This window comes from Podarcis muralis, chromosome 6 (assembly GCF_964188315.1).
Source record: "Podarcis muralis chromosome 6, rPodMur119.hap1.1, whole genome shotgun sequence".
NCBI lineage: Eukaryota > Metazoa > Chordata > Lepidosauria > Squamata > Lacertidae > Podarcis > Podarcis muralis.
In genome coordinates this window covers 624,976-693,673 of record NC_135660.1, presented here as the reverse complement: position 1 = coordinate 693,673, position 68,698 = coordinate 624,976, and the positions used below count along the sequence as shown (strand labels likewise).

Genomic DNA, 68,698 nt, shown 5'->3' with positions numbered 1-68,698 from the left:
GATGTCTGTCCAGCAAGCAGGTAAACTTCCTGGGGACGGACTTCCTCCGCATGTGACCAGAGGTGGGTGTGGCTCACCTGTGCAGGTAATGACAAAAGCACAGGGCAGGCAGACCCTCTCTCTCTCTGCCATTTTCCTTCGATGAGGAAACATCTAAGGATGCTCTCTTGGCTCCTAGCCAAGAGAGGAGATAAGGACTATCTTGCTATGAGATAGATTCTAAATGTATGTAACCTTTTTAAGCTGTGCCTTCTTGGATCACATTGTGAACAGAACGTGAGTAAACTCTTTTATACTTTTATAAAGACTGTGTCGTGTCTTGTATTTTAAGAGGGAACAAAAAGGGGAAATTACCAGGGTAATTATTATAGCGAACCTGTGCAAGCGTTTTATTATATCTAGCGAACCTGTGCAAGCGTTACTGTTGCGCACTTAAAGGGGAATGTTTATAAACTCTGCTGATATTTTGGGAACTTGTTAGCACAAGTTGGATAAGGATATAATTAGTCAATATATCCTCTCCTGCACCCCAAAACATTCCCACAAAGACCACCCCCAAAAACATCATACATACATCACAGAAGGAGGCGGTCTACAGCAGAATCCTGTCTGGCAGGAAACCTGTTGATGGGTTTACCTGGAGAGCCTGGCCATTCTTTTGTGATGATCAATACTTGATTCCTGAGTCCAGGCTCACCCTAAAAGCTAAAGGGACCCAGGACCATTAGGTCCAGTCGTGACCGACTCTGGGGTTGTGGCGCTCATCTCGCTTTATTGGCTGAGGGAGCCGGTGTACAGTTTCTGGCTCATGTGGCCAGCATGACTAAGCCGCTTCTGGCGAACCAGAGCAGCGCACAGAAATGCCGTTTACCTTCCCACTGGAGTGGTACCTAGAATCATAGAATCATAGAATCCTAGAGTTGGAAGAGACCACAAGGGCCATCGAGTCCAACCCCCTGCCAAGCAGGAAACACCATCAGAGCACTCCTGACATATGGTTGTCAAGCCTCTGCTTAAAGACCTCCAAAGAAGGAGACTCCACCACACTCCTTGGCAGCAAATTCCACTGTCGAACAGCTCTTACTGTCAGGAAGTTCTTCCGAATGTTTAGGTGGAATCTTCTTTCTTGTAGTTTGGATCCATTGTTCCGTGTCCGCTTCTCTGGAGCAGCAGAAAACAACCTTTCTCCCTCCTCTATGTGACATCCTTTTATATATTTGAACATGGCTATCATATCACCCCTTAACCTCCTCTTCTCCAGGCTAAACATGCCCAGCTCCCTTAGCCGTTCCTCATAAGGCATCGTTTCCAGGCCTTTGACCATTTTGGTTGCCCTCCTCTGGACACGTTCCAGTTTGTCAGTGTCCTTCTTGAACTGTGGTGCCCAGAACTGGACACAGTACTCCAGGTGAGGTCTGACCAGAGCAGAATACAGTGGCACTATTACTTCCCTTGATCTAGATGCTATACTCCTATTGATGAGGCCCAGAATTGCATTGGCTTTTTTAGCTGCCGCGTCACACTGTTGGCTCATGTCAAGTTTGTGGTCAACCAAGACTCCTAGATCCTTTTCACATGTACTGCTCTCAAGCCAGGTGTCACCCATCTTGTATTTGTGCCTCTCATTTTTTTTGCCCAAGTGCAATACTTTACATTTCTCCCTGTTAAAATTCATCTTGTTTGTTTTGGCCCAGTTCTCTAATCTGTCAAGGTCGTTTTGAAGTGTGATCCTGTCCTCTGGGGTGTTAGCCACCCCTCCCAGTTTGGTGTCATCTACCTATTTATCTACTTGCACTTTGACGTGCTTTCAAACTGCTAAGATGGCAGGAGCTGGGACCGAGCAACGGGAGCTCACCCCGTCACGGGGATTCAAACCGCCGACCTTCTGATCGGCAAGTCCTAGGCTCTGTGGTTTAACCCACAGCGCCACCCGCGTCCCCTATTCATACCCAAATGTGCCCTTAAAGGCAGGATTTGTGAGCACAGAGACAATGGGGAGGCTTTTCCCATTTCCATCCAAACTGCAGAGAAATATTTGAGGTCACTGAAAGAGTCAAATGGCTTTAGGACTGTTTTCCTGTACTGTTGCAGACATGTGGTTTAAATATGTATGTGTTTGCCTGGTACATTTATGAACATTTATTTTATATCTTAGACCTTATAATTCTCATGACAATGGCAGGCAAGGCTACCATCGTCTAGCAGTCATGAGGGAGACCTATGATCCGAAGCAGTGACTTGCAGGGGGTTGCAGGAGAGGAGAGAGCTGCTCTTGTGCTGAAGCCCTGCTTGCTGTCCTCCCCCCCTGAAGAGGCACCTGAATGGCCACTGGAAGAACAGGATGCTGAGCTTTGGCCGAATCCAGCCATCTCTTCTTATGTCCTTCTAAAGTGAGGGGTGCCTTGTTCACCCGGTGATAGGAAAATCTGATTGCCTCATCCTGAATGCGAAAGGGGATTCTTCTCGCTGAGTCTGACCCGGCAAATGAGCCAGATTACTCATCCTCTTTCTGGGCATGTGCAGAGTTGCAAATGAACTGAGCTACTCGATGACAGACTCCATCAGCTCCTCCTGTTGTCAAGCCCACCTTGGATTTCCCCAGGCTTCTTCCTGGCTAAGCATGTTGACGTCGGCAACCTTTCCATGCAACCCAAATCTCAGGATATGGGCTGTGTTGCAACAGGCTTTCCTGCAGCCCAGTCATTCCATTGAAGAGCTTCCTCCGCAAATTCCCCTCCAATGAGGGGAGGAAGTAGCAAAGGTTGTTCCTGTGGCTGTTATCTGTCTTTGACAAGATGGAGAGGAGTGAGGGTCAGACAGAGGGGAGTGGGTGGCCCTTCTCTCTTGGCCCAGGTCTGCTCTCACACCCAGTGGACACGGGGCCTCCAGGGAATTCACCCTCCTCCCCAGTCTGGCCACCCCAAAGTCATTGTCTTCCAGAATGGAGATTCTGAATAACAGAAGTGGGGGGGGGGGGAGAGATCTCCCCACCTCACCCCAAACCCCACGTGAGCCAAGTGATGGGACTTGTTAGCTCAAAGGTTCAGATGTTACTGCAGAGGAGAACCAGGCAGGCAAAGGAGAATTGTTCTCCCAAGACAGCTCAAGGCCAGCCCAACTTCCAGCAGGATGAACTGGAGGACCAGCCCCACCATCATGCAGGGGGGGCAGCTTGGCCCCACAACCGTGGGTACCCGAGGCCGTGGGTGTCATGCAAAGTGCATGGCCCTGGCACTGAAATGTGTGGGTGCTCGACCCCTTTGTGGGGAATGATGTGGGTGCTTGGGCACCTGGGGTCCCAGGGAGCGGCCCCCCATGTCATCATGTAAGAGGTCCATTAGAAGATCCATGGGGGCAGCTGGTTTTACACAAAGCCTTGAGGCAACAAGGAAGGGGCCAAGCACCTTCCCTTCCCATCACCCTCCGATTCTGTCATTTTTATATTATAATTGTTTTCAAATTCCCTGTTTTGTACGTTGTGTTTAATCAAACCCTGCTAGTGAGTCCACTCCTTTACAATATTTCTGTAAAGACAACATAATGGTTCACAGTCTTTTTTAAAGTCTCTATTGTCTTTGTCTCTAATTTTTCCTGTTAGTTTCGCCATTTCCGCACAGTCCATCAGTTTTTCTTGTCATTCTTCTTTCGTTGGTATCTTGTCATCTTTCCATTTGGGGGCTAGTAATATCCTAGCCGCTGCTGTAGCGTACATGAATAGTTTCTTCTGTTCCCTTGGCAAGTCTTGTCCTCTAACGTCTAACAAAAAGGCTTCTGGTCTTTTAACAAAGGTCATTTTAAGCATTCATTTCATTTCATTTTAAATCATTTCCCAATAGTTTTTAATTAGTTTGCAATTCCACCACATATGAAAGAACGTACCTTCTTTTTCTTTACACTTCCAACATTTGTTACAGCCTGTTCTATGCATTTTTGCCATTTTTTACAGGCATAATATACCATCGATACATCATTTTCATATAATTCTCTTTCAGCACTATGCAATCAGTGAACTCTATGTTCATTTTCCATAATTTTTCCCGGTCTTCCATTTGTATGTTATGTCCTAAATCTTGCACCCACCTAATCATTGCACATTTAACCTCTTCATCTTTGGGAAACCATCAACCTCCGATTCTGGACTTCCTGGGACTTCTCTGCTTGGGGAGTCAATGTCCAGCAGGGCTGAATTCCATTCCAGGCCATGGCTTAACCGAGACCCAACTAAGGATGGCGCACATGTTGCTTACCCTGCGACTGGCAGAGCAAAGGCAAAGGCTGAAAAGAGGACTCTGCAGACTTTCTCAGTTTCTGCAAGAGGCAAATGGCTGTGGAGAGCTCATCTTTCCAAATTTAATTATGCTCCAGAACTTCTGCCGGAGCCTCCGCGACAGCATCGCTGCCCAACTGTCCGGCAGCCACGGTGGGTCAGGGGGAATAAACCAGGTGTCTCTGTAGCATAGAATAGTTGACTCAGGGAATTGTAGAGTTAGAAGGGACGCCAGAGGGTCATTTATCCCAACCCCTGCAATTCAGGAATCATAGCTAAAGAATTCTCAACAGGTGGCCAGCCAACTTCTCTTCAAAAACCTCCCACGAAGGAGAGTTCACCCCTTTCTCCATCTTCCATGTTCTTACAACTATTGTGATGTCCAAGGAAGGAGGACCCTCCCTGGGTGATGGTCTGCCTCTTTCAGGCCTTTCAGGAGCTCTCAAGAGCCCCCAGAGAGACCTTAGAAGCTCAGAGAGCCTAAAGAGCCGCATTTTGCTCACTCCCTTTTGGGGGGAAGGGAACAGCAGCCAGCCCTGCCCTGCCCTGCCCCCCCCCAGGCGCAGATCACCTGAGATCACCTGAGCACAGGGCCTGGACCTGCACAGGGATGCTTTGTTTTCGGCAGGCGAGCCCATGGCTGCTGCTTGGCGCTTTGACACATTGTCACATCTTTTCAGAAGCAATGTTCATCTAATTAGTGCTAAATTCTTCTTGTTCTTTTGCTGAAAATATTTGCACAACTTTAAGCCATCTGTTTGCTGCTTCCTGCCAGCCAACTTCCTTGAGGCTGTTCCTTCTGCCAAACCGTCTTCATCAATGGCTACAATTGGATAAGTGTGTGTGTGTGTGTGTGTGTGTGTGTGTGTGTGTGTGTGTGAAGTGACCAAGTGGTAACGCAAATCTGCAATTGGTTGCTAAATCATGGGGGAGGCAGGAGTTAAGCCTGCCTGGAGGGAGCCTCAGACACCTATGCCTGTCCCTACCTCTACTTTCATAGAACCTTAAGAGTTGGAAGGGACCCCCAAGGCTCATCTAGTCCAACCCCCAGCACTGCAGGAATCACGGCTAGAGAATCCCAGACAGGTGGCCATCTTCCTGGTGGAGTGCTTTCAATTTAAGATGCACCCACAGCCAGGGTGCTACATCTCTTCCAGGCTGGGCTCACCCTACCGGGCAGAGGGACGCTTTTAAAGGCCTGATTTTGTGACTGTGGGGCTTCCAGTGGCAAAGAAGAAATTTGGACCCTGAACCTGCATTGCAGGGGGTTGGACTAGATGACCCCTGGGTCCCTCCCAACTCTACAATTCTCTGATTCTCTAACCTCCATGCCAGATCTCCTTCGCGTGAGTATTGGAGGCAGCTAATCCCCCCCCCCTAAGACTGGCCCATCTCAGCCCTTTTTGGAAACCGTGACCCTGGGGTCGCTGGGGTTGTGGGACAGAAGAAAGGTCCTCCTGGAGGGTTTGCTGTGTCACCCACAGACCACCCCACCCTTGCAGTTAATATCTGCTGAAGCAGGAGCAGAAGGCAGCAATTCCTCATTTGACTACGCACTTCTCAGTGGGCGTTGGTGATTGACACAGGTCAAACGGGGGTGCCGGCATGTGACAAACCGTGCAAGGAGACGCCGTCACCACAATGGTGGTGCAATCCAGCCACAGAGGGAAAGTGCTGAGACGCAATAATGCTCAATGGGCCTGTCAATGCAGCAACAGATATTATTATTATTACCCCACCCAGCCACTCTGGGCAGCTCCCAACAGATTAAAAACAGAATAAAACATAAAATATCAAAAACTTCCCTAAACAGGGCTGCCTTCAGATGTCTTCTAGAAGTCAGGTAGTTGTTTATTTCGTTGACATCTGGTGGGAGGGCATTCCACAGGGCGGGTGCCACCACCGAGAAGGCCCTCTGCCTGGTTCCCTGTAGCCTCACTTCTCGCAATGAGGGAACCGCCAGAAGGCCCTTGGAGCTGGACCTCAGTGTCCCGGTCGAATGATAGGGGTGGAGACGCTCCTTCATTCATGGCTATATTTATCTCCCACCTTTCCTCTAAGGAGATGTTCTCCCTTCTCCCCCTCCTCATTTAATCCCTCATTTAAACCGCCCTGTAAGGGAGGTTAGGCTGAGAGGCAGGGACTGGCCTGGGTCACACCCAGGGAGCTTGATGGCCAAGTGGGGATTCGAACCCCAGTCTCCCAGGTCCCAGCCTGCCCCTCTGACCACACCACCAGAATCTGCTCTCTTCCCGCCTCCCAGTGTCCCACCCCTCTCTCCACCCTCAGGGACTGGGAAGTGGAAGCAGGGCTTGGCCAGGCGCCCTATGCTCTGCCGGCCTGAGCTGGTGAAGAGGGCAGAGGGAGCTGGCTTGTCCTGAGTCAGACCAATGGTCCTCCTGGAGGAGAGGTGACATGGGAGCCACCTTCAGGTATCCGGAGGGCTGCCCCACAGAATAAGGGGCAAGCTTGTCTTCAGGACCTGAACCCATGGAGTCAGATGGCAAGGAAGGGGATTCTGAGTCAAAATTAGGAGGGCAAGAGCTGTTTGGCAGTGGAACAAGCTCCCTTCATTGGAGGTTTCTGAACCGAGGTTGGAAGGCTGTCCATCAGAGACCCTTTAGCTTGATTCCTGCCTTGCGGGGGGTTGGACTAGATGACCCTTGGGGTGCCTTCAAATTGCACAGTTCTGTGATTCTCGCTCAGTGGCATATACACTGGCTGGCAGTAGGTCTCCCGTATTTCAGGAAGGAGCCTCTCTCCCGGCCAAGGACGGAGCCTGTGGCCTTCTGCATCCCAAGCATATGCTCTGAGAGTGAGCTGCACTCCTTCGCAGGCTGCACCCCAACTGCTGCGCCTTGGGCCCCGAAACACAGCCTTGAGAAGGGCCAGGCCGGCTCAGGGTGAGACATCCCCTGCCCTCTCCGTAAGAGCCTCTGTTCACCTGCCTCCCCTTGGGAGCTGAAAGCGGGGGCAGTGACTGGGGGAGGCAGGAGGGCAGCCCCCCAACACCCTTCCCTCCACGCAGAAGGACCCTGTTCCCCTTCAGCAGAGACGGAGGTGGTCCGGGCACGTCAGGAACAGGAACATCTGGAGATACTTAGGGGGGGGGGAGGAAATAAACATTCTCCAGAGCAGCTCTGTTCTGTGTCATGTTGCCAAGCCGTTGTTTGACCAAGGATGAAACTACGTGCTCTTCCAGCAAGAGGCTTTGGAAGAACTTCCTACCCAGGAGTGTCCTGGAGTTGTGCAAAGCGCAGACTGCCAGGAGGAGGAGGAGAGAGAAGGAATATTGCACGAGACACGGGGTCTGCCTACAGGGGATCCCCTCCAGCAGCGCTTGGGATCAGAGTGCTCTGGAGACGTCTTCAGCTGCCAGATTACTCGTGGGATTAGTAGAATCAAAGAACCACAGAATGGTAGAGTGGGACCCCCCACGGTTGAGGGAGTGGGGGATGTTTGGCCTGGGGGAAACCAAGAGGCGACAGGAGACCTGAAAGGCTGCTTGCTTTCTGCTGCTCTGCTAGAGGATGGGACCTGGGCCAACCCGTTCCAGTGGGAAGGAAGGGATTCTGCAGGAACACCAGGAAGAACTTTCTGAGGGCAGGAGCCGGCCAGCCGGGGAACGGACTCCCTGAGGTGCTGGTGGGCTCTCCTTCCTTGGAGGTTTTGAAGCAGAGGTTGGGCGGCCGTCTGCCAGGGATTCTTCGGCTGCATTTCTCTAAGTGGCTAAAATTACCCCACCAGGTGCCCCTTCAGCCACAAGACCCCTGCCAGGTGTTGCCCAGGGCTGCCAAGCAAAGCTATGGCGTCCACCTCTTTGGGGTTCATTCGAGGTGGAGGGGTCACACCGGCAAGATGTCTTCTCTCTCCTTCCAATCAGATGCCTCAAAGGGAAGCCCACAAGCCGGATCCCAGCCCACAAGCAGCTCTCCCCTCCTGCGGTTTCTTTTTTTTTATTAAGATATTTATTAAAGTTTTCAAAATGTTACAAAAAGAAAAAAGAAAAAGAGAAAATACAAAGTAAAAACAGTTAAAAACAATTCAATCTTTCCATATCTTATCTTTCCTTTGCTTGTTTCCCAGACCTCCTCACACCTCCCTTTTTTGTATTCCAGTTCAATTAGTTGGTTCAGCAAATCCTTTCCCTCTTTGTTTTTATCCTAATCTTTAATCTTAATATATTATAATTTTAGATTATCACCTGTTAACAATCCATTTTTACACATTCCTTTATGACATTACTGCTAAAAACCACTTAACTTGAATCCAACATCATTCTAACATTCATTAATTTTGCAGTATTTCTGTAGATAGTCTTTAAATTTCTTCCAATCTTCTTCCACCGACTCTTCTCCCTGGTCTCGGATTCTGCCAGTCATTTCTGCCAGTTCCATATAGTCTCCCCTCCTGCAGTTTCAGGGAACTGGTGCCCAGAAGCATCACTTCCTTCATTGCTGGGGAGGCAGAGCAGAGCCATCCTGGCCCTCTTCTCCCCCCTGAATTTGCCTAATCCTCTTTTAAAGCCATCCAGGTTGGTGGCCATCGCTGCCTCCAGTGGGAGGGAGTTCCACAGTTGAACTGCATGAGGAAGGACTTTCCCTTATGTGCTCTCTCTTTTTGCTCAGGAGAATCCCACATGCCCAGCAGCCCAGTGATGAGCAATCCTCTCGTGCTTCCTCTCTCTGTCTGAAAAGAGAGGTCTGGGGCAGCCTGACCATCGGCCAACTGACCTGCCTGCTTCCCATCAGGACTCTCCCACGCCACGGAGCGCCTGGCTCCCTCCCAGCAGCCCCCACACCAGCACGGCTTTACGGCGCCCTTTGGAGAGCCAGCTGCCTTCTGCATGAGAACAGCTGCTAAAATCAGCTGTCGGGGGGGGCGGGGAGAGAGCTGGCTGCACACTGCCTTGACCACACAGGCATGGCCAGCAGGGCTCCTCTGGACGCACAATGGGAGCCTGTAGAGCAGGATCAGGCCAGGCCAGGAGGCAAACATCCATGCCTGATGGTGGGGTCTCTCCTCTCCTGCGCCATCCCACCATATGCCAGCTGGGCAGGCAGGTGAATCCTACTTCAGTGCAGGCAACAGGGGCTTGTTAGGAGAGTGCCGGATGGGCCACTTGATGCCACCCGCAGCTCTCTTGGAATTGTAGATTGTAGCACTGGAAGGGACCCCAAGGGTCATCCAGTCCAGCCCGCTGCAGTGCAGGAGGTCAGATGACACCCATCGCTGAGAATTCATTCTGATTTGTGTCCAGGGAGGTTAAAGAAATCATGTCAAACAAAGGCTCATGCCATCCCTTTCCAAAGTTGTTTGCCATCAGTTCCCTTACCACAAAAGGGTTGATGGAGGGGGAAACAGAGGACTTCTGCTGTACAAGAGCACCAGTGTCACTCCAGATATGCGCCCTGAATCTGCCAGTGTGTTACTTGCGTTCCAATGTTCTCGCAACTGGATGGGGCTTTCTTTGGCATGGGATGATGGCATTGGCTGCTCTCCAGTCTTCAGTTACGGAGGCTGATCCAAGGGACTAGTGACTTAGATCTTTTGCTTAGATCAGCAATTTCACATTTCACAGGAGTGGGATGCTCTCACCAGGGAGGCTCTCCTGGCCCTGTCATGGCATACCTTGACAGGCCAGATGGAAACATTCCTCCATAATCGCTATATGTGGCCTATTATAAATGGGGAGGGTGTTTTTAATGTACAGTGGTACCTCGGGTTAAGAACTTAATTCATTCCAGAGGTCTCTTCTTAACCTGAAACTGTTCTTAACCTGAAGCACCACTTTAGCTAATGGGGCCTCCTGCTGCCGCTGCACCGCTGGAGCACAATTTCTGTTCTCATCCTGAAGCCAAGTTCTTAACCCGAGGTACTATTGCTGGGTTAGCGGAGTCTGTAACCTGAAGCGTCTGTAACCCGAGGTACCACTGTATTGCCCTTTGTTTTAATGTACCTATCAGGGCTTGTCTCTTCTGTCTCCTTGATTTCTTGATTGGCTGTTGTTAAGTTGCTTTGGGTTGCCTTGGGCAAGATAAAGCAAGTAACACATTCATTGAATGGTTGTTGTTAATTTGGCAGTTTTTACTTTGTCATAAAAGGCCTAGAGCTTTGTGTTTTGTCACCACAATCTGCCTCAGTTTCCCAGGCCAGTTCCTGAGCACTTCTGAGCTCCTGTATCTTTTAGCTGCTCTTATGTTTATCTGTAAGCCACCTTGAGTCCCTGTCAGGCAAAAAGGTGGGGCATGAATAAATATATAAATAATAATAGCAGATTTCTCCCTGGAGGTTCTGCCCTGTGCAGTGCCCTCCCATCAGATGTCAAAGAAATAAATAACTACCTGACTTTTAGAAGACATCTGAAGGCAGCCCTGTTTAGGGAAGTTTTTAATGTTTGATGGACTACTGTATTTTAATATTTTGTTGGAAGCCGCCCAGAGTGGCTGGGGAAGCCCAGCCAGATGGGCGGGGTATAAATAGCTTATTATTATTATTATTATTATTATTATTATTATTATTATTATTATTATTATTACATTCATACCTTGGGATAAATACGCTTCAGGATAAGTATTTTCAGGTTGCGCTCCGCAGTGACCCGGAAGTAACGGAGTGCGTTACTTCCGGGTTTTGCCGCTCGCGCATGCGCAGACGGTCAAAATGACTTTCTGTTCAGGATGCGAACAGGGCTCCAGAAGGGATCCCGTTCACATCCCGAGGTGCCACTGTATTATTAAAAGCAAACGGGTGCCTGAAGATCTTTCCCTCTACCTCTGTGGTGTTTTCTGCACTCAGAAGCCTCCCTGATTTCCTTGGCGCTTACTCCCAGGAAGCCACACAGAGAGCATTGCCAGGAGGCGGATCCCAAGAACGTGGGCCTTATTCTTCTGCTCTGCAGCAGCTCTTCCTCATCAAGCCCACCTCTGGGCAGATGCCTTAACTTTTTGTTCTTCAGGGTCTTTAGATTTACAAAACCTTTGAAGGGTCTCTCGGAAAAGTCTCTTGGAAGAAAGAAGGACAAGCTGAGAGATGCAGGTTATCAGCAAGAAACAAAAGCCCAGCCGCCAGGTCTGCGATTCTGGTTCCTGTTGGGTCCAGTTGGTGAAGGTGCCCAGTGAGGGTCATGGGTGCTAATTCTGGAGCAGCGTCTCTAAGGACACAGTAGCCCTGCAATACTCCTCTTGGCTGAAAGGGGGAGCAGAGGAGCAACCCTGGGGGCCAAATCCTGCCCTGAGAGGTCAATAGGTAAAAATTAGCAGGACGCTGGAATTTCCTACTTGCCTGATGCAATGCACGCTCGGAAGTGGACTCATCCCTCTTGGAAAGAACTGAGGATGTTTGTAACTCTGCCGGCGCTGGAGGCTGAATGGAGAAAAGGCGTGGGGAACCCCAGGCTTCCTAGACTGCTCTTCAACCTGCACTGACTTTCCTTCAGGATAAGCCAGTGGTTCCCAAACTTCTTTTGGCCCCCACCCCCTTGGCTCCTCCAAAAACTCTTCCCTGGCACCCGCAGCCCTAACCTATATAAAGCTTTATTCAGAACAGCACTTTGCATGGCACTAAGATTCAAAGCAGAAACAATTAAGTGCACATTTATTCAAAGTCCAATACATGGAATGGCAGAAACGGAACCCAAGGGTCATCCAGTCCAACCCCGGCAGTGCAGGAATAAAACTATTTAATTGATTCAACAAAACTGATGCGCTTGATTCAGTGATACCAGCTGCTCAAGGTCTGCTAGACACCTACACCTCCAGCGCCCCCCTGCCCCCCCTTGCCTTTAAGCACCCATATCCCTCAGGGGGTGCCACCACCCACTTGCGGAAGCACTGGGCTAATCTGATGCTCAGAAGGTTGCTAAGCACACTTCCTCCTTCCGGGTGATGCCAGGACCAAGTTATCCCAGCAGGGAAACATCCTCAGATTTTCAGCTCAGAGGGTTCAGGTTTCATTTAAGTGAACCTTCTTATAAACGGTTCTGGCTGAAGACCCAGCAATGAATACAAAGGAGGAATCGCATCATGGGGGAAGAATCAGCCGTGAACCACAGGATCCCACATGGCCTCTCACTCTGGGCCAAAACCGGCCAGCTCCAGGCATGTTTTCCCTTTCCACGAAGGTTAGCTATGAAGCGGCTCTGGGAATAAACCCCGAAACGAAAGCCTGGAAGTCTCACCCGGGCAATGGGACCCCTCAGCCCAAGATGGGGCAGCAGCCACTCACTCGGTGGGGTTTAGAAGGGGTTGGATGAACCTAGACAAGCGAGAGGGAGAAAAGCAACCTGGCCATGGCTTCCAGCTCTCTGGGGTCACCCCCCTCTGGACGACCCTTTTGGTGCCTTCCAACCCTACAATTCTGACTCCCGAGTCTGGGGGGAAAGGCCCCCATGGCTCGCCTCCTGCTTGGGGGGCTTCCCAAGGACACCAGGTTGGCCATTTGTGGGAAAGGGGATGTGAGAGCGCTTTCTCAGCAAGGCTCTTTCTGCAATTCCCCTTCAGCCCAAGCATCGTCAAGAAGCTGGTCTTTGGCACAAGGTGGAAAGGAACCAACAAGTCATTAAACCCAAATTCTGCTGGGTGGGGCGAGGTAGAATATATTCAGCCAGCCCGAAGTCCACAAATCTCCCCCCCCCCGGTCAGCAACCCGCCAGGCCAAATCTGAAGCTGTCTCCACTCAGCCACCAACAGAGAAGCCACCAAGGTCTTCTGAAAACTGAAGCATCGGCCAAGCATCCAAAAAACTGCCCGACTCTTGTGCCAAAGGCTCAGCCCTCCAGAACGGGAGGGATGCACACATACAGTGCAGCCTTCATGATCCAGGGATGAGTGTAAGAGCTGGCTGGATCAGGCCCATGGCCCATCTAGTGCAACATCCTCTTCTCACAGCAGCCTGTGGGAAACCGGCAAGTTGGATCCGAGTGCGAGAGCCTCTTCTCTCCCGCAGCTTCCAGCAACTGGGATCCAGAAGCCTTGCCGCCTCCAGCCCATCTAGCTGTGGAGCAACAGAGCTGCTAGCACATTTGCAGAGCAGCGTCTGGTAGGAGATCCTGCCTTCTAGCGGGTTGGACTAGATGACCCTGGGTGCCCCTTCCACCTCTGCGTATCTATGATGGCACAGCAGGGCCACTGTGGTGGCAGCCACCAACAGCCCTCCCCCTCCATGAGTTTGTGGGTGCCCACCACTCTCTCCTGCACAAGCCCCATGAACGGCTCGCTGAGGCTTTTTAGCAAACCTCAAATTTTGTGTTCTTTGGGTGTAATTTTCACAAGCACAAGATTCCTTCCCAGGTTGAGCAACAGCCAAACCAGTCTCCCCACCACAACCCAGCTCAAGGCAGGCAAAGTTGGGTTTTTCATTTGTCCGCAATCACATCGCTTGGCCCTTTTTGCAGTGACTTCATCGGCCACGGCTCATTTCGCCTTTGCCCCCCTCCTCTGAAAGATCTCCGCAAGCTCCGTGTTGACCACTTCACATGACTTCATCTCTTTCCCCCGGAATGGAGCCATGCGACACCGTGGTCTTCAGCTTGCCAGAAAGGCCAACCAACAGGTTTCCTCTCGAGAACGGCTTGAGAGAGTCCCGGGTTACGGGAGGACCTGAGAGTGGAGGAAAACTCCTTTTCCGTGGTGGGCGGGAAATGAAGGGGCAGGGGATGGAAAGGGCAAGCGAATCACAACTTTATTTCAAATAGCTTAAATCACACGCACACAAAAGATTTTACAGGGCTATGACTATGTACAATGACACAAAATGCCTTTATTACAACCGGTACCATTATAAAAGCAGCACAAACAGACATTTCCTGGAGGAAGATGGCCGGCGCCCCTGGAACGAAAGGGCCGGTTTCTGGAACCTTCTGAGACGGCCGGGTCTCGTCCATCAACTGAACCTGAGGCGCTGGCGGTGGGGCTGCGTCATCGACCCCAGAGATTAGAAGTTCATTGGAAATGGGGTTTTTAAAAGCCTGACATTATGTGGCATAAAGCTAGCATGTCAGACGGAGCCATTAAATAAAACTTGTATTCTAATATACAAACATTTCATTTTGGAAGGGGGATTTTTGAGGGATAAAGTCATGGAGCTCTTCTCAAGTCTTGAGGCCTGAGACAACTGAGGAAATCGTTTCAGAAGGAACTTGCAGCATTTAAGAAAAAGGATTCTTCATCTCTTTCACTCGGACCCTGTGCAGACACAGTCCTGATAACTACAGTAGATTAACTCATCCAGTTAGGAGGGCAATCCTCATAAATGCTCTCTACTAAAAATAAATAAATTTAAAAATGAGTGCAATTTTGTTCAAAAGTATCCAATGTGAAGATTGCAATGAGAAATTGATTCTCCACTTTCAAATCAAGTGGCTTTTTTTGCATTGTATTCTACAGTAGAATTTTAGCACTAATAACCGGAAGGGCACACGCACAAACAGACACACACACACACTTTTCAGGCTCCACCGTGAAGGCTGGAGCCCCAGGGAGCTGTCCCCAGTCGCATGTGCAAGCCTGGACTGGGGAGAGATGTGCCCCATCGCTACCCCCAAAGACATACAGACACATGGAAAGGGGCACCCAGAGATCCTATGACCGTATCATTAGCTACCTGGTAAGGGAAGAAGATAAAAGCTTTAAAAATAACCCTGAGGGATACCGATATATATCTATATATATCATTTTAAAATCTGGTTATTCTTCTCTTGAGCTAGTCCTTTAGATATGTGCATAAATAATAATAATTAAAATTAAATTAAAAATATTTAATTGGCCATATTTACAATCCTGACACAAAGAAGGACAAATTTAGACTTTAGGTCCACAAAACGCAAATAATTTAATAAGGAACTCAGATTCCAAGTTCTCGACGTGACCCTGGATTTGACTGCAGAAAGGCAAAACAACTTTCCGGAGTGTTGGAGGGCCCCCCATTAATCCATCTTGTTCACCTGAATTCACAAGCTTTTGAGGAAGATTCAGCAGGAAAAGGAGTCCTCAATTTATTTATTTTTTAAAAAAATACCAACTCAGAATTTTGGCGTGCAAGCTGGATTCCGGAGGCCAGAAGACGAACCTCTTTTCCAAGCTCGCCCCAAGAGGAACAGCGGCTGAACCCCAGCCCAGATCTCAGGGAGGCCAGAAGCAAATGCGCCCCAAACTCCCAGGCCAGGTCACTTCTCGCCACCACATTGACAAATGGCTTCCCCCAGCCCCTTAGTGAGACCTGGCTGCCCAGGACAGTCCCAGATTTTTGCTTCCCAGCGGTTTTCCCCTGGGAAGCACGGGGGCAGCCAGCGAGACTCCTTGAAACAGACACACCTTCCCTTCCCCTGGCCAGGACTCTCCTGCATTGCTCCTGAAACGCAAGACGCTCTCTCTGCCTCTCTCTCACACACCAACGGAGCTACTGTCCAGTCAGATGAAGTGCTGGCAAGTCACAGTCCCAAGGTCAAAAGATGCATAGCTTCATGGAGGATCTCTTCCTTCTTTTTAAGCAAAATAACCGTGCAGTTTGAACAGGGGAGAGAGAGAGAAAGTTGCTGCTGCTGCTGCTGCAGGCTCCGTCAACCTGCTCCAGGGAGAGGAGGCGGCTCGCACTCGCACCCCGAGGTGTCAGAGCGCCGGGTCCCAACCACCCTCCACAAGGCAGCACCACGGTGGGAAGGGAGAGGGAAGCAGGTGGCAGAGGCCCAAGGCGTTTGCCCCCTTGGGGGCCAGGCCCCTGCAAGAGGAGGACTCTGGGGCCAGGAGCCGCCCAGATGCTGCTTCCAACACCACCTTTTTCTTGAGGTTTGAAACGGCAGGAAATGGAGCCGGCTGTTTTGCTGCCGCTCAAGAGGCGCTGTTCGCAGAGGGTCATTTCCTCCTCGAAGGCTTGCAGGTGCCCCTCCCAGTGCACGGGCTGCCTCCTCTGCAAGGCTCCTCTCTGCCAGGGGCATCAGCAGCCCCAGGGCAGGATCAGGGCCCCTGGGCTTGGACTTCCAAAGCAAAGACCCCCCCACACACAGATGGGGTGGGTGCCCCATGGCCAGAGGGAGGCCCAGCCACAGAAGCCAAGGGGCCTCTGCGGACGGAGGCAGAGCCTGGGGAAGGGAGGGGGGTCAGCCCTTGGCACCCAGGAGCCAGGAGTAGCCACATGATCCTTGGCCCCTGGAGCAACTCAGTGTGCGCGCACAGGCGTGTGTAAACAGGCCAGAGACCTAGCGTGGCCTCAGCAGATTTAAAGCACTTGGTGCTGTTGGTGGAGCAATTCTTTTACCTATTTCTCAGTAAAGAATATGGCTGAGCCAGGGGGCAGATGCTTTGCCTGCTTCCTGCACGGAGCCTGTAGCGAAGCCAAGTCGGGCAAAGCCTTGGCACAGAGCGGGGGGTGCCAGGAGGGGACTTGGAAACTAACCGTGACGTCCGGCACCCTCTGCTCCGTGCAAGGCGGCCGGGGTCAGGCTCTGCAGCACACCGCAGACCAGTGGCATCCAACACCAAGTTTGGCAAACACACACAACACCCACACTTTCTGGTAAGGGCGACTCACCCCCTCCTTGCTGGGCTCCAAAAGTCCCCCAGGCCAGCCGCCGAGGTGGAAGGAACCAGCGCCATGCCAGGGGCGAGAGGAGCAGCGCCTGAGCCTAGAACTGGCCAGCGGAATGAGGCTCGGAGAAGCCGGCTGGAAAAACACCCAACGTTTTGCATTGCTTGTGAAAAGTTCTCTTTCGACGGGACGCTGAACTCCAGGGATGGAGGGGGGCGAGGGGGCGGCCTGAGGGCCCCAAACACGTGCTCCGCAGGCAGAAGTGTCTCCAGAGAGGGCAAGAGGACGCGCCCGGCCAGGCCACTGCTACGTGACGCTGATGACCTGGCAGGCGCCGTTCTGGTGGGCCAGGGGGGCCTTGGCCTCCGTCGTGGTGCAGGGCCTGGGCGGCCACTCGGGGTCCACCAGCAGCTCCTGGGCCAAGTGAACGTATTTGGCTTTCGGGGGCTTCTTCCTCTTCCGGAAGCCCAGCACCGAGGGGAGGGCGCAGCCGCGGCAGCACCCCAAGGCCTCCTGGAGGGAGGGAGAGAGAGAGAGAGAGGGTGAGACCCCACAGCCAAGGGCAGAGGCCAGGTGCACCCCCACCTGCCCAGGACAGGCAGGGCCCCGTGGCAGCAGTGCAGTGCCAAATGCCCCAGAAGCATGCGCCTGAGGGAGCCACATGGAGGTGGCAGGCCATGGCGTCAAGAGGAAGCACATCACTCTCTGTGCCCGCCTGGTGCCACCAAACACAGGTTGCCCAGCCGCCATGTCCTCTCCCTGTCTCTATATATCTATAGCTCCCAGGCTGGCTGAATTTCAGCAGTTGGGCGCAGGCTTGTGGCTGACATGGAGGGCGGGGGTCACATAAACTGCACTGCGGCCCAGTCAGAATCCAGAACAGCAGCAGCAGCATCTGTGGTCCAGCCTGACCCGGGCGGAGCTTCCTTGCTCCTGAGCCCAGGAGATCTTCCCCTTCAGGGATCTCCTTGGGGACCATCCCACCCCTCCTTCTTCTCCTTGGGGTGGGAGATGGGCAGCCCCTGCCCTGAGCTTTCCCCCACTTCATCATTAAAACCTGGGTTCGAAACGTTCCCTCCATCAGGGTCTGCTCTCCTCAGCCTAACCTACCTCACAGGGTCATTGTGATGAACGCATATGCCATCCTGACCTTTTTAGGGGAAGGGGCAGGGGGCGGCAGAGACCCTGAGGAGAACCCCAACACCCCAAAACTTGACCCTGATGCAAATTAACAGCCCCCCTTCCCCTGCACCCCCTGGCCTTCAGTGAGCATCACAAGGAGGCTGTTTAAAGCCCCCCCCCCCTTTAAGGACACTGGCAAGACATTCACAGGCTTAGGGAAAGGGAGACCCCCAGACCTGCCCAACCTGATACCCTCTGAAGAGGAAGTGGACGGACACAGAGTCAGGCCCTGGGCTCCGCCTTCCCCTATGCCAGCCTTTCTGGGCCTTGGGTCCCCAGATGTTTCTGAATTACAGCTCCCATCATCCTTGACCACGCTGGCCGGGAATGATGGGAGTTGTAGTCCGACCACCTCTGGGGTCCCGAGGGCGAGGAAGGCTGGTCTCCCGACTGGCAGTCCTGGCTCTGCGGGGCTCCAGAGAGGGGTTGGAGCAGGCACTGGGCTACAACTCCCCCCAGCCAGCACAGCGTGTCTGGGACTGGTGGGAGCTGTGGGCCAAGGGCTGGCAAACTCCGTGGGCCCTCCCGCCCCCCAGCATACAAACCCACCCCATCCCCAGCCGTGAGGGTCTCATGCGTGGACAAGGGAGAGTAAAGCACAGTGTTCCAACCTGTGATGGGTGGGAGGAAGAGGAGAAGGAAGAAGAGGAGGAGGAGGAGGAGCCTAGGCGGTTTTCCCCTTGCTTGTCTCGGTGGAAGACAACTTTCCAAAGGATGGTGTCAAGGAGGAAATTCTGTGGTGTATTCCGGGGAAGGGGAGGAATCAAGAAGAGCAGCCATCATTGCAGGTTAGCGAGAAGAAGGTCACAACAACAGCACGGTCGGGGCAGAAGAAAGCAGCACAAAGGCCTGCCTCTCTCTCTCTCTCTCTCTCTCTCAGGGCAGGACTAGCAAACGCTGGGCTCTTGGGAAAGGGGGGGGCGTGCCTGGGTGGGGTCTCTGGCCCAGGCCTCCAGGAAAGAGGGAAGGACACCAGAAGGGCCTGCTGGATCGGGCCCACCTGCCCCAGTATCCTCTTCTCACTGTGGCCAACTAAGTGGGAAACCCGCAAGTGGGATCTGAGCCCCAGAGCGACACTCTCCCCCTCGCTATGGGGCAAAGCCCAAACCATCCTTTCAGTTCTGTCGGTCAGATCTGGACTGAGAACCGTGTCCTTGTTTGCACTTCTCCTGATTGATTGGCCTGAAGTTTTCCGACAACTGGGCTGACAGAGATCAGGCAGAGATCCGTTCAACGCTTCCACCTGCCAGGGGCTTCCAACTCATCACTGAGGGGCTGGCTGGCTGTTCCCAGTCCCAGAGCGTGGGCGGAATTGGGGCTCTGGCAAAGCCGGGAGTGGGCACAGGGAAGAGCGGCATGTTCTGGGAGCGCAGAAGAAATGTGGCATGTGGGGCAGGGCCCTGTGGCTGCACAGATACGCTAGATGTTTTGGGATCCGGAAGCCAGAGAGAGGTGGTGGCTGACGGATTTCATGTGCCCTGCTCCCCACCCCCACCCCTTCTTGAGCAAATAGTGGAGGGCAGAATAATGGAGCAAATACGCATAGGTTATATACTTAAGACACCTCACAGGGTCCACCACCGCCATCTGCCATCCCAGAACACTGGCACTGACAAAGGAGGGTCTGAAAGAAACGCCCCCCCTCCCTTCGTGGGGCTTTGTGCAAATCAGAACCCTGCCTGCTGGACTGAAATTTTAAGCAGAAAACACGCAGCCACTGCCTCCAACCTGGCCAGAGAAAGCGCCCCAAACACTGCCAGGACTCACCTCCACCAGAAGGGAGACAAAGGCGTTGACGACAACAATGAGGAGGATCCGGATTCGCCACGGATACGGCACGCAGACCAGCTGCAAAGCAGAAGAGACACGCGTGTGCAAGTGTGAAAAGGGCGAGCAGAGACGATGCACACAACGGAAGACCCAAAAATCCAGCGTCTGCGCTTCCCTAGGCCCCTCACTTGGGCCAGGCCAAATTTTTACCATCTACTCTTAAAAAATTGTATGACTTCATGGAAAGGCTCCTGGTGGGATCCTGAGCGTGTTCTGAATGGAGAGAACTGGGGATGATTCTGAGGCCACATGACGACAGCAGGATCCCTCAGGTATTATTTCAAACTAGGGCTTAAGTCTTAATAGATGTTTGGCAGGAGAAAACATCCCCAAGAGGGGGATTACACCGTTTTCTTGCATTAGCTTAGAAAGCACTCCCATGCAGATGACTTTTTAAATTTCTAATGATGTTTGGACTCAAGTGGGAGAGACTAATATACATTCAAATGCTGCCTCAGAACACCCCATAATTGCTTTGGAACTTTATAAAGATCTCTCACAGAAGGTAGCCTTTACATGGCAGTTTGTGACACAGTCACTGGCGCATGGAGGAACTGGAAAGCCAGCAGGGACAGGTGTCTTGGGGCGGGGAATTCTGCAAGGCCTCTAAGGAGCAGCTGGTCCCTCACTCACTCACACCAAGGGGTTGATCTGATTTTGCAGGGAGAAGATATTCCTGATGCATGTGAAGTCTCAGGTGGTGTTACTGTAAAAACCGTCAAAGATCCTATAGCAATGGGGTTTCACTGCCCCACTCTGGGGAGTGACTGGGGGCTCTTTGTGCTGCCCTGGGGGCGCCCCTGGGACTGGCACCGGGGAATGGAAGGGCGGCCTCTTCTGGGCTTACCTCAAGGAACCAGTCGATGGGCTGCAGGGGATGCAGCAGGACAAAAAGGACGAAGGCATACAGAACGATCACAGAGATAACGAAGAGATCTGCAGGGGAGGGAGAAGGGGGAGAAGAGAGACACCTCTGAGCATGCAAAGCCCTGCAGTCTCGCTTGGCAAAACTATCTCCTTGTGCCGTAATTTGGAGGCTGTGAGGTTGCATCTCCCGGAGCCCATTCCCAATCCTGACCCCCTCCGAGGTCTGGAGGGTGGCAACATGAGAACGGGCCTTTTCTGCAGTGGCTCCCCACTTGTGGGCTGCTCCTCCCTATTTCTCTTTAGACGCCAGGAGAAAAAATTACTCTATAACCAGGCCTTTAGTCTGTATCTGTGGCCTCTTAGATGTGGGTGGGATGTTCTTAATGTATTATATTTCCTGCTCCCCTTGCTTCTAATGTATCTATGTGGGGTCTTGGCTGGCTGGCTGGCTGGAGGTTGCTGTTTTTTGCCTTTGAAAAGATAAAGCGGCTATCCATTTTAATATACACAATACATAAGAGAGAAGGGTCTTTTGACAGGCCCTTTAATAGCTCCTTTCTGCCCCTCTAATCCCAGGCATTTTCTGCCCTTCTCCTGCAAGCAATTCCGCCAGCAGAGAGGCGAGAGCCGGACTGCTTCTCTCTCTCCAGGGCAGGGGGCATCAAGGAACGGCAGCACCTCCTCTGCAAGGAAGCTGAACCCCACGGAGGGCAAGGGCGCCTGCAGGAAATGCCCCCCTACAGAGCCCCCCTCCCATCCTGCTTGCCCAGCAGCGCTGCTCTGGCTCGGGGCCCCTTCTCCCTCCAAGGCCAAACTCGGGCACACGTACAGTTTTTGTAGCAAGGCTGCCTGAAGGGCCTCCCTTTGGAAAAGGCCACAGCAACAATGAGGTACTGGAAGCTGGAGATGAAGAAGACCGTCGTGTTCTCGTAGTTCCTGATGTTGTGCTCGTCATGGAGGGTCTTGTTCTTGTGCTGAGAGGTGTTGGCAAAGGGACCCCTAGAAACATTGCAGGCGCTGCAAAACCGGGGGAGGGGGAGGAATTAGATATACACACACACACACAATTTATTAATTTTATAATAACAAAAAAAAAGAACATCACAATCAAAAATGAAATCATACATCTTAATTGAATTCCCTCCACTCCCCTCATGGTTCCATTATTTTATGCTTGTTCATGCACATCCATAAAATCTTACATTCTTAACAGTCCAATATCCATCTTGTTACAAGAGATTTTTAAAAGTTCAACCAATGTATACACAAAGCTTGCAAGGTCCCTACTCCTGCCAACCTAGCAGTTCGAAAGCACGTCAAAGTGCAATTAGATAAAGAGGTACCGCTCCGGCGGGAAGGTAAACACTGTTTCCGTGTGCTGCTCTGGTTTGCCAGAAGCGGCTTAGTCATGCTGGCCACATGACCCAGAAGCTGTACGCCGGCTCCCTCTGCCAATAAAGCGAGATGAGCGCCACAACCCCAGAGTCGTCTACGACTGGACCTAATGGTCAGGGGTCCCTTTACCTTTGCCTTTACCTAACACACTCTGTCTGTCTGTCTTTCTGTCTGTGTATCTCTCTCTCGGTGCTTCTCCAGCAAGAGGAGACAAGGCCAGCAGGGCCCAGAGAGGTGCCAGCAAGTCCATCTCAAACTCACCCCTAAATGTCCTTGGAGAAGGGAAGTCTATCATTTCAAGGGCTGCAATTAACTATATTAGGTCAACCAATTAAAAAAAACCAAAAAAACTTTGAGAAAGTGAAAAGATGCCCCAACTAGTTAAGACAAAAAAAAAACCTATTAATACTATGATTGCTACTTTTACTATTTACTGGACCCAGTGTGTTGCTATTAGTACATAAAGCCCTTAACAACTTGGGACCAGTCTAGATGCAAGATCGCCTGACCCCACCTGCACCCCCTCCATCGCTTCGCTCGGTGGAAGGTGGCGCTGCTAGAGGGGCCCCACTCTTCATCCGTAAGAACACAGATCATTTAGTGTGGCAGCAGCTGCCCTTTGGAACTCCCTGCCTAGGGAGATCAAACAGGCGCCTCTGCTGGACTCTGAACCATTTTCTTTAGACAAGCCTGTCCAGATGCCTGGAAAGTTGTGGTCATTTTAATCTGTTTAAGTACCGTATTTTTCGCTCGATAACACACACCTGACCATAACACGCACGTAGTTTTTAGAGGAGGAAAACAAGAAAAAAAATATTCTAAACGAAACAGTAGATGTATGATTTTTGTGGTTCATGCTGTGGCCACAGACATCTGATGGTGAGTTTGGGGTGACCCAGTTCATGCTGTGGCCACAGACATCTGATGGTGAGTTTGGGGTGACCCAGTGCAAAAATCCTGAGGATCCATGTGGATCTGTGCTTTGTAACCACGTTTTAAGTGGGGAGGGAAGGAAAAGCACTCAATGGACAAGGAGCACGCGTGGGGGGTGTGGAGAAGGAGCTTTTCTGTGAGCTGAGCGGGGAGGGAAAGAACACTGTTGCTTTAAAGGTATAGCATAGCACTGTAGAGTTGGAAGGGACCCTGAGGATCATCTAGTCCAACCCCCTGCAATGCAGGAATATGCAGCTGGTCCATACAGGGATTGAACCTGCAACCTTGAGTGTTATCAGCACCATGGTCTAATCAACTGAGCTATCCAGGCTCATACTTAAGGTATTTGCCCTGTGCCTGGGGGTTTTTTCCATTTAACAGTTTGCAGCCTTTTCCTTCTGCTCCTTGTTTTGAGGCAGAATAGATTTGAGCAAGTGAGGAGGACTTGGATTGCAGGGGATTCGCCATTAGCTGTGTAAAAGCGCTCCTCCTTGCAGCCTGAGTGATAAGCAGCCATCAGCAGCAATAGAATGGAGCACAAAAAAGCTGTAGGGGCACTAGGACCCAGACAATGCTCAAATCTATCCTGCCTGAAAACAGCTGAGAAGCGGGGTGGGGGTAGCCTTTTTTTTTACTTCCTGGTTTTCACTGCGCTTGTGGCTCAGAGCTCCAGGTTGGTTTTTTTTGCTGCTGGTTGCTTAAATTTTATCCTTCCTGATCCAAGCCCTCCTGTCCCTCTGCAGCCTCATTGCTCCGTTTAGAGAGCGGGCGGACCTTTGCTAGCTGAGGCTGCAGCAGCTGTTGCTGGCTACTTTAAAAGCGCTTGCTGGCTTTGAACCGCCTGCCTTCTCCCGGCTCGCTATGGCTCCCGTCTGTGTAAGCGGCTGCTGCCCGCTTTGCTGCCATGGCTCTCCTTCCCTCCCCCCTCCCCGGCTCCTCCGTAGGTAGCTTTAAAGCAAGCAAAGGAGCCCCTCCTCCTGGCTGTAAAGCAAGCAAAGCTAGAGCCGTGCAAAGCCCTGCAAGCGGCTCCCGCTTTGCTTGACTGACGGCAGCCACGGCTCCGATCCAGTGCATTCGCTCCGTAACACGCACAGGCATTTTCCCTTACTTTCTAGGAGCAAAAAAGTGCGTGTTATGGAGTGAAAATTACGGTATTTTAAATCACAGACCCACTCCTCCCTTATCTTCTGAGACAGACTACCATGGAGTCGTAAAAAATAAATAAATGTTTTCTCTTTCTGTAAACCACTTTGAGGCTTTTTCTTATATATACAATCAAGTGGTACATAAATTTTATGAAATAAGAAATAAACAAAATTAAGAGGCAGACACTTTTGAGATGGTTCCTCCTGGACACCCCCCCCCACACACACATCCTCCATCACCAAAAGGGACGTGGTCCGCAAAGGGCAGGCGGGGTCCCACAGATTCCCAAGAGAAACTCTCCTGCCCCCGCCGTGGACCCAGACGTGGCCCCCTGGGGCAACTTACTCTGAGTGAGGGGTCCAGGTCTCATACCAGGGCTGCTGCCTGGCCCACAAGAAGCCCAGGGTCTGGAAGCCAAGGCAGATGAGGATCTGGGAGAGGACGGAGCAGAGGAGGGGAGCCGAGATGAGGCCGGAGGGCGGCCTCTGCGCCACAAGCTCCTTCCAGGCAGGGTTCAGGCTCACTGCGGAGAGAGAAGGAGCTGAGACCCAAAGGGAGAACCAACACACAGCCCCCGAGCAAAGCTCTGCACCAAGTAAGCCAGGCAAACTCAGGAGCACAGAGGCTGCACAAGGCTACCTGCAAGGGGGGGGGGCTGGAAAGGAGCTATGGTGACGCGTAGAAACTTGAATTTTGAAGCCCCCCTTTCCCCCCTGAAACCACACACCAGAATTGGGCAAGGAGTCGGGATTCTGGGTTTGGGATCTCCAGCTGCAAAATCGCCTGTTGCCTCCCCTTTCCTAAGGGTATCACTTGTTTCCTGGGCATCAGCTTCTGCACAATGAATTCTGCAGAACTCCCAACTCTGCAAGCTGCTCAGGCTGGTGAAGGAGAGAGGCCTGCCGGCCAAAGCTGCCCCAGAAAGGGGGGGGGCGGCCTTGGAGGAGGCGGGGAGACGGATACTCACTGGTGAAGACCACCACCAAAATTATTGCGAGATCAATGAAGAGGAACTGGAAATCTCCCAGGTTGCTCTGGATCTGCAAAGGAACCACAAGGGGGATTTCAGAGGGGATGGAAGCAGGTTTCATTTATGCCCTGAAGGCCAGCTAAAGGGCTTCTTGGAAGCTCGGGGACTCATGTCCCACCTCCGCCAGGAACCTGCTCAGAGGCCTTCTGCAAGGTGATTTCCCCCCAACCCATTTCCCCACCTGCCATGAAGCATTTCTGGTTGAAACGGAGATGAGAGAGAAGCAAAGAATGCCACAGACTTTGCACAAGGGATGAGCCATGGGGGGGGGGGGCAAAGATGGCCGTGAAACTCTCCCTCCTGTTCCTCACCTGTTCAGGTGAGAGTGGAGGAGGGAAGGGGGTGGGAGCTCATGCCTCGGAGCCAATCAAAGGGAGAGAAGAAGAGCTTCACATACACACTCAATGTTGTGAAGCCCCACCATGGGGGGGGGGACTCAAATACTCACAGAATACAGCAGGGTGACACTGACGTACTGGATAATACTGTACAAAGCCATGAATTTGAACACACAGAAGGAGGTTATTAAAGCAGCCCGGCCTTCCCTGTGAAGACAAAGAAATCCACATGGTGAAATCCAGGTGAGTCAAGAACTGCATACCTGAGGCCAGGTAAGAGCTTAGGAAGAACTTCCTTGTGGGCAGGGGAATGGACTCCCTGGAAAGGCCGGACTCTCCTTCGCTGGAGGTTTCTAAAGAGAAGCTGGATAGCCACCTGCCAAGGATCCTGCAGCTGCACTGATATTCTTCTTAAGCAGAGGTGCCCAGAACTGGACACAGGACCCCCAGTGGGGCTTGACCACCCATGGCTATTCTGTGCTGGGCTTCGGTTGCTGCTGCCGCCCTTCAGGCTGGCGAGAGGCTACGCAGCACCCTGACCTGGCATCCCTCCCCAAAGGGAAAGGACTTCCTCCACCAGGCCCTCCTCTTGGCTGGCACCCCCACCTCTCAGGGAGGGGGGCGGCTGTGCCCAGGTGGGACCTGAAAGACCCTCCAAGCGGCCCTTACCTGATCAGGCTTGGCACGCAGGAGATGCTGGGCGTCCGGGAGGTGAAGGGAGACGCCACAGAGGCCTCCAGCTCCGAGAGGGAAATGCCACCGTGCGCCCTCTTCAGTGCCTGTCCAGTCGCAAACGGAGCAGAAAGGAAAGGGTTAATTCTCCCGGTGCAGCGAATGAGCCGCGGATGAGAATCGCGTGGAAACGGAAGAGCCTACTCACCCCGCAGTCATTTGCCCCGTCGCCACACATGCCCACGTAGTAACTGCAAGAGCAGAGAGGGGGAGAACATGAGAAGGCAAGAGGAATCTGCTGCACCAGCCCAAGGCAGCCCACCCGTTCTCACAAGGGCCTCAATGGGAAACCCGCAGGCAGGAACCCAGCACAGGAGCAACTCTCCCCTCGCTGGCTTCCTGGCCAGGGGCCGCTGTTAGCTCTCTCCATGAATCTGCTTCCTCCTCTTATAATTCACCCAAGTTGGTGGCCATCCCTGCCTCCGGTGGGAGGGAGTTCCATAGTTTCACCATGCATTGTGTGAAGATGCAAGGGAGAGCCAGGACCCCACAGCATTTTGGCCCAAAGGCAAGCCCCCACCCACCCCGAGCCTGCTTCTGCTGCCTGGTGTCTGGGCATCTGGGCTGAGGACCAGGGCTTGGGAAGCCTGAGCTGCAGCAAAGATGGTTCCAGGGCGTTACTCTAAGCGGGAAGAGAAACCTGGGCCTCAGAACAGGGCACATCCAGAGAAGCGCCTTTTAAAATCACATTTACATGCAAGAAAGCAGAGGAGAAGCTGCTGCCCAAATCACTGCTATTGGCTGTGATGAAGAAGCAGGGCTGGCTGGCATCGTTGGGTGAGTGGCAGCCGGGCAGCCAGAGATGGTGAAGAGGAAGAGCGCTGGTGCCCCCTGGAGCGAGAGCGAGAGGCCTCCACGCTGCTCCAGGCTCCCACAGAGCCAGGCAAGGGGCCACGGCTGCTTGGCAAAGCCACTGCCAGAGCGCCAAGCCTTCTCTGCAACACTGGCCGGGACGCAAGGCCCCCAGACCCCCCCTCTTCACAGCAAGGAGCCGTTACAGTGTTTGAGGGGGCCAAAAAGTATGACATTATGCATGGCATTGAGAAAGTGGATAGAGACGAGTTTTCTCCCCCTGTCTAATGAAGCCGAATGCTGGAGGATTCAGAAGACGGCACAGACTTCAACTACGGAACTCACTTCCCCCGGAGGCAGCGATGGCTGCCAATCTCGATGGCGTCTGGAGGCATCTGGGTGACGCTGAGAGAAGAGGACGCTGGACTGGCTGGGCCACCAGCCTCATCCAGGATGCTCTCACTACGCTCTCAAGGAGCTGAGCTGAATGTGGCTTCTGACATCAGTTCCACAGCAAGTTCCAGTTCACAAAAATGTCATCTAACGCTTTGGGTAATGACTCATTCAGTAAGATACTGAAACTTGGATGTGTTTTCCGCAAGAGGGCTGTGCTGCTGTGCCCGTCAGAGGGCGCCAGAGAGCTCTGCGTGGCATCAAGCACCACGTGCGAGTGGTGGGCAAGGTGTTCTGCCTGAGCCTTCTGACTCGAGAAAGACCCACGGCCCTCTTCTTCGCATTGCGCTTGTCCAGGGGAGAGCAGCTCCATGCTTGTCTCCCTCCGCCCTCCAGAGACAGGACACAACAACTCAGGGGGCGGGCACTGTGGGGAAGGGCAGGGGTAGATTCTTAAAAAGTGGCCCTTTGGTGCCAAGTGGACTGGCCAACCGGCCCCCAAGCAGGCTGAAGCTTGATCCCCGATTGGGAAGAGGTCAGGGGTGTGGCCTGGGCTGACCTCTGGAGACTGGCTCCTGCCTCCCTGGCCCAGAGGGAAGGGGCAACACCCCTAACTCGGTGCGTGGTTTCTCCCGGAAGGGCAACCCTCACCTTTAAACCAGAGAACTGCGGCTTCAGCGTTTTAAGAGGCTTTGGGGCTGCCTGAAGAGTCGGGTCAAAGCAGCAGCAAGAGCAGCGGCAGCAGCGTCAAAATTAGAGGGATACTTACTCTACGTTTTGCAAAGCCTCCACCAGCTGGGTTTTCTGGTCCGGTGCCATGCGGGCAAACACTGTGCCATGCAACACAAGCTGAAAAACAGGGGAGGGGGGCTCTCAGCAACGTAATTAAAATGGGGGGGGGGGAGATCAAGCATTTCGAGGGCAGGGACACATTTCACACTCTGGGAAACTCCTGCAATGCTTCTCGAAATGCGGGGCACCCCCCTGGTGCCTCCAAAGAAGATCGCTGGGGAAAGTGCAGAGGAGAACCAAAACTATCCCAGGGAGGAAAGACCAAGGCATTTTCGTTGAGGGAAAGAGAGTCTCTGTGGGGTGTAGAGGCTGGAGGGTCAGGCTAGGACCTGGGAAACCAGGGTTCAAATCCCCCCTCAGCCATGAAGCTCACTGGGCCACCTTGGGGACCAGCCACTGCCTCTCAACCTAGCCCACCTCACAGGGTTGTTGTATTGATTTTTGTTTGGGGGGAGGAAGAACATGTGCCATATAAATAATAAAATAGTTATTACTATTTCTGAAGGCAGTCCTGTATAGGGAAGTTTTTAATGTTTGATGTTTTATTGTGTTTTTAAATATTTTGTTGGGAACCTCCCAGAGTGGGCAGCATATAAATAGTAAAATTATTATTATTATTTCTTTCATTTCTACCCCACCCATTTTCCAAGGAGTTCAAGGTGGATGATGATGATGATGATGATGATGATGATTATTTCCTCCTGGGGGAAAAGGTGGGACAGAAATAAATGAATGAATGAGGAACTCTGGGCTGGCCAATGCAACGGGGCTGGCAGGAGACTCAGGAGGGAGAAGAGGACTTTCCTACATGCAAAATGCACCATGGACTTGCAGCTGGTGGCTTAGCTGCGTGGCTTTTTAAAGAGTGAGACGGCTACCAGTGGCTACTGGTCAGCACGGCTATTCAGTGGCAAGCCACACAGGAGGCCTGGCAAGTGTGTTGTCGTGATGCAACCACTTCGCCTGGAAGCTTCCTGAAGGTTTCTAGAAAAGGGGGCGCACGGTGGAGACATGGGAACTTCAGCTTTTTATGCAGCAGGGTTAGCTTATTCTTAGCAGCTCCCAAACTTAAACTTTGCCTTTTAGTTAGGAAACATGAACTTGGTTAGCATTCAACATCTGGTTACACAGCCAAGACGGCTGTCAGAGCAATACTGAGCTTCACGCGACGCTGCAATGGGCAGAAACAGCAGCACAGAGCTCTCAAAACCTCCTGCTCCATCCTGGGAGGAAACAGAACATTAAATGTTCTTCTGCAAAAGTCATCATCTCATCTGTTTCTTTCTATTTGAGACATCAGGAAAGTGGGGGGAGCAGGGGAAATGCCCCCTCTGGCTGTCTGTGCACCGTGACAGAGTGAAATAGGAAGTTAGAAGAGACGTTTCATGATCCCCCTCCGGCTCCTCTCCCGGCGATGGGAGTTTTGCCCCCGACTCTGGCCACCCCGAGAGCTGCTCCAGATACAGACCTTTGGGACGAGGTCCTGGAAATGCTCCTGGATGACAGCAAAGGACTTCCCGTTCATCGCAAAGTGGTACTTGGTCACGTGGGGGTCCTCGAGTCTCTCGGGGGGCAATTTGACGGGGATATCCTGCGACAAAACAGCAAGGGTCATCAGCTCGCAGGCTCACCTGAGAAACGGCTGCCAATTTCCTCTGGCAAGCAGCAATGCTACGAGGAACACTTTTGGAAAAGGAAAAGCTGCAGGGGCCGGGGGCCGCCTTAAAATGGGCTTCCACCTTCGTCCTCCAGGCAGGAGGGAATGTCTCTTCAGAGGGGCATGGCACCAGTGTGGAAAGCGCTGCCCGCCTCCCTTCCAAGGAGTCCAACCAGTGCCTTCCCCGCTCAGAATGCGCTCCATGCGGGACATCCTTTTGTGTTGGAGCCGGAAGCTGCTGTCCGTGCTGAATGCTGCAGAACCACTGCTGTCAGGAGGGAGGCCTTGTCTGCAGAGAACCCCTGGGCTCAGAGATCGGCACTGGCTGCCCATTTGCTACCGGGCCAAGTTCACGGCATTAGCATAGAAGGTCCTTCACAACTTGGGACCAGTTCACCTATGGGATGGCCTGACCCCACATGCGCCCCCTCAACCAGCCTGACCCACAGACCTGGCAGCGCTACCGGGGCACCTTAGACTTAGTTTGCACTTGCAAGAAACCGATCATTTAGTCTGGCAGCTCCTACACTTTGGACATCAGGCAGACGCCTTCACTGGACTAAAAAAATGCCTGCTTAGGCAAGCCTACCCAGATATACTTAGAAAGCTGATCACATTTTCATCTTGTTTCAATATTTTAATTTTTTGTACATTTTAAAGTACTGCTGCATTTTTCCTTGATCTTTTTGTCTGTCTGTTTTTTGTAAACTGCTTTGAGTTCTTTTTACAATCATGCTGTGTTTAAATGTTGTGGAATCAATGAATGAATAAATAACTCTGGGCTCCAAGCAACCACAAGATGGGTTGGGTGGGAGAAAGAACAGCAGCTCCCGCCCCGCCCTCCCTGTGACCGACAGAGCTCTGCCGTTACCTCCGAGTTAATGGCTGGTGGGGAATCGGTGCCTTTGGCGAGGGCATCTGCATAATGCCAGTTGATCCTGGCGGTCTGGCCGTCCTTGGGGGGCAGGGCTTCAGCAATGATCACCTTTTCTTGAGGTAGAATCATCCCACAGTCCCTGGCCACAGAGATGGCCGTCAGCATGTTGTCACCTGCGGAGAAAAAGCACGGCATGCTTCGCTGGGCCTCCGTTACCCCTCCTGGCCAGCCCTTCCTCGCCCTTCTAATTCTTCACGTTCTGCCATCCACCCCCCCCCCTTCTGGATCAGCTGTTTCCTCGTTTCCATTTGCAATCTCGAAGGATCACAAAATTGCAAAGTTGAAAGGGACCTGGGGATCATCTAGCCCAACCCGCCGCAATGCAGGGACCACAGGAAAGGAACCGCTGACAGAAGGTTGCTCCATTCATCTCAGTGCAGCACCTCTCTCTGGACTACACAGCCCTGCTCAGCGGCTGCACAAGGACCGCCCTCCACCCCACCTGCTTCTGCCTTTGTAGACAGAAGAAGATGGAGAGGCTTGGGGAGGGGGGCGGAGGGGCTCTGAGTCTGGCTCGAGGAGGGGGCCACCCAGAGAGCTCGGCTGCAGGGGGCTGCGCTGGAATAGAAACTCCAGCAGCAACAACATCACCAACAACAAGAAGAACAACGCAGAGCCCCTGGCCTGGATGAGGCCCTGGCAGCCCAAAATGGCTTCATAAGAGCAGCTCACCAACCTGTCACCATGACTGTGCGGATATTGGCTTTGTGCAGAACTTCAAGCACCGCTGGGGTTTCTTGCTTGAGCTTATTCTGCATGACAATTAAACCCAGGAAATCCATGTTGGCCTCAATGGCATCTCTGCAGCAAAACGGGGGGGGGGGGGAGAGAAAGGGGGGGAATGCAGACAAACACCATTAGGAAAACTACAGTTCCCCCCAGGGCCTGATGCACTGCAAAGAAAAAGTCACTCTGGGGACAATTTGCAAATGCCAACACATTATTCATGGCAGCAAAGACAGCTCCAAAGGCTCTGTCCAAACTGGGGGAAAAGGCAGTAAAGACCTGTTACTATTATTATTATTATTATTATTAAAGAATTCCCTTTTACATGCATCTCATTGTGATCTACAAGTATATCATAAGATTTAAAATTAAAAAGGCGGTTTAAAAAGTAGTACTACCACCCTAAAGACTCAGCAACAATACAAAAATGGCAGAGACCTTTTCATTGAGCTAGACAAGGTGGACAGAACAAACATGTCTCCCATTGTTTCTGGAGAGGGTTCCACAGACCAGGGGCAGGTGCATCGGAAAGCCCCCCTCCCAGCTACTGCAAAGTGGGACTCTGCCACGTTAGGCCTTTCAAGGTCAGACCTTCCCCCACGGGACCCGATGGCCGAGGGAAAAGGAGGTCCCTTAAGGAACCTGCGCAGGGACGTGCGTCCTAAACCCCAAAACCTTGAACTTGGCCTAGGAGCGGATAGGCTGTGGGTGCGAATCCCACAAGCAGGGCATTATGCAAAGCAGTGTTGCCCGCCAATGTCTGAGGCCGAGCCTTGTGATGGCTCTTGAGAAAGGCAACACCACGGGCCGTGGGAGCCGCAAGGAGGTTCAAGAAAGACTTCCTTGCAAAAGGCACAAATCCCTCAAGACAAGCTTAGGCGTCTTTCAAAAACTGAATTAACTGGACAAATTGGTGGGAAACAGCTCTGTTGGTGGCTTTTTGCTTAAAAGCGAAATCTCAGGGATCAGAGGCTGCCCACGAGGTGCTTGGGAAGGTGTAAAGGGGAAGGAGGGCCAAGCCTGGAGGGACCAGGGCCAAGAGCCCAAAGGAAGAGCGAAGAGGCCGCCTGTGACCCACCGCAGGGCTAGGGAGTCACACGGCTTCAAATGGGCACCTGCCCCCCGCTCACTCCAGAGTCCCACCATCCCAGCGCTCCTGCCAGGCGGGACTGCGTTGCTCTGGGGTGCCAACTTACCGGGCGACATTCTGGACCTTGTGCCAGGTCAGCTTGGATTCCAGCCTCCTGTGCGCAAGGGCAATGACACGGAAGCCCTGCCTGGTGTACTCCTCCAACACCCTCTCGAAATCCACCGGCACTGGAAGGGGATTGGAAGGAAAGGGATCAGAAGAAGCACCTTTCAAGTGAAGGTTTGGGGGGGGGGGAGGAGGAAGGAGCCCTCTCTCCCTTTACCTGTCTCTTGCTTGCACAGTCCGGCAACCACCTCCGGAGCCCCTTTGGCGTAGGCATCCATCCTCTTCTGCCCGAGGGCTCTGGCCACCACGCACATCCGTTGCAGAGCGGAGGAAAAGGGAAACTGCCGCACGATGCCAATCTCGTAACTGGCCTAACCGAGTGAGAGGAAGGGGGGAGTCAGGGCCTGCTCAGCAGCACAAGGGGGGAGAGGAAGGGAAGGGGGCAAGAAGAGAAGCAGAGAGAGAGAGGGAGAGAGAGAGAACACTCACCGAAAGTTCAAAGAGCTCCTGCAAAGGCGGTGGGAGGAGAGGGGACAGAAAAAATAAAATCATTACTATTAATAATAATAATAATAATAATAATAATAATAATAATAATTTATTATTTATACCCCGCCCATCTGGCTGGGTTTCCCCAGCCACTCTGGGCGGCTTCCAACAAAACACTAAAATACAGTAACCTATTAAACATTAAAAGCTTCCCTAAACAAGGCGCCAACTGCTTTCCAGAAGAATGAGAAGGCAGCTCAGCTTCTCCAGCGTTGGAGGCTCAAAGCAGATTCCTGTCAGCTGCCCAACTGCCCAACCAGCATTTTCCCAGCCCCCCCATCTTCCAACCATCAGGTTCCTCTGTGAGACATCTATAGGGAAAATGCCCCCCCCCAAAAAACGCCCCCCACAGCTGGACTGGTCAGCCGTGTGGCAAGAGGCCACAGGTCTGCTGGGCGACCGCAGCTCCCTGGCCAAGGAAGGCCCCCGGCTCCAGGCTCCAGCCCCGCTTTGCGGGAGGAGGGGGCAAGGCGGGGGAAAGCTCTGCGCAGAACTACCATGTCCTTGTCAGCTGCCGGCTTTGGGTCGGGAAGAAGCTGCTTGGGTGGCTGGACCACGGTGGGCATGATGCGGTTGTGGAGGGCGGTCTCCTCCTCCGTCGCTTCTTCCAGAATCTGAAGGAAGGAAGCGCATGTGTGAGAGACGCCCTCTTCCAACTGTGAGGAGCGTAAGAGAGGAGCCCAGCCGGATCAGGCCAAAGGGGGGGGCAACCACCTCCCGGCCAGCATCCTGTTCTGGCCCAGCAGGTGCCTCTTGTGGGAAACCTGCAAGCAGCGAGCGGAGCCCAAGAGCATCTCTCTCCCCCTGCTGGGGTTACACCATCCAGGATTCAGAAGCACCATGGAGGCAGAGCAGAGCCATCCAGGAATCCCCTTCCTCCGTGTCATGGTCCAATCCTCTTTTAAAGCCATCCCAAGTTGGTGGCATCACTCCCTCCTGTGGGAGGGAGTTCCACAGTCTAACTCTGCGCTGCGTGAAGAACGTGTCAGCATGCAGAGGGTCGCAAGGCCAGTTGGCTAGCCCCAGCTGGATCGTCTCCTTCCAGCCGTCCCACTGCAAAGACCCATCTGCCTCTGCTCTGACGTAAATCAGCAACCCAGGCTTCCAAGCCAGGGCACACTATATCAGCCGAGTGAAATGCGCACACAGAACAGGCATGAGGCTTGTGGAAGCATACTACAACTATGGATTTATTCATCATAAATCAGGACAAAGAAACATGTCGTCTCTCTCAGCGAGACAGGGAAAAGCAAAAGCTATACACACAACCGAGGTTCCCAGCAAGGTGGCTGGTATGTAAACAGACATGTGACATGCAACAGCTCCATGTCTGCAACTGAAGGTGGAATGGAATTTTCCAACAGAACGTCCCTTTCCTCTTGCCAGATGGAACAACCCACCACTTCCTCCCACTGTGTGCTCCTCTGCGGGTTCTCCTGACCCCCCCCCCGGTAGGTGTGGGAGTCTACTTCCTTAAGGTGAATCCCACCCTATGGCCTTTCGGGGGTGGAATCAAGGGCTCAGGTGGCCCTGCTGCCTTGCAAAGCTTTGGGCATCCCAAGAAGTGGACCGCAAGGAGAACTGGCTGTATATTTATTCATTTTACTTACATCTTGCCCCTTAGCCACAGACATACACTTAAAACCCATGTCTCATTTGCACCTGCGGAGTCTGAAACCCCAAACCAAACTGCAGGCAATAGGAGAACTGCCAGCTTCTCACCCATCCAGTGGCTTCAAACATCTTCAAGTCAAGCGGATCTCCTGAAAGGACTCCATCGATTTTGGTCAGGGAGTGACAGGTTGCCATGCAGGCAATGAAAGGCGACTTGACGAGGCTCTCGCTGCAAGCGCTTTGCTCTGGCAAGAGGAAACTAGATGCCGAAAAAGAAGAAGATTAGGAAGACAGCGTCATTCACAAGCCAGGTGAGCTGGTTCTGGGAAGGTCCGATTCCCTCCCTAGGCCTCCAGACGAGACCGATAGAAGAGCCAAATTCCACTCAGCAAAAAAGCTGGATAAATTCTATCTGGAACCAACACAGAGCTTTGCGAGGGCACCAGCTGAACTTGAGACCACTAGAAGAGCCTGCAGGATCAGGCAAAGGAGGCCCACATTCTCTGGCATCCGGCTCTCACAGGGGCCAGGCAGAAGGATTTAAGCACAGGAGCAGCGCCCTCCCCTTCCAGCAACTAATAATGCAAGCATTAGAGAGGAGTTCGGTTGCCGAGATTTCTGGGGCCGCCACACCCTCAATTCCACAGACTCATCTCCAGTGTCCCTTACCCTATAAAAAGCATTATTCCCACTAAGGAAGAGATGGACACAGTAAAATTTGTAACAGTAACAATTAATTGCCCATTTATTCAAAACCCATCTAAAACTATTCAGTTCAATCAAGTCAACCAAACTGATGAACTTGATCTAGGGTTGCCGGCTTTTCAAGGTCTGAGAGTCATTTACACCTCCAGCCGCTTAGCGCCCCCTAGGGAATCCCACCGCAGGAGGTCCTGCCAGCCCCTATGGGCACCACTGGTTTAGATACAAGGGGCCATGGGGTGGCAAGAGGAGGCCTTTTCTGCAGTGGCTCCCCTCTTGTGAGATGCTCTCCCCAGGGAGGCTTGCCTGCAGCCTTCACTACATACCTAGGAGCAAGGTGAACATGCTTGTCTTCTGCCAGGCCTTGGGCTGGTTAAATGAACCTATGGCTTTTTAATTGTGGGGGGTTTTGGCCAGGGGGGGGGGTGTTGCTTTTTTGTTACAACATGACATATTCTGTGTATTCATTTTGTTTTTTTATGTTGCAAACTGCCTTGTATCCTTCAATTTCATGGGGCTCCCCTGGCATCCTCTGATGGGCAGCCCTGGCACCTGGCAGAGCAGAGCAGGACCAGCTGAGGAGCCTGGGAGAGGAACTGGGTGCTTGCCAAGAGGAGAGCGCACGGGGCCCCTTTTGGTTTGGCCCGAGGGCCCTATTTTAACAGCAGGAAAGCCCCCAAGGCACGCGACGTTCCACGGAAGCAGCTTACCGAGTGTTTTCAACCCTCTGGATTCCCCAGAGATCCAGGCCGTCTTCGGTAAGGGTGCCTGTCTGTGGAGGGGAGAAGGAACATGTGAAAAGCAGAGCCAGAGATACTGAGCAAAGTCTTTGGCCACTGGCCTAAGCACAGGGAGCGCCGTCTCAAAATGCGTCTAGAGGCACAGGACTAACCCCAAAGGAAGCAGGCCGACCTGTGAACCAGAAGGGAGCCCCTGGCCCTGTGGGCTAACCTAGCGGGAGGCCAAAAGAGAAGGAAGAGGGGAGCTTCTGCAAATACTTCTTCACCTTCCTCACACCTCGCTGCAAGGCTGTGAAACTACTAGCCAGGACCCTCGGAGGGGAGGGGGCCAGACAGACGCCCCTCTGCCCCAGTCAAGTTTAGAGGGATCACATTCTATGCCCAGGAATCACCCTGTGCCAACAGCAGTGGCTGCATTTCCACATGCTGGCCCTGTGCAACTACAGAAGGCCAAGAGCAGGACTGCGGCAAAGGTCTTGCCGCCTGGCACCGGTGGGCAGTGAATGTGTCAGCCTGGCAAGGCCTGCCCCTCCCTCCCTCCCACCCCTAAAGCAGCAGCGGGTGGAAGGGAGAGGTTCTTGACATCGCCACACTCGCCCCAGGCAACCTGCCCAGCTCTAAGCCCCTCAGAACACGCAAGTGCAATTCATTAAAATTAATTAGCCTTGCGTAAGAAGAGCCAGAGGAATTCAAGCTCCCTGCAGGATTTGCTTTCCAAGGCTCCCTCATCTCCTGCCTCTCGGCTCCCTTTGTTGTTTTTTCCTAAATCAAAGGAGGTCTGTGATCAGCTCTGGAGGAAAAACAATTTTAGAAACAAAAAGCAAGGCATTCAGAGATTAGAGGGCCAGGCTGCTCGTGCTTTGTTTTGACCCTGCAGGGAAGGGGTGCAGGGTAGGATCACTGGGCCCTGGAAAAAAACCAAAAAGTAAAAATAAAGCCATGCTTTTGTGGCTATAATAGCCTCAAAGGAGGAGTCTTCAAAGAGTTTTACAAAAGCACCGAAAACTTTTCCCTCTAAGCTGTGCCACTTCAATCTCCGCTCTTCTTTCCCCCCAGCAAAAAGGAAGATGGCTCTGTGGTCTCTCCGTCCTCCTCCCACTCCGCCTGCGCGCTCAAGCGGAATGAAGGACGGGGCTTAAAAGGGAAGAGGAGGCGGCCAAACACCTGCAGGCCCCAGGGAAAGGGGAGGGCTGTTTCTGAGTGACCGCATAGGTGGCAACCCCCACAGAGGCAAGCTCACACGGAAGCAGCGGGGAAGGAGCGCTTGTGCTGCAGAGGGTCAGTCTAGATGGCCCTCGGGGTCCCTTCCCACGCTGCCATTCTACATGCAATAGCTATTCAGGCTCTTATTGGCTGTTTCTTTTGCTTAGGCTCCTCCCCTCCAATCGCCTACTACAGCAGCCATCCCAGAGGAAGTCACAGGCCTGCAGGGCCTCTCCACCAGAGACCAGCAACTTCTCCTTCCTTCCTCCCATTCCAGCTGGGTACGGCAAGAGCCTTTTCCACCCCCCAGCAGCTTCACAGAACACCCACCTCAGCAAAACCAGGCACCTACAGGCTGTGAGGGAATCTGGGCACTGGCCAAAGACATGAACTAAGGAAGTCTTCACTGGGTGACGTCAGAATTCCCTGGCTACTTTCTGCACAAGCTTCCCAAAAAGTTATCAACCTTTTCCTGATGCTTATTAAAAGATTTTCACATCTGTCGGGCAACGAAGCTGAAGAAACCCTTCTAATCCCCGCCCAACACAAGTGCGCTCTCTCTGTGACTTGCTCCTTTGCAGGGATCTTACTGAATGAATCTCCTGCCCAGAACCTTCCCGAGGGGCACTAAGCAAGGAGAAAAATGCCAGGGTCCAACTTTTGCCCCTTCCTGGGTCTGGCCTCGGCTCAGGACAACGCACCCGCCTGCGTCATTCCGCACAACTGAGCATCACAAGCCGCCCTTAAGTCTGTGGCAGGAGGATCTCAGAAGCCTCATCCTGAACTCAGCTCAGAATTTCTCAAGGAAAAACAGTTTGGCAAATGATCTGCACCTTGTCAAAGCACACGAGGTTCAGCTGGCCGCAAATGTTGATCCTCTGAGGGCTGATGCAGAAGATGCCAATCTTCCTCAGCCGCCGTTGTGCGTAAACGATCCCCGCCGTCATGGCGGCAGGAAGAGCGGGCGGCACTGTGATGGTGATGATGTCCAGAGACTCGATGATGATGATGTCGGCCGAGACCTGCAGGAGGGGAGGAGGAAGATGAGGGAGAGCAGAGGCCAGCAGAGGGGGCCCGTCCACTGTCCCTCAGACCTTGTGGGGGGGCCAGACTATATTTGAGGGGGGGGAATGAATTCCTACACCCTTCAAATAACCCAGAGATGCATTTTAAATAAAAGGACACATTCTACGCATGTAAAAACACACTGATTCCTGGACCATCTGCAGGCCGGATTTAGAAGGCAATTGTGCCAGATCCAGCCCCCAGGCCTTAGTTTGCCTACCCATGAGAGAGAGGGTGACTCACCGCTGGCTGCCCAGAGGCCAGGCTGGGTCCAGTTCAGCCAGCCCTTCAAACGCTTGCGCTGAGAGATTCCTGCAGCAGGTGCTGTGGGAAGCACCCACGTCTTTCGCCAGAGGCATTTCCGAGAAATGCTTTTGCGTTGCCTTTGGACACCTGCAGCCTGCTGATCTAGCAGCACCGTTTCACCCAGGCAAGAGCTTGTACCAGGGGAAGGAGGGGAACTGGGAACTGGGATGGGGAGAGTTCCTTTAAGCGTGGAATGTCCCAGAACCAGGCAGCTGCTGGCACGAAGCCCCCGCCTTCCTCTCTCTGCCAGAGGTCCTGTGGAAGCACCGTCTGCCGGAGCAGACAGGCAGCTATGCAAACCTGGGAGGCCATTTTCCATGCTCCTGAGATGCAGGTTTTGCAACAAGCATTGCGCACACCGGAGGCATCCGAGGGCCAGGGGCTGTAGCACTGCTTTCTGGTACAGTGGAACATTGGTTCTAGAACTTAATCCATTCCAGGAGTCCGTTCGACTCCTGAAACCATTCAAAAACCAAGGTGTGGCTTCCAATTGGCTGCAGTAGCTTCCTGTACACAAGCGGAAGTTGCATTGGACGTTCAGCTTCTGAAAAATGTTCGCAAACCAGAACACTTCCAGGTTTGCGGCCTTTGGGAGCTGGTTTGTTTCTGTTTGGGAACCAAGGTACCACCTTATTTCAAAAGGAAGCCCTAGCAAAACTAACAACTGACAATCTATGCTTAACACAACCAGCTGGGAACTATGTGAGTCGGCCATTTCCTCAGAGAGCTTTCCGGATTGGGTCAAGAAGACCACGCGGCCGGCAGGTGTGTTGCATCTGTGGCTGGGCAAGGGGAAAGAACAAGCCACGTCCCCAGACAGCTTCGCTTGGCGTTTGCCCAGATGCGGTTCTGCCTAGAGACCGTGAAGGAGGAGGGGGCTGAAGCAACCGCCCCCCCCAAGCCAGTGATGGATCTGGCAAGGAGACGAAAGGGGTGGGACTCCTCCTACCTTGTGGAGAATGCTGATGACAATGGTGTAGAGGAAGCCGACCCCTGCCACCCCCACCAGGCAGAGCAGGAACATGTAGGCATCTCGGTAGAGCTTGAAATCCGTTGGCTTTGGATACAGGATGGAGCGGACCAGCTGCCCTTTAGAAGTGCTGAAGCCTAGGAGGAAGCAAGGAGGCTTTCAAAGACGGGATCAGAAGCACAAACCTACAAGTCCCAAGAAAACCGAGGCAGCATTTGTTTATGACCGTCTCTGGGCAGGCTGGCCAGGCAGCAGAAGCCGCTGCCACAGCAGCAGCAAAAGCCCACCTTCGAGGACAAGCAAGTCACTCAGAGCTACAAGGGAGGATCAGGCCCAAGGTCCCAGCTTTGGTCCCGAATAGCACCTGCAGGTAGGGCTGGAAGAGACCTCCAAGTCTGAAGCCCTGGGGAGACCCTGCTGCCAGCTTCCATGGAGGAGAGGGCGAGGGCTGGCTGCCAGCCACAACGGTCGGAGGCAGCGATGCTTCTGCCAACTGGTTGCAGGAGGGGACAGGCCTCTTGGGCGCGGATCCTGCTTGCCAGACTAGATGGGCCACTGTGGGCCTGATCCAGCAGCACCTTCGTACGTTCAGGGCAGGCAACCCTGAGCTCATGGGCCAATAAAAGGCTGCTTTTGGTGTTTGCACAGACTCCCTGAGGGCAGCATCGGAGAGGCAGGAGGGACACCTCAGCCTCAGCACTGCACAAAGCTGCCAGCACCAGACTAGGTCGGATGCTGCAACTTGTGATGAGCCATCACAGCTTAGCAAGAGAGAGATAGAGAAATCCCAAAATCAATCAAATAAAGAGCTGGGCCCTGGGCCCAGGATGGCCTCCTACAGATGCCGTGCAGCAAACACACACTTGCTGCCTGTGCAGAAGGCTCTGTCTCACCTGTCCTGACCACGATGGCTTTGACCAGCTCCCCGGTGTAGAAGCGGGTCTGGATGACGGTCGTGCCGCAGAACAAGGTGTGCCTCCGGTGCCCCTCGGGACTGTACACCTCGTCCGCCAGGCCCCCCTTGGGCTCCTCCGTCGGGTTCGGCAGGTTGGTCTTTGTGACGGGAACGCTTTCGCCTTCAACGAGACGAGGGCACAGCTGACAGGGTGGAGATCCCAAGCCCCAGCAGCACCACCCAGGTCCCAGCTGCGGATCGGGGCCCCGCCGGGCCCTCCCCGTTACCTGTCAGCATGCTCTCGTTCACGATGCAGGTCCCACTGAGGAGCACCGCGTCGCAAGGCATGATCATCCCGTTCAGAGGGACCACAATGACGTCCCCAGGCACCAGCTCCGTGGAAAGGATCTCCTCCACGCCTGGAGGCCGGGGAGAAGCAAAGGGTGAGATCCTGGCCCGGCAGCTGCTCGGGCTGCTCTTCTGCTCGGCCAAGGGCCCAGGGTGGCTGGCTGGCTGCTGTCTCTCCAAGGGAGCTACTTGCTAGGAGAGCGACCCCTGGCCCACGGGAGATCCCTCAGGGATTGGGACAGGGAGCGCTATCCAAGGTTGGAGTACAAGACACACCCCAGCTAGGAGAAGGGGCAGGAGAGACAGAGAGACAGAGAGACAGAGAGAGGGGCCCATGTGCCCATGCAAGAGAGAGAGACTGTAGTCTGAAAGGATGGTTGGAGGTTGGCTGCAGACTGAAAACACCTTTGCAGGAGGGGGCACTGCAGAGCCTCTCTCTGGACACCTCGGCCAGTGAGCAAGGAGGTATTACTCGGAATAGACCTCCTGCTAACTTACTCCTGCTTATTCATTTCAATGCATTACCGGCAAGTAAAACCTAGCTGATTGCAGCCTTATTTATTTACTTGCCGCCCACCTTACTGGGTTGCCCCAGCCGCTCTGAGCCGCTTCCAAAAAATGGTAAAACCACAGTAAAACATCACACATTAAAAACTTCCCTATAGAGGGAGAAATGGGTCTGCAGTCTGTTGGACTCCACTGGTGCTTCCTGGAGGGCCCACTATGGCCAGACCCCACCCCTGGGCCCAGCCAGGACAGTCCCCTGGGAGAGATGTCCGGAGAGAACTTGCCCCTCCCTCCAAGGAAGCCCCCCTCCCCACAAGGAAGGCGGCAGATCCTCTTTCCCTTTCAAATAAGCACGGTCCCCCCCCCCCGACCTACCTTGGTTTGCTCTGCTGACCGACACCCGGGTGACGCTGTGAGCAGCTACCAAGTCATGAAGCATCATGTATTGCTGGGGAGAGAAGGGGGGGCGTTAGTCAGAATCGCTGGCAGAAATGCCGAGCAAGTCGCAGGAGGTCAGCCAATGCCCCTTCCCCTGAAGCAGTGGTCCCCCCCCACACACACCTGATCAGCCTCTTCCTCCATCTCCGAGTGGTCCTGCCTCCTGAACCCCCGCCGGTCAGCACTGCCCCCTGCCCTGAACCCCAGGAGTCGCTGGCTCAGTCTCCAGCCCCCTCACCTCTGCCACACACTCGCCACAGCCTTGCCAGCACTAGGCCAATCCAAACGTCACAGAGTGGCTTGCAGGGCCCGGGGTGCCATTGAGTGGCACTTGCCTCCTCCTCCCCCTCCCCCCTGCTCCATTCTGGGACCCCCAAAAGCTCCCACCCTATTTCTGTTGCCCTAACAGATGTATTGCCCAGCTATGGATTTTGACATTTTTCTTAGGGCCAACATGGGTATCTTCACCATTTTTGTGTGCTGGAATCTAGTTCCGAATCTTCTCTCCTCCCAACTGCTGCCGCCCAAAGGACTCTGGGCAGCCCCCAACAAAAGAGCTCCATCAGTGCAAAGGCTTCTGCCTGCCCCATGGAACGTCTCCTCCCTCTCCTCTTCCTCCCCAAACCTCCCAGAGCAGGACTGGGGCAGGCATAATGGGGGGGGGTACACCAGGAAAGGAGTTATGGGACATTCCACAGCACCCACCTATATCCTTGCACTGAGGGATCTAGTTTCCTGGATGCCACCCTCTGAGAGGGCTGGGCAGAATTGGGCAAGGCCTCCTCTGCCCCTTAGTTCACCCCCAGAACACACTTTGCACCACCAGAGTCACACATCTTTCAGAAGACCCGGCTGCCCTTCTGACCGCCCCCCTCCCACCCTCCGCTAGTCGCCATGTGCAGCTGTCACAACACGTGGGGAGATTTCAAGCTATGCCGGTTCAGCTCTGCAGGCTGCAAAGCGTTTCCAGAGCCGCACCCTCAGCTGGGAAGGGGAAGAGTCAACATCCGGCTACAGCCCCACCCGTTGGGGGTCAAGTTGCACTCAAGAGCAGCAAACCTTAACAGGCCACGGAAGCGGAAGTTTGCCGCTGGGATGCCAGCCCCAGGGGAGTACCGAGGCAGCAGCTCACCTGCCACAGGTAAGCAGGCAGGCAGGCGCTCAAAAACAGCCCTGGAACTCACCTTCCGGATGGTATACAGTGAGCTAACAACAGAGATCAGAGACATTATCACAATGGCTGCTGCATAGTAGTAATATTCATCTGTGCTCCACAAGATCACACTGAACAGCTGGAAAATGTAAAAAGGATTGAGGACCTGGGGAGAGAGAGAGAACAAAACAAAGCAGCGGATTATGCCTTTTGCACAAAGGAGCCGCCCTCCTCTCTCTGGTGCCAAAGGTCAAGAATTTCATGGCCTCCTATTACATACATTTTTAGAATTCAGACCCATCCTGGTCTGTGTGGGAGGGGAGTGAAGAGTGTGCCAGAAGAGCACATGGCAAGGATTCAGAGCTCCCCTCCTCTCCTGGCAGGGCTGGCCAGCTCAGTGGGCGCAAATGGTGCCCTTGAGGACTTCACCCGAGAAGCCTCTGCGCCCCCTTGCTCTCCCCTTGGCCATCAGGTGGTGCTTCACCCTTGAAAAGCACGTAGAACCGAAGAAGGAAGTTGGAAGAGGAACACCCTCTTTTGAGGTTCAGGCTAATTTGACTGGCTCTGACTTTCACACACACCTCTGCGTGCATGCAAAGATCGAAAGGCTGCGTTCAATGCGGCTGTTCCGCTTGTGCAATGGAACTTCCCCCTCGACTCCCCTGCAGCCCCGTCAAAATCTGCTCCAGGGGGCTGAGGGCTCCTCTGGAGCAGATTTGGGGGCCACGCAGGGACAGGAGGAGGAGGAGGAGGAGGAGAAGCGTCGCTGTGCAAGCAGAGTGTCCCCAAGGGGAGCTGATCCTTGACTGAGGAGTGGAGTGTGGGGAAGTGGGCCCCACAAGCCACAGAGGGGGCACAGGAGTGGTCTAAGGAAGGGGGCAAGCACCCTGGCACCACCTGTTAGTTCCTATCTCTCCAAGGCCCCCAAGAGAGTTTCCACCTCAGTCAAGTGGTGCCACTCCAACGCTGCCCATCCCCACCAGGTGCCCTGGGTCTTCCGTGGCATCAAGGCCTGGCGACTGCCACTTGAATGCCCTGGCATGATGTCAGGCCTGGGCAAGAGAACAGCCTTGCCGTCTGCTTGGCTTTCCTTAAGAGGCTTGCGGCTCACGGAGAGCGGACGTGACACTTGCCAGTTGAGAAGGAAAGGGCCACGTAAAGCACAGAAACAGAAAGGACCCCCCCCCCCAAGAAGACAAACTGCCACAATTGCTCCAACCTATCTGGTGAAAGCTAGAGCTGCACTTGCAGGTCTCCAGAACCAGAGGGGGAATCCAGGCAGGTTTCCCCTCCCTAGCCTTTAACCCTTTCATGCACAGTTAATCCCCAGTCCAGATCCCACAGAGCAGCAGGTGGGAGCCCCCTTCTCCTTCTCTCCCGCAAAGAAAGACACATGCAATTCTTACCTCCTTAATCAAAAGTTTAAAAACGGAAGGCACTTTCACGGCAATTTCATTTACTCCGTAGAATAATTTTCTGTATGAAAAACAGAAGCCAAATAAATAAAAATAATATTTCTAAAAAACGGAAGTGTTTTGCTTGCTAACACAAACAGCAATCTATAAATTACTAAGAAGGGGGCAGCGGCAGTGGCAGCAGCTGGCAGGGGGAGGGGGAGAGTGGTGAGAAGGCAGCTTGGTGTTTTGCAAAACCCAGCGACCCAGAATGGCTCCCCCAGCCCCAGCTGAAGGGCAGGCAGGGAGGCCCCCAGGCCCAGGGAAGAGATTTAATTGCAAAGATTCCACACACACACCCCTTTTGCACAAAGAAGTGCACTGCCATACACAAAACCACTACTGAGAGTAACTGCTCAATTTTCAAGGAACAGCTGCCTGAGAGGCTCCAGTACACCTCCCCCCCCACACACACTTTTCTGTTTGAGTGTACCTGTAATCTCGCATCCCCTTGGTCAGCCCTGCGCTGTGTTCATTATGGATTGCCGAACAGGAAGTGGAGTCATCCAGACCCCTAAAGGAAAGGGAGAATATCAAACGGAGTGTGAGCATGAGCGCGCGCACACACACACACAAACAGGTGTCACCAGCCAAAGTCCTTTTGGCAAAGAGGCATGAAAAACAGCCGGCGGCTCTTACTTTATGGAGCTGAAGTTCTGCACGGCGTCATTCCAGAAATACTTCACGCTGTGGTGGGTGAAATAACGGATCTGGAAGACGCATAAATACAAGGAGGCCGTCAGAGTGTGTGACTTGACAGCGACTGTTCATAAAAGCAAACTGAGCTGCTGCCCTTTTTGAAAGTCAAATGGAAAAAAATGTGTGCAGTCCCAGCTGCCCCATATTGCCACTTTTATTGCTTAATAATCTAATTATGCCCACTGCATTGGCTCTCTAATCAGAGGTCCTCACACTCCTGTGGCCACAAACCTGCCTGGGGCACCGGCTCCTTGCTACCCCTTGCAGCATGCTGGCCTTCCAATCAGAGCCCCGAATGGTGGAGCAGCTGAGAGGAGGGGAAGGGTCTGCTCACGCACCAGAGCCTCAACACCTCCCCCCAAGCTGCCTTTGTGCACAGCAGCCATTCCCAAGTAACCCCCAGGCGGAGGCAAAGGCACATGGATAAACGCTGCCCATTGGAGGCTGCCATGCAGAGGACGATCCCACAACTTTCCTACCTCCTGTAGGTGAGCCTGGGAACGTCTGCTCAAATCATTTTCGCCCTCTTCAGCCAGGTTGATGTCCAAATGACCACTGCAGCCATTTGTCATCTTCTCCGATGCATATTTTGGAGTCTGCAACAGATTGGGCCCCAAAGAAAGCACAATGCGAACCTTTGCACAAAACCATGTCTGGAATTCATCCTTTAAAAGAGAGAGAGAGAGAGAGAGAGAGAGAGAGAGAGAGAGAGAGAGAGAGCTTTCAGAACAAAAGTCTGACAGTGAGCTTCTGCGCCTTTGGATGATCTGACAAACATCGCTGGCAATTTGATATCTGCGAAGCAGGTGCTGAACTATACACGACTCTAGGCAGGTGTGTAAAGGGAGCCCCAGCCCAGAAGTGGGGGGCAGACTACACCTCTCAAGGGGGGTGCAGGATGACACCACTGGGCTAAGCAAAGGGGGAGGAACTTCCAGGAGATGACTGTCCTCAGGCGCTGAGTTCACCCAGACCCTTGATACAGACACAGGGACTCTTGCTTCCAGCTTCCTCCACACCTTGTAGGGAGCCAAACACATGCAGAAGGCAGAGGGACATTCTGCGCATGCGCAACCTTTGCTGTCCCCTCTACATTTCTGTGATTTTATGAGATTTAATAATGAGATGCCTTTTAGCACCTCTGGCAGGCTTCTGCATAGAATTTACTTTCTGCTTTCTTCCCGTCTCCCCCAGCAAAGTCTGCCCCTTTCCCCTCTCCTCTTGAGCCTGCAAGGAGGGGCCAGGCCACTTTGGGTTTCTACAACACCCGGTGCTTCTCTACACACAGGTAACAGCTCCAGGCTGTGAATACGGCCCGCGAAGGCACCGCTTGGCCAGACTGCAGAACTGCACAAAGTTGGACAGACATGCAACTGGTCATTTCTGGGTGGTGGCCAGTCCCTAAGCTGAGGAGATCTCTGCACAGATCACATGTGAAGTCCAAAGCCCAGGGTCCTTGGGGCTACTGAGGGTCCAGGCTTTGAGAGCGGCTGCTCAAAACACTCCTTTGAAGAGCAAGCCCGCTTGACCCCTCGGAAGCTTCCACAAGAATTAAATAGTTCCTGCCACTTTTTCAGCCAGGGCAGGGAGGCAGAAACCAGGGAGATGACCCTCTGGATCAGACGCTCCTCCTGCCATGCAAAGAAAGCTTTGTGGGAGAAGCCTGTCCTGCCCAGAGGCCACGGCCAGCCTGGTCCTCCACGCCTCCCTGGGGATCTCCCCTGCCAAAGAGGGCGGCACTCACTGTTGTCCGCAGCAGAACCACTTTGCTGCCTCGGAGGGAAGTCCTCCTGCACGTCGCCTTCACCCGCCACTGAGGCATCCAGTAGAGGAGGAGGAGGAGGAAGCCGCCCGTGCACAGCACCCCCACAGCCACCAAGACCATCTTCCACCGGCAAAACGTGTAGCCGTAGATCTTCTGCAAGGAAGAAGGGGAACCAATCAGACCAAGGCAATGGCACAGCTGGCAGAACAGCCTCAGGACACCTCTGCTCTGCTCTCCCTCCCTGTGGCAGGACCAGGGAGGTCGCTTGCTTCACGGCAGGAGCCCAGGGGCAGCCACCCATGTCAAGGAGAAAGGGCAACTGCGAGACACACGGACACCGTCTGCTGCAAGAGCTGCAGGTCCTATCAGACTCTTGCTGGCCACTGGAGAGCAGGCCAAGAAGCCACACATTTCACCCTGACCGGCTGCTGACCAAGTGACAGGGGAAAAAACACCCAGGGTGAGAGGAGGGCAGAAAAACAGCCGGGGATAAAATCAAATGCAAAATGTGACCAGGAACTTGTCCCTAGTGAGTTTTCTCCAGCCTACGCCTGAGTTCCAAAGCAGAGTTACTGGGGGGCAACTGAGAACATTTCGGAAAAATCGCTTCAGGCAAAAGAAGGGAGTTCGCTTTTGTGCTCAAGTGCTGCTGATTCCCTGGGGCAAAATACCCTCAAGATTTCTCCACCAGCTGTGTTTCTAAGCACCCACCTACTCACTCGCAAGCTCCAGCTTGTGCACTCAACCCCAGAAACCCACAGATGGGCAGACTGTCAGAAGACGGTGTGGGCTGTGACACCAGGCCAGTGAAACACTTCTGCGCATGAGATACATGCAGTAAAGGCACAGGGCGTAACTGCCAGGGGCTGGATTAGATGACCCTTGGGGTTCCCTTCCAACTCTGCAATTCTGTGATTAAATTCCACATCTCTGGTTTGCTCTCCATCGCCAGAAAATCCAAGGACACTGGAAGCCAGTGAGGAGGCCCTGAGCAGCTCCCAGACCCCTGCACACCGCAAGAGGCCGAGATGGAGGGCAGAACAGAGGGGGCTGTCTTGGCCTGGCCACCTTGAGCCTCAGAAGAGGAGCCCACTTGAAACTTCTGGATCAGGCCCAGCTGAAATGAAACACACTAGATGACGAAGCAAATGGATCTGACCCTCCTCTCTTCAACTTGGGCAGAATTTTACTGTCTGGAAGAGCGGAGGGTGGGGGGGGGAGTGGAAGGGAAGGGAGGCAAGCAGGCAGGTACTTGGAGGGCAGCCAGAGGCTTCTTTCCACTGTCACACGGCAGAGGAAACAGAAGCAGCGGGAGCCCACAGGAAGATGGAAAGAAATCGGGGCCAGAACTCTGTCCGGAGCAGCTGCAGGGAGGCTCTGTGAGCTCCGACAGCAACAGAGGGGGGGGGAGGGGGGGCAGTCCTGACAAAGCAAACCCTCAATACCGACCAGAAGGCGGCCTGGGAACCCCCCTGCCCACTTTCTCCGTACCAGGATTCATTTTATAAACTTGTGCCAGGCCCCCCTCCTTCTTTCTGCACCCCAAAGCCCAACGTGCCCTAAGCTTCCTCCTAGAGCGTCTGCTCCAGCCCCTCTCAGCTGCCCTGCTCAAAAGCTCTTCCTGCTCTACCGTTTCCTTTCTGAGGCGCACTGAATGGCACTCCAAGGGGGGGGGGGCACCACAGATGCGGAAAACGGCATTATGACATTGGCAGGCTGAATCCGGCCCCTTTCCCTAAAGATCCAGGAGATGGAATCTGCCTTTCCCACAGCTGCCGCAGCCAGCATTGACATTGCCATCCCTTTCCTGGTCAGCCACACTCAAGGCATCTTTTCTCACCTGCTCACAACACCACCACCATGTTACTTCTACGCTGCCATCTGACTGGGTTCCCTCCCTGGCCTTGTCATCGCCTCCCTCCTTGCTTGGCCAGATCCTTCAGATCCCAACACCAAAGCGACTCTCCTTCAGGAGGAAGGAGGCAGGGGAAGGACTTCTGCGTGGGCAAAGCTGCTGCAAAGACCCCACACCAGGGGTCAACAACCCTGTGGGGTCTGTGGGCACATTTGCAAACCAGGGAAACTGTTATGGGCACAAACACGCACATGCCACAACCTTTTCCCCCCCACCAGCCAATAACCCCACCCGCCCCCAAAATCACACACGCCAAAAGCAGGCTAAAGTTGTCTATGGTGAAAAGAGGCTTCTTTCCGTGGAGGGAGGGGCAGGGGGTGGGACCCTGCGGGCACCAGGCCCCTGCGGGCGCCATGCCCCAAACCCTCAAGGGCAGCCCGTGGGGACGGGAACCAGGAGAAGAAGGAGAAGGAGAAGAAGAAAAGTTTGGACTTGATATCTATCCAGCCTTTCACTCCCCTTAAGGAGTCTCAAAGCGGCTCACATTCTCCTTTCCCTTCCTCCCCCACAACAAACACTCTGTGAGGTGAGTGGGGCTGAGAGACTTCAAAGAAGTGTGACTGGCCCAAGGTCACCCAGCAGCTGCAGGTGGAGGAGTGGGGAAGCGAACCCGGTTCCCCAGATTACGAGTCCACCGCTCTTAAGCACTACACCACAGCTTGGCAGCCAGTCTTCTGTGCAGGGGGCTCCTGGCATCTTCTCAGTCAAGGAAGAAAAGCCCTTCTATCCTCAGAGCTCCTGGGCTTGCAGACAGAGAAGCCTCACAAGGAGGACTCCAGAAAGCAAGGAAAGGCTCTGCTCCCTGTTTGAAAAGGAAGCAACTAAACCATAAAGCCAATTACCATCTCATCTTCCTCGCCTTTGTTGACCAGCTTTTCCTCATTCTCCATGTTCAGCGTGACGGGATCAGACACCAGCGGACCTGCGCTGAGAAAGAAAGGGGAAAAGAAGCCTTTATGAAACATATCGCCAAGATTTGGGGAGCCTGCAGCCACTGCCGACACTTCCTCCAAGGACTCCCCCCAGACCAAAGGGCGCACACCGAGCACAAGCACAGCTTCCCCAACTTTTCAGACATGAATCATTTCACGACACGGTAATTCAGTTTTACAAGCAAACTGGAGGTTAAACTAACCCCTTTCCAGATCCTGGAGGAGCGCTTGTGTGACACACTGCGGAAAGCTCTGTGCACAAGTCTGCTTAAGTGTCAGCCGCCAACTGCAGCCCCGACCCAGAAGAAAAACCATGGCAGGAGAACTGGAGGGTTATAGCTAGATCCCAACAGAACAGATGCAGCAGAATTTGAGCGTGAAACTCCTAAGCATACTTTGAATTCTGTGTGTTCTTGTAATGCTTTGCTCATAATACTTATGAGCATTTCTTCAAATATATCTATATATCTTTATCTATCTACCTATAGATAGATACACCAAGAGGTGAAATATTAGCCAGCGATGTTTCCAATGAGGCAACGCAGCTCAAACTCTCCTCCTCTCCAACCCACCCAGAGCTGTTACACAAGAGTGGCCAGCATGTTCCTTCTTGACCCACACATGCCTTGACCACTCTGCTAACGCAGCAGAACCCTGACTCTCCACATTTTAATGCATGAGTTCTTCAGCTGAGGGTTTCACAGGACTTTTCCTGCTTCTTGTCACCGTGGATTGCAGCTCGCATAGCAAATTCCCCATCGACGCCTCATTTAATCTTTCCACCTGTGGCCAACATTTCCTATAACCTCTTGAATTATTTTCACGTCTGTCCATAAACGTTGCATAGCTCTGCATCCCGACTGCATGAGCAATCTTTGCAAGAGCATCCCAAGAGCCCTGGGGCTGGATCAAGCCCATGGCCCGCCTAGGCCAGCATCCTGCTCTAACCGTGCACAAAACCTGCAAGCAGGACTGAGCACAAGAGTCCTCTGCCCCTGACTAGGGAGCCACAGCACAGCCACCAGGCCTGGAAGCCTCAGTCAGCCTTATCCTCCATGCATTTGCCAAAACTTTTTTCCAGCCCCCTGAGATGGTGGTCCTGGGGGAGTGAATTCCAGAGTTTAACTATGCACCCCCATCACTAACCAGCTAACGCTAAGCAGCACAACACTTCCAGAAGAGCAGAAAGCTGTTCCCAGACAGAGGAGGGGAATGAGGAACCTGCAGGCAGGGGCTGCTGTATTCTAATTTCTTTCCTAATCTCAGGTGCTTTATAAATAATAAAGTTATTAAGATCTTGAGACTGCCCTGAGAGACACTCAGCCAAATCCCTGTTCTCACTCCCCCCCTCTGGAAACATCCCAAGAGCTCAGCTGGGCTCCACATATACTTGGAGCTGCAGGGGGGGGGGGAGAGACAGAGAGAGTTGCTTTCATACAGTTTTTCCACAATGCATGCTGAATTTCTATCTTACGAATATATCAGGCCAGCCACCATCGGTGCGCAGAAATCCCTGGGGTGACCACTTTCTGCAACACCACAAAACCAAGCTCAGAATATGTACAAAATGCTGAACAGGCCTAAGGCCACCCATACCTTCATTTTAGGCTACAACTTCCTCTCCTGCGAAAGACAAGAGTTTCAGAATGAAACCTGGCACAGCGTCCACAAGCTGATCCAAACGGCAAAAAAGGCCTCCGTGGGAAATAGCTGACTTCCTGTGCTCACTTACCTATGGCTGAGTGTTTTCAAGTGGCCCAAGGTGCCGCCCCCTTGAAGGAAGCCTCCAGAGTTAAACTGTTAGCTTCAAAACAGTGAAGAGTTTCTTTGCAGGTGATGTTATAAAATGTGCTATGTTCTATAGTCAACATGGGTTTTGCCTTTTGAGAGTGAAGTCATCTCGTAACCAGGCATTTGCACTGGAATCAAAGGGTCACACGGTCCTCTCTCCCCACCAGATGAAATAGCTCTATAAATCTTGCTGACTGCCCTAAATTTATGAAAGGGTTTTTTGCACAGGATGCGTGAGTTGCCGCCCTTTGGGCTCAAACGCTCCCCAGCCAAGGCAAATGTCCCTCTCTTCACTCTGCAAATCAAAGGCTTCAGATGCCTCAAGAATCAAGAGCGACATCAAAGTTTGCAGCCAGCTCAGAGAAGGGCACCAGAATCAACCCATTCCATCCCCGGGTATCTTTGCGTGCCCAGCGATGCCTTCCTGGGCAAACCTCACTGAGTACATCTGCAGGACTCACAGAGCTGGCAGGAGAACATCTCCGCTTCCGTTCCCAAGTTGCCCACAGCTCTTTGAACATCCCCACCCTCAGAAGTTCTTCAAGAGAATGAAAGCAAGGCCTCCAGAGGGGCACAAACTCCCAACCAGACGCCCGCCCTCCCGGCTGCCAAGGGTTCACCCACCAGCTATTCTGCACCCGGCCACAGCTCAGCTGCTCCTGTTCCAGCACGGTCGAGGGGAGGCCACGGGACCAAGCAGCGGGGCTAGAAACTCAGATATATAACCTAATCCCCAATGACCTTAAACCCAGGTTGCAGTCACCACAGTGGAATGATGGAGTTGTTATTATTATTCATTTCATTTCAATAGCACTTTCTATTTTAAAGAAGAAGTCTCAAAGCGGTTTACAGCACATGAAAACATCAAGTCGGTCCAGAAGACAACCATTCCAAAGCTTTGAGGGACATTTCCCAGTGACTTTTGGCCTTCCCCAGTTGCCAGCCAGGCATCCAGAGACCTCCACCTGGGCACAGCAAGTGGACCTGTGCCAGTCAGTAGACGTGCCTGGCGTCTGGCCCATTTCTAACACTGGCTAGGAGAAAGAGGAGGAAAGACTTTCGGAGCAAAGGGGAATTGTGAGCCCAAGAGGAGCCCGCATCTCTCACGGATGCCAGCCGCTCCAGGAGAGCAACAGCCACCGGTGCTGCAACCACACAAATGACAGGTGGTAGCAGCAGCAGCAGCACTCCTGGCCTCACTCTGCACCCTGCGGAGGTCACCCCTAAAGCCAGCCAGAGAGCAGCAGCTCCACCGCATGGAGGACGGAGAATTCCCCAAGCAGCCTTCACCCGCCTGGTGCCCCCAGCCAGAGATGTTCTGGGTTGCAGTTCCATCAGTCGCAGCCAGCACAGCTGTTTGCAAAGGCTGACAAGAGCATTAACGGAACAGAGAACAAAGAATATGAGTTCACCTGACCCTTAAAAGGGGAGAACCGGAAAAGTAAAGACAACGCACTTAAGAACAGACAGAGGCTCCCACCTCAGGCCACACGAGGCCAACAGAACAATGTCCTCCTCCGGCATAAGTGCCAATTGAGCCTTATGAATCTAGAATGGCAAGAGGCGCCAGCGGGTGTAGGAGAACCCCAAGGTTTGCAGAAGGACAAAAGGTATTTTTAAGAACACCCCCAAAGAGGCCCAAGAAGGCTGAGCCACAGATTTCTGGCTCACTGTCGGATGGGAAACAGAAAAGGAAAGGAATGAAGGAGGGCGCAGTTCACTGGCTGGCACAGGGAATAGGGGAATTCCATAAGACAGGGTCTTGTTGCCAGCCCTGCTTCGTCCCGTAACACAGAATGCCATTTCCCCAGATGCACTCAAAGGTAATACTTCAATCCCCTCCTGAAATAACGTTACACTTGCCTCATAAGCAACGGGGCTTCACCGCTGAGTATTCTTAAATAGTGCACCAACTTTTGAAATTGTGTACTTGAAAGGCTGAAGGGGAGAAATAAAAACAAAGCTTGAGCTCTGGAAGAAAACAGTCCACCCCCAAAAACGAAGACAATCCCACCATCTCTTGGACCTCAGCATCCCAGGAGCCGCTGTTGGCCAACAGCCAGGCCCTTTGCACAACAAGGCGGGAGAAACCTCATGAGACCTTCAGGGTGAAGCAAGAACACATGGCCACCCCCTTCCCGGCAGCCCCCCGAGTTTGCTGGTATGCTTCCCGCTGCTTCCGGGTCTAGAAGACACAACACACACCTGGCTGCCTCTCTTGCCACCAGCAGGGCCCTTCCTCTCTTGGGCAGCATCCGGACAGCACCTGCCAGGGAGAAGATGGGCCAGAGGCAGGCAGGCTGCGCCTCGCTGGACCAGCAGCCAGAGGAGACAGGACTGGCCTCACTGGAGCAGCAGTTGCCAAGGTCCTCCTCCTCCTGCTGCTGCTGCTGCTGCTGCTGCTTTTATCAGTGGGGCTTGCGTGAAGCCCTTCTTAACAGCCAGCCCCCTATCTACAAGGGAAGCCCCGCCAATGAACTATTTTGTCTCAACCCTTAAATAAGAAAGCATCCAGAGGGCAGCTTCGGCTGCCTTATCAAGAGCGATTTTGGCACCCCTCGCCCTGGAGGGTTGTTTGGAAAAAGGAAAAAGGAAAACATCCCCCACAACAATTGCAAGGCGGGCTGGGGCTGGGGCGGAGGACGTGTCTGCGGCCCCCAGACGGACGGCGCAGCCCCCTCTATTCAAAGTGCCCTAACGGCCCGCGAGGGGCCAAGCCCCCGGCCCCGGCACAAGGCACATTCGCCCCGATGTTATCTCCATCGCCAAAAGCATTGAGGATATTATGCAGCCGACCAAACCCTTCCTCGCTCACACAATGGCAGCTTTGTGCTCGGAACCGGAGTAAACACACAATGCAAGATGCAAAAATGGTGAAACGGGCGCCAGCACTTTGCAGATGAAGTCAGCCCGACTGTCCGTTATCATTTGCTCTGTGGAATAAATATGAAGCCCCACACAGTCAGTGCTGGAGAACCCACCCTCCTGGAAGAGGCCAAGAGTCAATGGCGGCAAGGAACTTGAACCAAGGGCCTGGACTCATGACTTTCAAGAGAAAGAAGAGAGCCGCGAGGATTCCAGGGTCTCCATCTGCAATATCTCTAGAATTCGCAATCTTTCTAGACCTCACTGTTACGGGGAGTCACATAAAGAGGGACGTGATACAAGCACATTAAGAAAGAAGAGTCAGGCGCAAGGAGGCCCAACTGGTCCAGCGCTGCATCTCCCACCACAACCAGCCAGAAGCCAAGGCCACAGCAAGGACACACATCCGAGCAACCGCTCCATCCTGCTCACACTCCCCAGAAAGCGGCTCTGGCAGAGTCGTCATAACTGGCAGTCCTGGATAGTCTCCTCCTCCTCCTTCATGAACTTGCCTAAACTTCTGCGAGAGCCGCTTTAACATTAGTGTACATCATCACACTTCTTGGTAGTTCAGCTACGTGCTATATTTCTTTACTTAAAACATTTCTAAATGGCTTAGTATCTCTAAGGGGTATACAGCATAAAAGTAAGAAGCATCACCAATAAAACAAAAAGACAACACAAAACCAGTAAAGAGGTTGTGCAAAAGCACAGAGAAACAGGAATTCAGGGAATTCCTACAGATTAAAACAGGGCCTGGGGGGAAACAGCTGTCTCTACAAGGCACTTGAAGCAACGAGGAAGAGAAAGGAAAATGGGCAATAGCACAAAATGCCCGTTTTGGGGTCACCACCATGTGACCTTTCGTGGGGTGCAGTACTGCAAGCAGACTCTCCCCAGGTGATCTTGCAGGTTCTGTGCATGAATGAGTCCGTTCTTTTGAATCTCCCCACATTAAGCTTCACTGAATGACACACCAAGTGGGTTATTATAACACAAGAAGCAGACTTCTCCCCCCACACACACACAAACCCAATTTTTACACCTGTCCTCCCCAGCTCACCACTAGCCTGAACCACCACCTGCTTCAGTTCCTCAGACTCCATTCCTACAAAAGCAAGTTCACAACTGGGAGCTGCCCTTTATCTTCTGCTGTGAAGACAGACGCAGCTTTTCTACAATCTCCTTATCCTCCTTGAGCAGCCACTGGCTCCCTGGTCAGATCCCTTTCAGGTGGTCAACTCCATCGCCTGGTCAAGAGGAGGAAAGAGCATCAAGAGTCCAACCCGGATTAACTCCATAAGCACCTTTCCTGCTACTGCAGTCAGACAGTTTAGGGATGAGTTGAAATATGGCCTGGATCTTCGGTTCTGCTTTTCAGCATCTACTTTGGCTCCAAGCTCCCTGAATACCACTAAAAGTTTCATCCGTGTGCAAGTCATGCTCCAGCGCAGCAATGCTCCGCTCACAGAAGTGATGCGGTGCCACCAAGGGAGATGGCCTTTCTGAAACACCCCATGGGGCTTGCTGCAGGATGCCACCCCCCCCCCTTTACCCGGCTGGTGCCTCTCCTCCTCCTCTTCCCTCGTTCTGCTATGCTAGCTGTTGGCCCAAAAGGCTTTGTCCATCTCGCTGTGTAATAACAGATATTATTCTTCCTGCGGTTCTTCTCCGAAAAGAACGCTCCAGGAGGAACCAACGGCTCCACCTCCACCCAGAGTGCTGGAAGGCACGGGGACAAACCCCCTGGGAAGACGCGTGGCCACCTGAGCAGGCATCTGCCCAGGTCGTCAGGAGGCCGCGTGATGCTGAGAGTGCAGGAACGAGGGGAAAGGGTGGTGGACCTTTCCAGTTTAAGCAAATCGCCCGACTGATGCCTCCAGGTGCTGCTATCCGGGATTTCTGCTTTGCCTGAAATGTCAAATATTGATCCTATACAGCAGTGTTTCCCAACCGGTGTTCCGCGGCACACGAGTGTGCCGTGAGACGTTGCCTCGTGTGCCGCGAGATGCCTGGAGGGAGGCGGGCGAGTCGGGCGGCGAGAGGCGGGGCGGCGGCGGCGAGGAGAGGCCGCGCCTCCTGCTGTTGCCTGGCGCTCCTCCTCGCAGCCGGAAGCGCTGCCTGGGCGCCTCCGCGCGACTCTGCCTCGCTGGGTTTGGTCTCCCAGCAGAGACGGGTCACACGCGCCACTCCCTCCCTCCCTCAGCCTGCGCGGAGGGAAAGCCAGAGAGAGGCATCGCTCCTGCGCGGCGGGAGAGGGAGCAGCCGGAGCGATGCCCCAAACGAACGCATGGGACCGGAGGGGAAATCCTCTCCGAGGCGGATTGAGCGCAGCTGAGAGAAGCCTTTCGAGGAGCTGCCGTGTCCCCTGGAAACCCCCTTCCCAGCTCTGCCTCAGCCGCCGCCGCCTCAGTTGCCGCCGTCCCTCAGTCCCTCGCTCTGCTGCCTCCTCCCACCCCCAAAGCTTGGAGGTTCCCCAGCAAGGGGGAGGGAAAAAACTTTCACTTTTGTGCGTCCCTCCCGGCGTGACGCTGCGCGCTGACGTCACGGGGCGGGGCTTTAATGGTGGTGTGCCGCGAGATTTTTTTTCAGTAGACAGGTGTGCCGTTGCCCAAAAACATTTGGGAAACACTGCTATACAGTATAAACAAAGAGACTACTGAATTTCCACCCAAGCACGTCTCTGAAAAGTTACTATTTGTACCTGCGAACAAAGATTAATTCCAGTGCCCTTTGAAGAGGCTCCTGTGGACAGAAGGTGCAAAGGAGCTCATGCCTGGGGCAAGTGACCTCCCAGCGCCTTGGACTCCTCCAGCTGGAGTCTAGCTAGCCAAATTGGAGGTGCTGCCGCTGCTGCTGCTCCCAGCCTGGGCTTCCAGCCCCATCCCGCCCCCACCCCAGTCCAACTTTATACTCCCTGACTCTCTGCCTTGCCTTGGTACAGACAAGCCCCCCACCCCCCACCCAAGAAACTACTTCTGCTGCTAGAATGGCTCAGTTGCTGAACAGCAAACAAAGCTTCACACTTTACTCTACTAACAAACCTGGTACAATAAGCATGACATCACTGCTCAGTGAATACCTGGAAATCTTGCAAGCGTACCAGATCGGTTCAACAAAGCCCTCCTCTCAATGCCCATTTTATCACTTCCCATCTTGGGCTTTCTGGTATAATGCGGGCTTTTGTTTCAGAGTTTAGGCTTAAGGAAGACCATTGTATCTAGCAAGCACCAAACCAAAATGGTATTTACATTCGTAAAAAGTGGATTCTTTACATAAATATATGTTCTGTTGCGAAAAGCATGCCGCATTTGGTGGCTGACCGAGCTGGATTTGAAAGCAAAGATTGTGACAATCCCAGGAACTGCTGGTGCCTCGATCTGTGATCCTTGGTCACGCGTTACGGCTGCAGTCCAACAGACACTTGGGAGCAAGTCCTCACTGGACTTGGCAGGGCTCACTTCTAACTCACTTCTGACGGGCACACAGAGAAAAAAACAACACAGATTTTGACTGGACCCTTTTCCGCACAATGACACACCCAAGGATGGAATTGCTCATGTGCGAAGGAGACCCTCTTTGCTTACCGCTGAAGGGTTGAGTCGACAGCCCCGGCAGGCCAGCAAAACCTAACAGGGTGTCCTCACCATGTTTTCCCACGCAAATTATAACTACAGCACAATGCCCCCTTCTACTTACACACCAGGGAGCCACGGAAGGGTCCTCTGCACCATCTGCTAGCCACATGTGACCCACAGGCGCACCAGCGCTTGCCTTGCCGACCTGTGCAACAGCCGCCTTGCTGGACAGACCCAGGGGGCCCATCCTGCCCCAGATCCAACTCCAGAAAGCAGATGCGCCCGGAAGCTCTTATGCAGGTGTGTTCCACGTCCTCTTCACCCACAACGATGTCTGGCAGGCATCATATCCACAGCGTACACTAGGCCAGACATCCCTCCTCCTCCATGAATCTGTCTGGTCCTTTTTAAAAAGAAAGCTGCTTGTGGTCCAGCACTGTGAATGCTCTGCAGGAAGGCAACCCAAACTTTTGCACTCAGCCCGCACTTTAAAGATAAAGGACGACTCTGGGGTTGCAGCATTCATCTCGCTCTATAGGCCGAGGGAGCCAGCGTTTGTCCGCAGACAGCCTCCGGGTCACGAGGCCAGCATGACTAAGCCACTTCTGGTGAACCAGAGCAGAGCACAGAAATGCCATTTACCTTCCCACCAGAGCGGTACCTATTTATCTACTTGCACTTTGATGTGCTTTCGAACTGCTTGGTGGGCAGAAGCTGGGACCGAGTAACGGGACCTCACCCAATTGCGGGGATTTAAACCGCCGACCTTCTGATCAGCAAGCCCAAGAGGCTCAGTGGTTTAGACCACAGCACCACCAGCATCCCTCAGGCCGCACTTTACCCCTGGTTATTCCTGGGCAGGTTCAACTCAAGGCCAAGCAGCACTTAGAACTTGTGAGTCACAGAAATCCAGTAAACTTTGATCGGCTTCAGAAGTTATTTAATAACTTGACCCCCACCCTGAGAACTAGCAGGTCTTTTAGCAACAGGGAGGAAGTTCTCACAGAGCCTAATGGAATGCCCCTGCTCCCAGTATGTCATCACTCCCTCTGCATTTTGCCATTCCTTGTAAATTTAACTCCCATAATGAGGAAAATCTCCAGGGAGTTTGGCAAGGATCTGCAAGCTCCCAGTAGAGCCCGTTGGACAGGATCCCAGCGGCCGCCCCTAACAAGCACCTCTAATTGCTGCAAGTGCATTTTGGCAGAAAGCAAACGAAAAGGAAAGCCCTGTGCCATTGTGTGGGTGCAAAGAAGGCTGGGGGAGCCAGCGGAGGGACGCTTCTCTTGTGGGGACTCAAGAGCCCAGCTAGACCAGCCGTGTGCTCAGGAACACATTTCCCAAGATCCTGAAGCCTCTCTCCCCCAGCCTCTGAAAGGGTTAAGGAAGAAATTCCAAAGCCTCTCTGAGCAGCTTTTTCCACAGCGGCTGCTTGAGGCCTGGTGCTGATTATTCTGGCGCTGAGACAACCACCCAAGGCGTACATGCGAAGCTGCGAGGAATCTTGGTATTCTATCCAAACTGCACCTCCATTGACTGAAATGTTTTATGTAGGTACAAAATCATTTATTCTGCCACCTTTATGGGCAGGGCCTGCCAGAGGCAGCTCACGGTGTCATAAAGAGCAAAATAAACACACCATACTTCTGAAATCTCTTGCAAATCAACACAGGCAGCTACATTGACAATCTGACTCAGTACTGCCTACACTGACTGGTAGCAGCTCTCTAGGATTTCAGGCAGGGAGCCTTTTCCCAGCCCTGCCTGGGGATGCTGCCACTGGGGCCTGACCACTGGACCTTTCGTGTGCAAGGCGGGGGCCCTTCCCCTTTGCGACCCACTGCAAACACTCTGCAAATAAAGCAGCTCAAACAGGCATTGACCAAGACCACAGATTCTGGTCAAGGTTCTTGCGCAGCCTGGCTACAGAATCCTTTGGGGCGAGAGGCTGGCCAGGGGTGCCCATGGCTCTTGTGGGTGGTGGGAGCAGACGGAACCTCCCTAAGGGAAGGGGCACTTCCTGAAACCACAGGAAGGATCCTAGTGAGACCCCCTCCTGCAGTGGGGGGGAAACAGAATTGCTCTGGATGGACCTCAGTGAATTCTGGTTGTCTGGTGCTAAACAGGCCGCTTTAGGTCAAGGTGATCAAGCCTGTTGTGGCAGCCCGGGCACAAGTGTTCCTGGATGAAACAGAGTATTTGGACCTCTTCAGTGCCCACCTTGGTTCTGGAAGTGCCCTCTTCATTAGCGGTGCCAACCTCTGGCGGCACCCGGGTTGTGGAAGACCCTCTCTGGGGAGACCTGCTAGGTTGCTCAGCTGCCCAGCTAAACCCAAGGAGAGAAGGAAACAGCCTTCTTTCTATATTGGTCCGGCTACCTCTGGGATGCCTGGACTTTCAACCGGGGGTCTCCCCACGCCATACCGGGGAGCCTGGCACCCTTCACACCTTGAGCAGGGAGGAGCTCTGCCACTGACCTACCACCCTTCCCCCTGAAGCCAGGTAAAGGTAAAGGTACCCCTGCCCATACAGGCCAGTCTTGACAGACTCTAGGGTTGTGCGCCCATCTCACTCAAGAGGCCGGGGGCCAGCGCTGTCCGCAGACACTTCCGGGTCACGTGGCCAGCGTGACATCGCTGCTCTGGCGAGCCAGAGCCGCACACGGAAACGCCGTTTACCTTCCTGCCAGTAAGCGGTCCCTATTTATCTACTTGCACCCAAGGGTGCTTTCGAACTGCTAGGTTGGCAGGCGCTGGGACCGAGCAACGGGAGCTCACCCTGTCGCGGGGATTCGAACCGCCGACCTTTCCATCGGCAAGCCCTAGGCGCTGAGGCTTTTACCCACAGCGCCACCCGCGTCCCCTTCCCCCTGAAGCCAGGGGGGGAGAAAAAGATGTCACTCAGAGGTATGGCTGGATTCCCAACTCCCAGCCAGGGTGGTCAATGGGTAGGGGTGATGGGAGCTGCCCTCTGGCCATGTCTGAAGGGCCACCACAGTTACCCCCTCCAGGCAGGCCCTTCAAGGGGACCAGCAGCAGCAACAACTCTGGGCTCTCTACCCAGATACTTTTAGCCACTGGTGCTCCCACATCTCACCATCATGCAGTTTAATGGCGATTTCATTGTGCCCACTCTGCATAGGAAGATCTATGAGTTCCCAACACGGCAAGATCTAGGGAAAGCAGCAGATCTGTGCCAGCTAAGTTTTGCGATGTTGTATATCCTTCCGTGCCCCCAGGGGGCAAAGACACTAGGGCAGGGCGACCTCAAAAGTCCTCTGTGCAGGAGAGACTCTCCGAGGGTAGCCCTTCCCGGTTCTCTATCTAACTATCTGTCAGCCTGTCTATCTATTCATTCCTTTTCCTGCCACCTGCGCAATCGCCTAAGAAAAGCCCACGTTCAGCTGCTGCTCTGAGTAGAGGAGAGGCGGCCAGGTATGTGGAACACGCAGCCACCTTCTTCCGACCTGGCCTCGGGCTGGATTTCCTCGCCTGCTCGGGCACGTGGGGCAAAGGGAAAGGCGGCCGAGAGGCAGGCGGGAAGCCGGGTCGGGAAGCCTGAGGGGCGCCTGTCCCTCCCGCGCCGGAGAGCCGAGCCGCTTCCCCCCGACGCCGCGGCCCCGTCTCCTTCTCCGAGGGCTCGGAAGGCCGCGATCGGGGAGACGGAGGTGGAGGGAAGGAACTCCGGTCCCCGAGTGGGGGGGGGCACGTGCCAGACAGGCGCGGGGAGGGAAGTCCCGGACCCCGGCCAGGACCCAGGAGGCGGCGCCCGAGACCCCCGCCCGGGACACCCACCTGCGGACCGAGGCGCCTCCACGTGTCAGCCGCTTCCCACGCGACGCCCGCCGCCGGCCGGGTCCCCTCTGCGCAGGCGCCGCCGCCGCCGCGTCCCTGCCGGGCCTCCTCCGCTTCCTCCTCTCCTGGCTCCCCTTCGGCGACGGACGGAGGGACCGGCCGGGGGGGGGGGGCTCGCCTCAGCTCTCCGCCTGCGCCCCCGGCCGCCGGAAGCGCCTCAGCCCCGCCGCGCCGGATGCGACGTCGCCAGGCCCCGCCTACTTCCGCTCGCCCGCCGGCTGCGGGGAGGGGCGAGGCGCGCGGAGGCCTCTCGCGGTTGCCCGGCAACGCCCACGCCCGCCCCGCCCCGGAAGGGCCGAGCCGGAAGGGAGCCCGGGGGGCATCTAGTCGGACCCGCGCAAGGGGGGGGCGGGACAGGCCCCAGGAGACTCTTGAGAGTCCCATGGACTGCAAGGAGATCCAACCTCTCCATTCTGAAGGAAATCAGCCCTGAGGGCTCACTGGAAGGACAGATCCTGAAGCTGAGGCTCCAATACTTTGGCCTCCTCATTAGAAGAGAAGACTCCCTGGGAAAGACCCTGATGTTGGGAAAGATGGAGGGCACTAGGAGAAGGGGACGACAGAGGGCGAGATGGTGGGACAGTGTTCTCGAAGAGACCAACATGAGGGAGGCAGTGGAAGACAGGAGGGCCTGGCGTGCTCTGGTCCAGGGGGTCACGAAGAGGCGGACACGACTAAACGACTAAACAACAACATATATATATACACACACACACACAAACAAAATATATGTGTAGATATATATATGCACACACACACACAGTGGTACCTTGTTTTGCAACCAGGATCCGTTCCGGAGCCCCGGCCGCTAGCTGAAAAGGACGCAGTGCACAGTGCCACATCTGCGCACACACACGGAGCAGTTTGTGCTTCTGTGCATGCATGAGCAGCAAACCCAGAAGTAACCCGTTCCAGTACTTCCAGGTTTGCCCCGGACGTTCGCCAGAATAGATGCTAGATGAGGCAGATGTTCGGTACCCTTTTCGGTACTCCTGGGTCGCCACAGAACGCAACCTGAAAACACGCAACCTGAAGCAAACGTAACATGAGATATGACTGTATAAGCTTTCAGATGAGGAAGTGTTCGTGCACACAAAAGCTTATACCCAGAACAAACTTAGTTGGTCTCTAAGGTGCTACTGGACAATTTTTTATTTTTTTATTCATTTCAGCTGTGTCAGACCAACACAGCCACCTTCCTCAATTAAATTTTCTGTTTGTCGCTGTGAGTTAAACCACAGAGCCTAGGACTTGCTGATCAGAAGGTCGGCGGTTCAAATCCCCGTGACGGGGTGAGCTCCCGTTGCTCGGTCCCTGCTGCTGCCAACCTAACAGTTCGAAAGCACGTCAAAAATGCAAGTAGATAAATAGGTACCACTCCGGCAGTGTTACCGGAAAAATCTGAGGGCTCCCTTGGACAAAAGTAAAGACACCAACCAGAGTAAATTGAAGCAAATCAGCAGCCTGTAGGCTTCGTCTTTATTGAAGAAAGACTGTCGCGACAGGGTGCTCCCCTCACTTGCAGGTGAGAGGAAAGACCCAGAAAAATGGTGTGCAAGGTCTTATAAAAACTTTTGAAATTCCCATCCTCTAGGTCAAGCCCACCCCCAGAAACATCATGCATACATTACAGAAAGGAGGGGTTGAGGGAGGAGTTGTGGTGGTAACCTGAAGGTCCTGTCACCTGGCTGGTTCCTCCTTTCCCTCCTCCCCATGAGTCATTTTCTGAAGACAAAAGGTAGTCGCAGTTTCCTGCCCCCTGAGGGAAGATCTGATCATTGTCCTTTGTTCCAGTCCATGCTGAATCCACTCCCATATGCAAGTTCTTTGTGATCTTGATTGTCTTCTGTCTGGGATCATCAGGGTTGGCATAGCAACTGGGCAGGGCTCCTGTGGATGTGCTGGGGTGGTGAAGGGATTATGGCTGACCAGGACCAAGCCACCCCCCTTTGTTAGTTCTTGTCACATGGAGTAAAATAAGTTCTTGTCATATGGAGTAAAATTAAAATGGAACAGTGCAATCCGATGTATGGTTGATTTTCTATGAATTTATAACAGAAATGTGGCGTATGCAGTGTGTGTGTGTGTGTGAAGTTTGTACAAACAGAATGATTGGGGTGGGGGGGTTCCTGCTACAGCAGGAAGGTAAACGGCGTTTCCGTGCGCTGCTCTGGTTTGCCAGAAGCGGCTTAGTCATGCTGGCCACATGACCCGGACGCTGTACACCAGCTCCCTCGGCCAGTAAAGCGAGATGAGTGCCGCAACCCCAGAGTCGGTCATGACTGGACCTAATGGTCAGGGGTCCCTTTACCTTTTACATCCTTAAGATGCATTCCACACAACCGCGGCTTCTCCACACAAACCAGAAAGTGGCTTCTCCGGACAACAGACGGCCTCTCCCGTGAAGGCTGCCGCCTCCTGCGTGAATCGGACACTGTCCGGCAGTTGGGGGCGCATGCGCCCTGTCCTTTGGCCTCCCCAGGACCCTGGCAACCCACGCTATGCCACTGCCCCACAGGCTTCAAGTTGCTGCCACCCCAATATTGGCCTAATGATGCCCTGGAGGCCTTGGAAGGGGCATGAGACAAAATCCCCGAGGAGGAAGAGGTGGCAGCTCTCAGCCGTGAGCCAGTGCATCCTCCATGTTCAGGAACGGCCTGTCCCTCTGCACACCAGCCATGTGTGGGGCAAGCGCTGTGGCCTCGTCCGCCTTGCCGGCTCCCTGGAAGCATCAAGTGATGGGCTGCCCAGCTGGGTGGACCTGCCTTGGTCTGATGCCACGCGGGTTCCCTGTGCTCTCCAAACATGAACTCCATGTGCAGCATCTGGTGAAGATTTGGGACACCCGGCAGGAATCTTGGAAAGGGGACAATGGGCTGGGAGGGCCTGCTGTGGTCTGACCCAGAAGAACGGACTGTCCTTGTGCTAAGCAGGTCACATAAACAGGTCCTTGCATAAGCAGTTTTATGGAGTAGATAAAAGGGATCACGGAAGGCTTCCTTTCTTGCTGGCAGAATGGCAACCATGGTACACTGAATCGCAGAATAATGGATGCCAACCCCGGAGTCACGGAGCCCAACCAGCTTCCCGCCAGCTGCAAACTCCTGTCTCCGTGGGGGGGGGGGGGAATCTCTGGGCTCTGAGGGTGGGCTGGCATTCGCTCTGCCAGGGCTCACCCAGTGGCAGATCTGCACCAACCCACCCAAAGGCCCACCCAGCCCCATGCTCAGCTGACAGGATAGTGTTGCAGGAATTTATGTATAGGTTGGGGGGGGGGGTTGCCCCTCCAGCAGATATCAGGCACATGCAGCCCACTACCAAAACCAGCACCATCACTTTTGTGACTTGTGTGAGTTGTCCCCACAAAACACTTCATCACAGTTTCTTCCTATCTATTCAAAGGGCCCCTGCTGCACAATACCAAATGATAAATGTATCTATGTACTGGCTCACAGGGAAAACTTCAGAAATTCATATAGACATGTGAGCTCAGCTCCTCAGCAGCCCCTCTGCCTGAGTGATAATCCCTGGCATCCTGATACCTGAGTGCCAGACAGGTAGCCATTCCAGAAATAACAAACCCAGATGAAGACAAAAGGGGGCAATGAACTTGGCTGGGAAACAGGGAAATGTAAATATTTCTTTTGTTCCACTTGATGGGTGTTTGGTGGAGGGCAAGGGGAACCATGGGGCAGGGTCCAGCATGCTCAGATTCCTGCCACCAGACCTCCCCTTTCGTGATGTATGAGTGATGTAGTTTGGTGGGGGTGTAACATGGGGATTAGCAGCTAATAAAAGTTTGGGGGCTCTTTTGTTCGGGGCTTCCATCTTGCTTCATCTTGCAGTGAGTTGGAGTCCTGTCGCGACAGTTTCAACAAAGACCAAGCCTACTGGCTGCTGTTTTGCTCCAATTTTCCTGGTTGGTGTCCTTGCTTTTTTGTCCAAGGGAGCCCTCAGATTTCTCCGTTAACAATAGAAACACTATAAGAGAAGCCTGACTGCATCCTCATCGGACAGCCTGGGTTGTTATGGGGGGGGGGACCCATCTTATGGGGGGGGCACCAGTCTCAAAGGCTTTCCGTCTTCTCCCACCGCTGGCTCCTCCTCACCCGGTTCAGCCCCTCTTGACCAGGTTAGCCCTCAGATCTCTCCTTGGGGCAAAACAGAATCCGGCCTGATGAATGGGAGCCGCTTCCCGTTAATCAGATGTCCTTGGCGTCGGAAGGAGGGCATCGCCCGTCTCACAAGGGCCGCCTTTCTTTCTGCCAAGGCTCCTGGGGCAGGCAGGTCGAGAGCAGCTCCATGAAAATAGCCGTTGGGTTCAGCAAGCCAGTTCCAAGGGCAGCCAAGACAAAGCGGTCCGTCCAATTCCCACTCTCCACCTTCAAATCTTGGACCACACACTCTCAACACACGAGACCTGGCGGACGTCCAATGAAGCTCGATGTCAGGAGATTCAGGGAGGATAAAAGACAGGACTTTTTCACACAGAATATAGTTTAACTGTGGGCACCAACTGGAATGGCATTAAAAGAGGATTAGACAGATTCCCGGAGGAAGAGAGGGCTACAGAGGGTTACTAGCCAGGATGGCTCTGCTCTGCCTGCCCAGATGGAGGCAGCAAGGCTTCGAAAAACCAGTTGCTCTTGAGTTTGAATCCTGCTTGCTGGTCTCCCACAGGTCCCTGTGAGAACAGGATGCTGGACTCGCTCCAGATTAGCTTCCATGGACTGCAAGAAGATCCAACCTCTCCATTCTGAAGGAAATCAGCCCTGAGTGCTGACTGGAAGGACAGATCCTGAAGCTGAGGCTCCAAGACTTTGGCCACCTCATGAGAAGAGAAGACTCCCTGGAAAAGACCCTGATGTTGGGAAAGATGGAGGGCACAAGGAGAAGGGGACAACAGAGGACGAGATGGTGGGACAGTGTTCTCGAAGCATGAGTTTGACCAAACTGCGGGAGGCAGTGGAAGACAGGAGTGCCTGGCGTGCTCTGGTCCAGGGGGTCACGAAGAGGCGGACACGACTAAACAACTAAACAACAACAACTGAGACCAGGGAGAACACCAGCTGAAGATCAGGGGCTTCCTCTTCCAGGGAACCTGATGCCCAGCAAGAAGAGACAACAGGCCCTCCTTTCTTCTCTCGTCTTGGGAATTCAGGCAAGGAGACAGGGATCATGTTCGCCTCTGGAGGCCTCCATTCAAACTTCACACTTTCCCAGAGATATCCTGGAAGATCTGGGCATTTTCCGAGAGTGTTGCTGTTGGTTGTGAACTTAATTGTTTTAAGCAATCTCGTGCATTGGAGAGGGTGATATCTTAATCTTTTAAATAAAGAATACACAAATCCCTAAATCAATCAGTCTGAGAGCAAAGAAGGTAATGTGCAATTAAAACTGTGTAGGGAATTGATGTGCAGGTTAAGCAGCAGTGGAGAATTAATTTGCCTGCTTCAGGCTGGATCCCCCCCGCTCGGCCTGCATCATTGCACCAGGTCCTGGGATGGACTCCTGTCCACTGGAGCAAGACCTCCCCACCCTCCAGCCACTGCCTCCTCCTCCCACCACCCCAGAGGTCTTCAGGAGAGTCATGTTTTCCCTCCGGCCTTCAGGGACCCTTTAAAAAGCCCCAGGAAGGATTCCCCCAGGGCAGGGGTCTGCAACCTTTAAGACAAAAAGAGCCACTTGGACCCGTTTCCGAAGGGGAAAAAACTGGAAGCCGCAAAACTCGTCATTATAAAAATATTTTTTTTGTCACTTTTTTATTATTTCTTTGTTTGACCCCTCAGAATTACTCCTCCTTATAGAAATAAACGTTAAATTAACAAGTTACCTTTTTGTGTGTGTGTGTTCTTCACTCCCCTTCAAAACAGTGACCAGCGTACATGCCCCCTTTCAATGCAGTGACCAGCGTACATGCCCCTTACAATGTAGTGGGCGACGTCACAGCCAGTACAGCACCCGCCACAGTGGGGAGTGTCGGGGCCCACAATGCGCCTCCTCCCCTCGCTAGTATCCGCCCCGGAGCCGCAGCAAAGGTGTAAAAGAGCCACATGCGGCTCCGGAGCCACGGGTTGCAGACCCCTGCCCCGGGGCATCCAAGTGAGATTCAATATTTACTCACATGGTTCTGGCCACTGACGTATTACAACCAGCAAATCCGGGGGGGTTGTTTCCCCCCTTTTCCAGGACTGTTCTTTGCTTCCCCTCAAAGTCTTTCAGCGGCAAAGAGGAGTTGGACAAACGACGTCCTTGTTGCTGGACTGCTAACTGATGTTCCAAACTCTCTGTGAAGGGGCTCCTTGATGCTGTCTTTTTCTCACAGGGAAATAAAAAGGGACCTCAGAACACGAGAAAATCTCCCGCTGGGTCCACAAGTGGCGCTTCTGCACCCGACCTTTCAGAATTAAAGTGGTGCTGCGTCCCAAGCGGGGGTTTTCTCCTGAAAGTGAGAAGCAAACTCGGCTTGCAGGGGAAGGTTGGGTGAAATAACAGCTGGAGGAGGGAACTCCGATTCCTCAGCTGCCTCTCCTGTCCCTTTGGTCTCCGCGCTGACCTGTCCTGCAAAGTTGAGGCTGGTCGGCTGAGGGGCATCCTCTCTCCCTTCCGCCTCCTGCTCTC

The 68,698-nt window shown here is 53.5% G+C and overlaps 1 protein-coding gene across 4 annotated transcripts; it reads right to left on the bottom strand.

The window, feature by feature from the left end:
• Nucleotides 1-13,923: 13,923 nt before the first annotated feature.
• ATP13A3 (ATPase 13A3) lies at nucleotides 13,924-62,255 on the bottom strand. Of its 4 annotated transcripts, XM_077929566.1 has the most exons (34): nucleotides 62,018-62,255; nucleotides 53,644-53,718; nucleotides 49,900-49,979; nucleotides 47,122-47,295; nucleotides 45,857-46,042; nucleotides 45,318-45,388; nucleotides 45,112-45,192; nucleotides 44,631-44,700; nucleotides 43,256-43,390; nucleotides 42,009-42,081; nucleotides 41,066-41,197; nucleotides 40,777-40,959; nucleotides 39,863-40,020; nucleotides 38,376-38,564; nucleotides 36,310-36,371; nucleotides 35,006-35,156; nucleotides 33,781-33,897; nucleotides 33,224-33,241; nucleotides 32,952-33,105; nucleotides 32,736-32,856; nucleotides 31,490-31,614; nucleotides 30,748-30,926; nucleotides 29,688-29,810; nucleotides 28,197-28,276; nucleotides 26,391-26,433; nucleotides 26,180-26,289; nucleotides 25,621-25,717; nucleotides 25,110-25,182; nucleotides 24,488-24,665; nucleotides 21,498-21,685; nucleotides 20,649-20,737; nucleotides 19,739-19,819; nucleotides 18,583-18,705; nucleotides 13,924-17,302 (listed from the first exon to the last, which is right to left on the bottom strand). In XM_077929566.1, the coding sequence occupies exons 3-34, from the start codon at nucleotides 49,945-49,947 to the stop codon at nucleotides 17,096-17,098; spliced, it is 3,819 nt and encodes a 1,272-aa protein (XP_077785692.1). In that variant the 5' UTR covers nucleotides 49,948-49,979; nucleotides 53,644-53,718; nucleotides 62,018-62,255; the 3' UTR covers nucleotides 13,924-17,095. The 4 variants fall into 4 exon arrangements, with proteins under 4 accessions (XP_077785692.1, XP_077785690.1, XP_077785691.1 ...); XM_077929564.1 differs by lacking the exon at nucleotides 53,644-53,718 and having other exon boundaries at nucleotides 49,900-49,984; XM_077929565.1 differs by lacking the exon at nucleotides 53,644-53,718.
• Between the last annotated feature and the right edge of the window lie 6,443 nt (nucleotides 62,256-68,698).

What these genes read in the sequence shown, in the direction of transcription:
- ATP13A3 (XM_077929566.1), bottom strand. Translation starts at nt 49,947, where the DNA reads ATGGAGAATGAGGAAAAGCTGGTCAACAAAGGCGAGGAAGATGAGATG. An exon ending in CCGCACAGTCATGGTGACAG is followed by an intron (nt 30,927 to 31,489) that starts GTTGGTGAGCTG and finishes TTTTCTCCGCAG; the next exon opens with GTGACAACATGCTGACGGCC. An exon ending in TGCGTGCCAAGCCTGATCAG is followed by an intron (nt 25,718 to 26,179) that starts GTAAGGGCCGCT and finishes TTGTCTTCACAG; the next exon opens with GGAAGGCCGGGCTGCTTTAA.